Source organism: Notothenia rossii, assembly GCF_949606895.1.
Source record: "Notothenia rossii genome assembly, chromosome: 9".
In the NCBI taxonomy this organism is placed as follows: domain Eukaryota; kingdom Metazoa; phylum Chordata; class Actinopteri; order Perciformes; family Nototheniidae; genus Notothenia; species Notothenia rossii.
The window spans coordinates 19,956,977-20,028,452 of NC_136907.1; the positions used below are offsets into that span (position 1 = coordinate 19,956,977).

Consider the following 71,476-nt stretch of genomic DNA (forward strand, 5'->3'; position numbering starts at 1 on the left):
AATGAAACTTGTTTTGCCAACATGCAAGCATCCCGGTGACGCTTTACATAGGCAACAGGCAGTTGAGCTAAATGCTAACATGCTAAAGTTTAGCAGATACCCTATGATGTTTTCCATATTCACTATCTTGGTTTAGCGTATCAGCATGCTAACAGTGGTACTATGCTGGGGCTGATGGGAATGCCATGTCAGAAACACTCCCTCCTTATTCCTGTCACTGTCACTCACACACACACACACACACACACACACACACACACACACACACACACACACACACACACACACACACACACACACACACACACACACACACACACACACACACACACACACACACACACACACACACACACACACACACACACACACACACACACACACACACACACACACCATTTAAGTGGGTTGGTATTAATTAATGCTCCTCACCCTGCAGGTCCTTGTTATTTCCTGCAGAAACTTTGTTCTGTGTGTGTGTTCGGTATGTGAGTAATTTAGTAGCATAACTATTCACATAGATAACATAGTGATTTCCTGCACGGTAATCATTATTCTTGTTTAAGAAACCAGAAAAAAAGTAAATTGATAGAGGCACTTTTTTTCAGTTTGTTATGAATATTGAAGCAGCGGGACTGGATGAGACTTGAAGTGACTACAGAATTCAAATCTTCTCTCAATGAGCTAGAGAGGAAGCTGATACTAAACTGCCTCTCCTAATGGAGTGTCTGACGGGTAAATTAGGCTGTCAGGGTGAACACTGAGGATTACACCGACTCTGCTACCAGCTCCAGGAAGGAATAAATAACACTTAGAAAGTCAGTGACTTCTTAGCCACCAAATGTCCATGGAGAGCAGCTTTAGGTCCCTCAAAATGAGGGAAGTCTCTGGTGAAAAAGAAAAGGCAATCACTTTTAATGAGAAACTTTTCAAGGAAACTTTTACTGCCGATGTGTGCACAGAGGAGGGATGAGCTCAATTTAAATGTATTGCATTTACCCTGAAGACATCTGTACCACTCAGTTGTGTTTTTCTTTTATATTAAACTGTTTTCTTTCGACTGAGATGTACAATTTTCTCAAGAAATCCAAGAATAATTTCCCTATAACAGGGTAAAGTGTTTAAATGTCTTTTCTTAGTAAAACATTCAAAGATTATTCATTTAATATGTTCCAAAATCTCCATAGTTAAGATGCTTAAAACTGCATCTCCTCCCATTCTATGTGAATGGAAAATAACTAATAAACTGGTTTTGCGATCATTTTTCTGTTGATCAACTCTCCAAGTACCCTCTAGCTTCTCTTGTTTTTATGTTTTAATGTATTTAATTTCACCCCGTATCCTGGTGATACTGTCATATTAGAAAAATATTTTCTTTTGTTTATCAAGGGGTATTTTGTCGGTTAATTTCAAGTATATTTGGAGTTATTTGGAGAAATGTAAAGTGATGTCTGTGAGCAAACAAAGGGCTTTAAACTGGTTTTAGCTTCTTGCACACTCTTTGTTGCATTCCTTTTCTCCTGACAGAGGGCTATTGATTGATTTTATTGATCAGGGTCTATATTTGGACGTCTTTAAGAGGAGGAGGCAGACAGGTGCACAGATGGACAACAAACAAAAGAAGAAACTCCATTATCCATCTGCAGTCTGTTCCTTTGTCTGAAACAAGCACAGTCACTCTCCTTTGGTTTAATGTATAGTCAGTGTTCCTTCTCTTGTTGATGCATGCACAGAAATACATCAGTGTAGCAGACAATTAAATTCTGTCTCTAAGCTCTCGTCCTCAGAGATGGTCTCAGAGTTAAGCCTGGTTTAACAGCGTGGGTCGGAATCTGTCTGGAAAGGAAACAATAAAAAAGTATTTTATGAATGAGAGCTGTGGGAGTTGTGGTGGATGTGGAGAAAAGAGATTAAAGACATTTAAAGAAATGAAGATTAATTCAGAGGATGTTGAGCTGTAAATCTTCTCAGAAACGTCAACTCGTAAAACTGAGGATCTGGTTTGGTTTCTGAAGCCTCTCATTAAACCTGAAGTACTGCTGGACCAGTGTCAGTGCTTTTATATCAAATATCAAATATGATAAGAGGATGATGATAATATCAATGTAGGGAGACTAACAGGTCACAAAGTGATTCACAGAAGATTACAGATGTAATAAACAATATAAAAGGAAGAAAATAGCGAACACTTGATATCTACTCCAGGTTTATATTTTAAACTGCTTAGCTTTGAATAATACAAATATAAATGTAGCGTCCCCAGTTGAATAATGGTCTAACTCTCAAACTGATGGTATCCTTTTATTGTACACACTTGCATGTATACATTAATTGTCAAGTACCAACGTAAGAGCTAAGAAAAGAAAGAAAACACAATAATTAGCCACCATCTCACAGATAAAACATCTCCATTCCTTATATAGCAGTTTTGCTAATACAAAAGCGTGAACTCAAAACTCTGCAAAACTACGAAATAACACCACATAATATCAATACACATATTCATTAAAGTAATAACAAACCTTGTGCCCCTATCAGCCAGGTGCTAAAAACCTAACGTAACTAATTATCTGAAGTTAATTTCTCCGTCATTCATCCGTCATTACACGTGTTTACAATCATTCGTTCTCTATTCACTTCTGGCAAAAGTCCCTTCAAAATAAAAGTCCGGATCTTATAACTATCAAAATAAAAGTAGAAAACTAAACACCTCGAGGCAAATAAAATAATAATAAACATATCACATTTTCAGTGGTAACAATAAAAAAAAAAGGTAAATACGACGTTGGACTTTTTTTTTTTAAATAAAGGAAGTTTATTTTGTTTGCTTACTGTGATTTAATTAAATTAAGAAAGACACTTTTCTTTTTACTCCTGACCCTAAGAGAGGTATAAAAACAGAAAGTGTGATGTTACCTTTACATTGTTTATGTGCTCAAACCACAGCATTGTCCCAATAAAAAAGAGATTTAGATGTGTATATTTGTGTGTTTAAAAAATAAATAAACAGGAAATCTAAATAAATGTAAAAAGAAAATTATTATATGCAAAATATTTAAAAGAGTAATAGATAAATAAATAACTAAAATAAATCCGTAATAATATAATCTGAAAACAATAATACAAAATGTATCTCTATTTGCTGCTATAAAGCTGTGTTCTTATGTGGATCTCTTTACAGTCTGCTCCCAGACAAAGAGAAGAGGCTTCAAAAGAAAAATATTTATGAATCTCGAAGGGTTAAAAGTCTGACAGGCTGTGCAGGAGAAATAGAGCTTACATACCAGAGAAGTGAGAGCAGCCTGTGGAGCTTTAATCCACTAAACAGAAACCGGACCAGAGAACGCTGTGAAATACTGAACCCAGCTATAAGAAACACGAGTAAAAGTCTGTTAGAGCCATAAGACATGATATTGTCTTCAATAGCACTCTTGAGTCCTGAGATAGGAGGTACACTTTGTATTTGTGTACCATTGTTAGGGGTGCACAACATGAGGAAAAGATACTATAATGTTATTTATAATAAATAAAAAAAACAGAAAGCAAAGCAAACCTAGTTCTGCTTTGCTTTCTGTCTTTCCGTGTAGTAACACAGACAAATGATGCTGTTACATTTTAAACTGTAAACGTTTTTTACTGAAAAAGTTGAATTAAAACTGACTTGACAATATAATGAAGATAATGCCTATAAATCTGTAGATTATCATGATTTCTTTCGTTTTTTCTCTCCATTTAAAGCACTTTAAATTGCCTTGTTGGTGAGTTAATGAAAGCCACACACACAAAGCGTCAGAGGTCCCCATGACGTGACTGTGCAAACAGACCGTTGTCCCCAAAAATAGATGAATACCAACACACACACACACACACACACACACACACACACACACACACACACACACACACACACACACACACACACACACACACACACACACACACACACACACACACACACACACACACACACACACACACACACACACACACACACACACACACACACACACACACACACACACACACAGGAATGTGTTCATTTCCTTTTCGGTGTGAATGTTTACACTCGAATGTTGAACATTTTTTTGAAGCACATTGAGAATAATAGTCCTTTGAAGGGAGGAATGTAGTGTGTGTGTGTGTGTGTGTGTGTGTGTGTGTGTGTGTGTGTGTGTGTGTGTGTGTGTGTGTGTGTGTGTGTGTGTGTGTGTGTGTGTGTGTGTGTGTGGTTATTGTCATTCTGACTGTGTTATATCTGAGGATAGCAATTTATTTTAAAACCTGACACTAGTTTGTCTTTTGTTCTATTAATCTGTACAGCACTATTAAGATTAATTTATATACAATCCGAGCCACATCAATTCATTCTTGTCTTCATTAACAGGTTTTCCAGTGATTGTAATAATAATTTACATTTGAACATTGATAAAATAATCCTAACGAGAAAGATTCAAAAGAAGAGGAGGCAGATACTGAAGCGGCAGCTGAGATATCCCCACTCTAATTTCTAATATGGCCCAAGCTCCGAAAATACTGGATCCCACATTCCCCAGGATGCATCAGAACAGCATATTGTCATTAAGTAATTTCTCAGGCTTCGTAGAGCGCTTACAGAGACAAGAGTACATGACACCACTGTTTCCACAATTAGCTTTTTACTCCAGATGACTGCATTTAGTTAAAAAAACTACTTGAGTAACTGAGTCCAAACCATCTGAACAGTCCTGGTCCAACACACCATGTCCTTTCTTTCCTGATAGCAACAAGAGAATAGTTTAGAGGTATGCAGCACAATTATTAATACAATCGTTTTTTTTGTTTTTTGTTTGGAAATAACCACATTAAAGTGATAGCAGTGAATGTTCAGGAATAGCATTGTATAATTGAATACAATCATAGATTACCTTAACAAAATTCAAATGACTCAATCGCCCAAATTGGCATGGCATAACATTACAGCTTTATTATCAAAATATATTTTTAAAATCGTACATTTTGTTTTAAAATTAAGACCTTTAATATGTGGGTTGATGCTGTGGTAAATCCCCAAAACAATCTGTACGTTTTTCAGTTGATCAGATCTCTGTCTCCCTCTAGTGTTCAGTTTGAGGAATCACAGGAAGGTCAGAGAAGAAGTAGGATTATTGTTCTTAAAAGGTATTTTATCCTTATTTTATATAAAAGAATCTCACAGTTTTTACTCATACATATTAAAATAAAATACATTTGTATTGCTTTTCTCTAATTCCTGAGAATATTCTCAGGAAATACACAACATTCTACGAAAGGTCTAAAGGCATTAAGATGAGTTTTCCAGCTTGTTTTCCAGTCTCATATTATATATTAGTATTAGAACTTCTTTCTCAACTTTTTAAAAAAAAATATGGGTTGTATCAAAGGTGAAAATGTAGTGAAAACGACTTAATTTTTAACAGTTTTCCAAATAATTATTTCATATAGCAATGCATTATCTAAAAATCTAAATCTGCATATACATCATACAATGAATTAACTGTTTTATGTATAAACATTTACTGTCAACACTTTTTTTTAAAGGATAAAATCACAACAAAACCCCACCCAGTGTTTTATTAACAGATTACTTTTATTATAAATATACAGTGTTAATGGAATGGTACCTGACACTGCCAGCCGTTTTACCGTGTATAAACTAAAACAAAATGTAACCAGAGTTTGTGCTGCTGATCTGAAATCATCAAATCACATGACACGTTAATACAGAGTCAATCAAAATACCCAATATCCCCTGTGCACACGGGCAGGTGGCTGAATACACCAGAACAAATCGCTTCTCTTCAACAGCTCAACAGTTTGTGAAGAAAAGATCATGACTTATGCTTTTAGAGTTTTAACCTTTGTTTCGAGGAGAAAGAATAACAAAAACATAAGAAGAAGGGATGTCAGGTGATAAGGACATCACATGTGACCGAGACATTCATTGGTACTCAACCAACGGTTTATAAAAAGTTGCCACATGTAGCATTTTTAACGTCAATAAACCACTTTTTCGTGATGAAATGACACTTTTACTGTATAAAGACTACATTTCCCATAAACCCTTTCGCTGCATGTATTTGTTGCTTCAAACTTTGAAGTCTTACATTTACAAATTGACTACAAAGAACTTTTGCCATTTGGCAGAAATATAACCACCAGCTAATTCACATTCAACACAAATGTAAAAGATCTGCTGGTTTCAGTTCATTAAATGTGGAAATGTGCCAGATATCGTTCACTTTGTGATAGTTAACTGAATCATTAGGGGTTAGACAACTAATCAGAAAATAATGAATCAAAATTAAAAAAAGTTGTCGTTAAGCGCCCTTTTCCTACTTTGTCAAGATTTGCAGATGTTAAAAAGTCACATGTGGAACCTTTAATTTGATCATTTATCTTCATGAATGTTGCTCATCAGATCGGTCCTCCTGTTGCTTTTTTTTTTTTAAATGTGAAAATCTGCCCTTAAAGCACAGGATTAATCAGACACACAACAGGAGCCGTTGTTCAAGTCAATGGCATGAAGGCTTATGAGCAAATGTTGCTTTCATTTGCTTTCAAATATCAACTCCAATTTTAAGTTTTAAGTATCAGGCACTTTATTTGTAAGTACTTTCCATGAATGAGTCGTGCCGTTAAGGACTGATGCTGAAGTGTGCAAAACACTGGATATAACAAATGTGTTTGAACATGCATAACAAAATGTAAACATCTTTATATAAAAAGGGAGAAAAAAAAGGAAATGAAACCTAAAGAAACTTTTAATAAACTAAAGCATAAATAACCAAAGCAGAAGAGAAAATATTTGTCTCTCATTCAAGTTTAACTCTAAACTAGAAGGATCTCCATTTCTTTCTGACACAAGATTTTGGTCATTAACGTAAAAATGAATATGGAGGAAAAATGAAACGAACAAAAAAGGCAAACAGTCATCAGGAGAGTCTGACGTAGATCAAACTGTGTGTGTATACGAAGGAAGAGGTGGAGGCGCATTAAGTCGATGAAAAGGAGGAAATGGAGCGCACTTTCAGACAGTTTCTCACAAAGATGTCCCTGGTGTTGCACTTGCAGAGTGACAGAAGTAATGATGATATACATTATTTTGAAAAGAGAGCTCGAAATGTATTATTTTATCTGTATTGAAAGTTACAACGATTCATTTGAAACAAAAACCCAGCACAATCTGGAAAACTTTTAAAGGGCACTTTTAAAAAGGGCAAACATGATTTACACAAAGCATCTCTTCTCTTTTTGAGGTTAATTCATTTGTATGCATGCCCATGTTCAATATAAATATATAGTAATTCAATTACAAGGCTGGTGTAACATCAAAGGCCAGAAAGAACTACACATACCAGAATATTAGCGATAGTTTGGGTGTTAAACAGCCACATAGTGGGAGAGTCCTGGAATGAAAGGCTAGCAACAGTTACTAAGGGAGTTGGAGGGTGTAAAGTTCTGTTAATGTCCTCACTTTGGTAAAAAAAAAAAAGAAGGGATTTCTGACTTCTGACAGAAACAGCTTTTCCCTTTGTAAGTAGGCCCATCTGTAGTTTCAAAGCCAGCTCTCTGCACGTCACTTTCTTTTATGTACAAGTGCAACACTGAGCGACTTCTAGCTGAGACTGTTGAAAGAGTGCACCGTTTCAACCCATTTCAATGACAAGACATAGCTGGGAAAATGCAACAAGCGTGCAGTATCTGGTCTATTAAAGATGTTGTCTAATCACCACTTAGTTACCCTGTCATCTTAGAGGAGCTACAACACTTGTATCTTTAGCCGCAGACATTTGAAGGCCTTTACTGCTTGGAGCACCTTAATAAACAAAAGGTTTACAGACAGGAAGAAGCAGAGAAAAACATCAAATACACATGAATCCTGTTGTAAGATTAGCATACCTGTGAGTTTAAGAAACAACAGATCTTCCTCAAAGTATAGTAGTAAGGAAATGACTTACAATATCTGGAAAAACTCCAAACATGATCAGAAATGTTCTAGAAAGGTTTTGGAGGTCTGGTGATTTCTGGAGGAGAAACATGTGTTTTGGTGCTTCTTCAGCGATCTACATTTCTCTACTCGTGCATCCGTTCACACGATGTTCGTATCCCTCTCAAACCAAGCCAACAACAGCCAAATAAAGCAGAACAAAACTGTTAATATTTTCATAGCAAGTCATTCAAACACAGGAACAAGTCGATAAAGAAGATTTAATGACTTGTTGAAAAGAAAAATAATTTGCAGCTTTATGAATAAAAAATAACAATATGGGTACATAACTAAGAAAAAAGAGCACCGGGGAAATCGGAGTCGTAGTTGCTTCCACTCCTAAAGTAATAAAACATTGGCATTGGGGAGAATAAAAGGTGGACAATATAAATATGGAGTAACAAATTAAGCACATGGGTACAGTAGGTGTGCTGAAAACAAACCGAAGGAAAAAGGCTGAGATTAAAAGGGATACCTTGACATTTTTTTTATTTTTCTTTCAGCTACACAACGTTTTCTGTCACAATATGGAGTCGGTGGTTTGTGTTGGCACTTTAGATGAAGAAGAGGAAGAAGCTGGGTGTGGAAGTGAAGAGGTTTAAAAAGTTTAAGAAACCCGAAACATGTTCTTTGGTGAAACAGGAAAAGCGAGTGTCTGGAAAAACTCAAGTAAACGGCAAGAGACACGGTTATTTATGACTAAATTAAGAGCTGATTCCGCGGTGTCATTCTCGTGTAATCAGGCCTCCTGCGTGCAAACCAAAACAGTCATTTCCACCTTCTGTTCTGTGCTACATGTGTGAAACCGGGAAACTCTGAGGCTGTGTTCATGGGCCAGGATCCATCCCTGCATTCTGCCCAAATGCATCATGGGATAGGCCCCCCTTAAAACGGATAAAGCAGGTGGAAATGAAAAAGAAAGAACCTGAGGTAGTCTGAATGTTTGGGCTACATGTTCATTTTCCATCTCACATCGTTTTCTCCTCCTTTGCTGAACAGAGGGCCGGGCGATATAGTGTGTGATTTCAGATGTCGCGTTGTGGCATGAGGGATGTCTTCTCCTGAAGGCTGAATTACAGTCAAGTGATGTCATTTTCATTCTTTTTTTTAACGACAGTCAATAGATCAACATATTACTGATTATTTATAAAGACAACAATAGACAACTTTACAATGTCGTCACATTTGACGGAGGTATTGGGACAGAGATATCCTGACATTTGATATAATCTCTATCGCCCAGCCCTAGGTGGTTGTAATGAAAGCGAGATGACGGCACCAACGCGAGGCCGCTGTCTTTACAATACTAACAGCAGGGCCGGGTATCGAACCGCAACACTGTTTATTATGAAACACTTCACAGAGTATAATGAGAGCTGGCATTGAATGTCAGATTTGTTCTCTTTAAACTTTCTTTTTTAACAAGTTTTAGTCAGACCAATTCATGTATGGCTGCTAATGCAAGGACAACATTCAAAATTTGACAACTTTGGCTTATTTGACAGTTTATATTTCTCTGTAACGTCTCATATCCACATGAGTGCTTCATACCCAGCCCTTCTGAGGAACAGAGGAAACCGGCAGAGGTGCAACATCAAGGTATCTCTTTAAGTGAATGTATTTGAAGCCGGCGATGAAACAGATCGCAGGCCGTTAAGGCACATAAGTGTAAGAAGAGTTGATATACTTTCAGCTAACGAGCAGGACTATAGAAAGGCTTCACGGAACGAGCTATAGTGTGAAGACCGAGGAGCTCCAGATAACATCGAGACACTTTATCAGAAAATAACTATCTCTCTACAGAAGGAGAGTACAATTTAAAAATGAAACTACCAAACTACAGTACACTCGAGATGCTTCGTTATGACGTCTTGATGCATAGCATCACCCATAGATAGAATCGATTTATATTTTAAGTTTATATGGATCTTATTCAATGTTTAACCATAACATTGAATAGTGGAGTTAATAGTGTTATGGAGAGTAATGGCAGTGTTTGTGGAAGAGTCACAGTCTCACTCCTCCTTCCTTTTGAAACCGACAGAGAAAGGAAGAGGAACTGATTTGTGATTGTCATGATTCTCAGTGTCATCTTTCCAGAGTTCAATTATTGACATGATCGAAAAACAGGAAATAACAAGGAGACATAATTGGAAACAAAGAGAAGTTGCGAGTTCAAATGTTTGTCAGATATGAAGCAAAGAAAGATCCCTGCTCCAGGCTTTACCCTGAGCCGGATCCACACTGAAGCGCCCGGCGTCCAAAACCAACTCCAAACCCCACGGCGGATACATCTTTCCACTTTCCAAAACCAATACATTCCCATATATTTCAGTCAGTTTTCTGCTCACAAAATGCTAATATCAACAGAGTGAATAAATGCTAAAAACAGTGTGTGTCAGTGTTTGAGGGCCCGGCTCTCTTTAGCTCTGTTGGAGCGGAGAGGTGATCCTTCTCCTCCTGTTTGTTGCTCCTCTCAGTTTCACATCGCTCCATTTCAAACACCTCGTCCTCCTTTTTTAGCGCCACGCCTCCCTCTCCTGTCTCTGTGGCGGACCTCTGGGTTTCCTTAGGTCCTGGAGGGAGAAACTTCCCAAACCTCGTCCCGTTCAGATCCTCCTCGAATTTCACCTGGAAGGGCGGCAGGCTGAGCAGGAAGGCTCTGATCCTGCTGGGCGAGCTGAGATCTGCTGGTTCCTCCTGGTTCTTCATCTCCACTTCCTGCTCCCCCTCCCCGCCGCTGCCCCCCGAGATGGATCGCCCCCCCAGACCGAAGTTATCTGCCGTCTCCGTGCACAGTCTCTTGGACAGAGGTTGATCAGCGTTCCCGTTGACGTCCCCGTGACTCGACTCCGGTCCCTCGGCGCTCGGTCTCTTCACCACGAAGCGTTTGCTGAGATTGAGAGGCAGCGCCTGCTCGGGGGGCGGCGTGATGGGTGAGCAGGGGGGCTTGCTGCTCAGGTCCTGGGACAGAGCCTCGGACAGGCGGCGGGTGAAGGTCTGGAACTGAGACGAGCCCAGACGAGTCCTCATCAGCTGGCACACCTGCACAAACCAAACGTTTATTTATATAGCCCAGTATCAAAAAACACGTTTGTCTTGTGTAACTAAATAAAACAGAGATTCTTGCACAACACGCCAGTAATGTGCAATATATACACTTCTCTGGGGCAATTCTACTGTGCAAAGCATCTCAAACCTTAATACTTATCTAGATCTATCTATTTAAATGCTGCTACTCTTTATCTCTAATGTGTGCTTCCTCTATATTGAACATACTAGCTACTTTATTATAGCTTGCCTTTTATTTTCCCAAACATTGTACATTCACCCGATGTGGGACTAATAGAGGAATTCTGATTCTGACATCACATGCATTACTCATGTATTAAAGCTAGCTTAAAGTAGCTTGCACACCTGAACGCTGCAGTCCAGGTTCAGAGGCAGGACGCGGAGGGGGGGCAGAGGGGGCCGGTTCCTGACGTCCCGACTGACCCCCCTCTGCGGGGCCGCCTCGTCCACCACGCACCCCGAGCAGTGGTTGTGTTGCTGGTGCAGCGGGTTGAGGTGGGGCTGAGGCTGGAGCTGCTCCCTGCTGGGGTGTGTTGGCGTGTCCGGGCTTCCACTTTTGGGCTGGAGTGTGTAGACGGTGGGATGGTGCTGGGCGGGGGGGTCCTGAGGCGTCAGGGCGGGGCTCTCCGGGCCCCTCTGGATGCTGATGCGGTTCCTGAAGACGTCCAGAGGGCAGACGCCTTTGATGGGGCTGAAACCGCCCAGAGATCCTCCGACGAAGTGGCGAGGCAGCGTGGAGAGGAGGAGGGGGGAGGCTGACTCCCCCCGGTCCGAATTCAGCTCCTTTGGTTTGGGCTGGAAGGGGAGGAAGGGGGCCGACATGGGGGAGAGGTCCGGGGTGAGGGGCATGTTGACGAGGATGGCCGGCTGGATGGGCTGCAGAGGGGGAGGAAGAGGGGGGAGGTCACGGTTAGTGTTTAGAGAGGTTTCATCAGAGATCAGATGGACCTCTAGTGATCCTTGTAGGGAAATGCAGGTGTTGTAGCAGCAACATAAGACAGAAACCAATATAGTACACATAATAAGAATACAATAAAATAAGAATAAACATGTAGTATTAGTATGAATAGACAATGTTACTCAAGTACCAATATAGCTTTTATAATAGTACTATATTTGCTCTTCTCTTTGGATGCACCATTTCATCCAAAAGCTCATTCAAACCGATTTAAAGAAAAATTCAAAGAGATCTGATTTAGTATTCCTGAAAAGCTGAGGCGTTACCCTGTGTGTGCTGATGAGGGTTAGAGCGCCTCCACCCTGCAGCAGAGGACTCAGCAGCTGAGACTCCGCCTCTAATTTGATCCTAGCCTGCTGCTGAGCCACCATCTTGGCCTGAGCGATCAGCGTGGACTTATTACGCGTGCCGGGCGGCCGACCTCGTCCTCTCTTCACCACCAAGGTGCCGTTCGGGGTCACGATCTGTCAGAGAGATCAAAGTCAGAGGTTAATGTTGGTTTATTTATAGCACATTTCAGACACAAAGGCAATTCAAAGTGCTTTACACAGCCATTAACACATAACAATTAAAAGCTGAGTAAACAAGACAAAAGACAATGCAGCAACAAGTGCTGAAGTGCAAAGATAAAGCACGGTTAGATGACCTTTGGAGAGCAACATTTTACAGTACAATGAAAGCAGCAGAACGCATGAACTGAGAACACTTTAACTAGTACTTATTGAAACAATAGTTAATATTATTATCAAATATTCAATATTGTAAATATCTTTCAACACGTAATGCACCTGAAGACCTGTGGACATGTCTGCCTGTCAAAGTAGATTTCCAATATCTGGGGTTAAAAGGTACATTCAGATATTTCTCTGATTACATATCGAGACACATAATGTCATATTGTTCTGACCTGAGGTAAAGTGCCAAAGCTGGCAAGAACATGATGATTTCTAAATGAAAATGTGAAATTTGGTAGAACAACCAGAGGTAAAGTAAGTGAACTACTGTTTATGTTGGTGTGTCACTTACAGTACGAGCACAAGCAGCAGCAGCGGTCGCCATCTTCTTCTCTTGGGATTTGGGTCCTGGTTTCCTTCCTCTCTGAAGTGGTTTTCTTCCTCTGATTGCTCTGGGTTTTTGAGGCATGGGGCACTCTGGGATTTTGAATTCAGTTCCTCCTGCTCTGAGGTGCTCTTCATAAGGAAGCATCAGCCTGAGACACACAGTTACAGGAAGCTTAGAGCATGGTATTTGAAATTAGGATCATATTTTCTCATTTCGAGTCTAAATTCTGTATTTCTTCAGGGTTTTTTTCTTTTTCTGACCTTTCATAGTGTCTCCTGGTGCAGGTCGCAGCGCTGGTGCTGCCGGCGCATCCTCCCAGCTCGTTATAAACTATTTTCCAGAGACGGTCCACTGTCACCTGTGACACACACACAAAAACATCAAGATGATCAGCTTTGAACGCCTAAAATGCAGAGAAAAATAAGTTTGTATGCTTAATATGGGTAACTTTGTATTATGTATTAACAAAATATGAAATGTGTTGTTATTAATTATGAATGAGGGGTTGAATCAAGAGTGACTGTAGCTATTTTAGGATTAGGTAGATTTTAAATGAACTTGAATGAAATACCTTTTTGATGGAATCTTTTATTTTTATGTTTAAAAGTGTGTATAAAAAAATAATTATAAAAAAAGATCTACTACTAAATACGGTGAATACAAATAAAAACACTTAAATGGTGAATATGACAATTAAACTAAACGTTGTAAAAATTAATAATGGTAATAATTAAGAAATATTTGTAAATATAAATAAAGACAAAATAAATAAATCCATACAAAATAATATTAATAACAATAATAACAGTAAAACTTGTGTCATGACCAGAGTGGTGTCACATTGTATAATGTGTGTAATTGTTTCAACCACCCCACTCACACACAGAGTGTCATTATGGTTGTAACACTACGTTGTATAACACAGTATTGTTCAGTACAAGGCTCGGTCTCCAGAGGGTGTGTTGAACGGGCCTTTTGTTGTGAAACAGAGCAGCACTGAGCTGAAAACTCACCGCGCGTTTCTGTCACACTGGCCTGTTTACATTTAACGTAAAGCTGCTTTTGTTGCGTGTTCATTTACTGTAAACAGCTGAGATTGTTTCTGGCAAAACTCTACTATTTCATTCATTTTACACAGTTAAATCCCTCAGTTAATTCAAAGGTACTATTGACTTATCTGTACTGAAAATAAATCTCCCTTTATCTTTGTCTTGCTTAAACTGTACATAACAACAGAGTACTATCATTGTTATTAACAGTATCGTTTTACATCATGCTAACTTGTTTCAGGCTAACATTTAGATGTCTGTAGACTTAATGCTCCAGCTAGCTGCCCTTTTTTCTTAGCTTAGCATTAAGATTGAAAACTTAGAGAAACAGCAAGCCTGGCTCTTTTTAAACTTTTTTTTAAATAGTTTAAAAAATAAGAAAGTAAAAAAAGTCTTCTTGCTAAGCTAATATGCTAAGTCTACTGGTGGTAGCTGAATTGCTTTAGCACATAGACATAAGAGTGGTTTCAAACTTTGAATGCAACATTTTGGAAAAAAACTAAAATACCAAACCATTCTCCTAGACTTAAGACTAAAGGATCTTAATAAACAGAAATGACTACAAGTGACTCACCTTTTTGTAGCCTCCAAGCCGCTTGACCACAGAGTACATTTTGAAGAGGTCAACTGAGGAGAAAGAGGGCGGACATGTTTAAACTGAAACAGATGAGACATGCAAATATAAACAACACCGAGCTGATATAAGTTGTAACTCTAAAGAAAAAACGTTTTATCTCATTTGACAAAACAAATGGGATAAAACCTGCAGAGGAATGTAAATGTGCAGGATTTTAGTTTCTGCTGCCTCTAAAGATGTGGATGAAACAAAGACCCCTGTGTTTATACTTTCAGAGTTTCACTGCCGCTTAAATAATAAGGAACCCGATCAGAGAGCGGGCAAACGGAGAGCAGGACCACATTATGATTTCAGCTGCCGTATATTCACATCTTCAAACACAGAGGCTTTAAAGAATATTATCTAGCGCCTTTAAACTTAATTCAAAATATAATCAAGATCCCAACATCTCCCCAGACAAGAAATATATCAATTTCAGTTAACCATTTGTTAAATGTAAGAGAAGCAAATGCTGTTTTAGTATTATTAGGCATAATGAATGTTTGTACCTTTTTGTAAGTAAAACTCAACTCCGCTAACTCAATTATGGATGGTGAAGCAAAGCCTAACAAATGAGGCATGCTGTACATCCAATTTGACTAAAAACAACACAAAACGCGATTATAAATGTAATATTGTCAGGGTTTTCTTTCAAGATAATTAAGAATATGGAGGTTTAAAGAACTAAAAAGGTAAAACGTATTTTAATGTATGAACTCTTAGTAGAATTAAATGGTGGTGTTATGATCTGATTGTGATACATAATGCTATTTTAAGGTAATAAACTAATTAAAAAGAGCAGGATTAATACGTTTTATAACTACAATTTGTTATTGCCGTTTAATAAGATTCTCTGCAGTGGGTAAACTAGAATTGAAAGCAGAGATCAGACACAACGCCTGAACACGTGATAATGAAACCAGTCGAGCATGAGTTCATTGCTGCAGCCGTGCATATCCAGACACATGTGTCGGAGGGGGGGGCTAGTGGAGCACGCTCATAAACTGTTTGCCGGAGCCTCGCAGCGGAGTTACTGCGGGCCGCGACAGCAGAGCGAACAGGTACAGGAGGGATAGTTAATTGATCGCAGATGGCGTCGTGCTCGCGGACGAATAAATAAAGATTACACCTAAATGGGTCGCGAAATATACTTTGGCGGCCATTAATATAACTGGGCGGCCCGCCCAACTAAAGTCTAAGTGTGGGAAACCCTGGGTTTCTCTACTGTTAAGTTTAATAAGTACCACTAAAAAGTCTAAACTAAAAGGAGAGACAGAAATTAAAGAAAGAAATAGTGAAATACAGATAGAAAACTCACTCTTCTTGAAGCCGAGGTTGGGGACTTTGTGGACGGGTGAGCCGAGGCGCTCCATGTGGACGAAGAGCTGATCCAGGAACGTCTGCTCCTCAGGGTGAGGGAGCCAGCTGCCCTCACAGCCCACCTCCACGCTGCCCATCACGTTCTCCTGAGGGGGGACGGGGACAGGGACATCCACAGTTACAACAGAAACACTCAAATACCTCATTCACACCAACGCAACTCCGGTTCAAGCTCCGTGCTAGAGCTTTTCAGGTTCAGAACCGGTTCTTCGGTTTAGCTCCGGCTCTTTTCACACTGCCCAGAGTTCGACTGGTGCTGCGTCATTGCGTCATCGCTTGCGTCGCTTGCGTCATGACGTAACCGTTTGCGTGCCTGCTTCATAAAGACGTCACTTTTCGCCGAACTGCATTGCGGGAAGCGACGCGGAGCTTTGCTGGTGTGGCTCGCTGCAAAAGTTGAGCAGTGTTCAACTTTTGGCGCCTCGGCAGAAGCGTCAGCCAATCGAATCATATGCCAGTACAAGCTCTAGCCAATCAAACCGCTGCTGGTGTGTCAGGGGCGGGAGATTCATGTGATTGGTTGTTGGTCGAGTTTCAGACACGCCTGCCGTCAAGCTTCAACGCACGCCGCTGTGTGGACGGGCCGTCACAGCTCACACCGACAACAACAACAATGGCCGATTGTGTTGAAGCGCTACTCGTTTTGGTTTTGCTCTGTCGAAACGAAAGGGAAGAAATGGGACGACTTTACTACCAACTTTACAGTCGTTACATGCTACATTCAAAACTGCTTTACAATCGTAATCATCAACTTCAACGACGATTCCGATTCCCCCTGCTCCTGCCCCCGCCTCGACGTAAGCGTGACGTACGCGGTGCTTTTGCTCTAGCCGGACAATTTTTTGGCGCTTGAAACTAACCGGATTCCGGAGCTAAGAGGCTGCTCCGCAGCAGTGTGAACACGAAAGCCCGGTGCTTTTCAAGCTCCAGCTCCGAACCGGCCCTGAAACACCGTTGGTGTAAATGAGGTAAAAGAGATGCTGGGGGTAAAGATGAACCGCTTCACAGAAAAATACCAATAATTGAAGTAGAAATTATATAAAGCTCATAATGTACATCAAAACTGTTTCATTAACATTTTGGTGGGTATTGGGTATTTAAACTGATGATGTTGTGTAAGCGACCACTACAGGGCTCCGGTCAGTGAGTCATCAGACGGATTTAAAGGTTTTTGAATTAGGCAAACACACTTGTTAAATAAACACCTGTAAACCCTTTGAAAACAACCCAAAATAAAATGTATAAAAATACACGCACAGGCAAGATTAGTACAGATAACAAACCTTCATCCTCTCGATCCAGGAATCTGATTGGCCGGAGGTCGGAGACTCTTTTCCGTCTCTGGCTTTCCTCTTGCGAGGTCGCCCTCGTAGACTGAGAGATGGACAACCTGCAGGACAAAAAAAACATTAAAAACAACTTGTAAGGACTCAAAGAATGAAAAAAATAGCTATTTTATTCTAAAGAATCATTGAGAAGGGCAGGGGTTCCTTGATAAGCTGCGTATGTGTACTGTAGGTGCATGCAAATTGAATTCATAAGGTGTACTCTTTTATCATACGTATCTTTTATCAGCTTTTAGTCACATTTTAGGTGCAACATGCCCGTTTTTTAATGGCTTCACTTCACCTTCAGTTAAGGACTAAGGTGGTTGACCTAAATGTACAAACATTCATTATGTCTAATGAAACATAAACAGTTTAAAGCTTTTCCTTCAGAAATACAAATGTGATTTTCTTACATCTAATAAATGGTTAAATAAGCTTGATATATTTGACATATGATTAACAAAAAAAACTTTTTTTTTTTTTTTAAATGTGTTGAATTGTTTTATGTCTTACATATATTTATGCTGCATTGTTGGAAGAGCCTGGGACTTAATATGTTCATTGCCATATCTACACTGTAGCTACTGTGCCTATGACAATAAAGCCTTTGAATCTTTGATGACTAACGGAAATCCGCCCTGGGGAACTCCACATTGGTCAATCGTTATAATTCCCATGTTAAAAAAGGTTTTAAAAAATATGTTTATTTATCTGAAACACTCACTGAACTGCCAGGAGAAGCCGGCGCTGTTTTCCAGCGTGGGGTGGTTGAAGGTGTCCCTGCAGTACATCAGCCGGATGTGGGGCAGCACCTGAACGCCTCCCAGGGCCAGCAGGTGGGGGTCCTGCAGCCCCGGGCCCCTCGCCCCCTCCAGGATGCGGCTCTGCAGGGAGCGGAAGCGGCAGTACTGCGGGTAGCTGAGGATTGTTATTCCCTGTCGAGGGTCGTCTGAGAGGAGAGGACGGAAACATGTGAAGCAAGCCTCCTCTAAATGTTGCTGCTGTATGTATTTAGCATAATATCCACCACTTTTGAACTAATTCCATCAATAACAAATGATTCCACTTACTAATCTGAGTTTAAATGTTCAAGACAAAAATGTTTTCATTCACTTATTATTGACTTGTTTGACTTGTTCCTGTTCTTTCAATTGCCCTTCAGTTCCCATCATGAAGCTTGCTTTAAAGATGTCTCAAATGAACTCATCCAGAGCCTAACATTATATAACCACACATATAGACAGGAATACCCCTGATGGGAAAAAACACTGTCTGTAAATATAAAACATTGTGCAATATACCTTCCTGCAATTTCAAGCATATTTTTTGTCTCAGTTTATTTACAATTGGCACAATACCAGCTAGCTCTTAATTCAATATGGTCACTTTTCCCAAAAAAAATACACTTCTACTTTTTTACCATGGAGTACTTATCTGCTAGTTAGCTGTTGTGCAACTGACAATAAAACCTTTTAAACTTGAATCGTGAAATTGGTAACCTTGCACCATCGGATTAGTATCTTCAAGGCGGGGTCTCAGTGTGTTTCTTACCTTCAATTTTGACTTCCAGAGGTACGCTGGTCGTCTCCTCACAGACATTTTCGTCGCTGCTCGGTGGAGGTTTGTGGAGGCCGTTAATCCCGCGGGCTGCTGGTGTTTTCAAATAACTGCTCCAACCTGACGGCTCCGCACACCCCCACTGCACCAGGTCCTCCACCCGCACCACCATCTTCCTGGACACCGCCAGAACCTCATCCTAAAAACACACAAAGAGTTTGATGTAGAAACATTTGACTTCTGTTCTGTGTCTACTCGAAACAGGCACCGATCAAAAAGTGTTCAATTTGTTGTTTTTTCACAGCTGAGAGCACAAATACCTTTACAGTGAAGCATTTTTCAAAAAGTGAGATGGTGAATTTAGCCTTTGGTTGTTTGTCTGTTATTCCTATAATTTAGAATTACAACAATATCGCATCACTATTAAAAAAATAAAAAAAATAATTAGGACACCAAATGTGTATCTGATAAATGTTTTACTTGAAATGTTACCTTTATCTTTTACTCTGTATGTACCTCTGTTTCCCGGATGTCAATGCTGTGTGTGTTTATGATGTTTGATGAACATATATTTTATGATTCCTGTTTTATTTTTGAAAGTTTAACAATCCCCACACAGCTCAGTAAAGACTGTGAAATGTTGACTTTATTTGATAATTTCAGTAAAAACTAACGTTCATATTTCTCTTTTTGATTATAATACTGATGAAACAAAGCAATTTGGCAAGTTGCCACATACGTTTTAAAATGCTTAATAAGCACCGTAACGTTCATGATATCATTTCTCGGTCACGATTGGTTGTTTTCCGTGAAAGGCCGAATGTTGTGTGATGGCAAATGCTGCGGCCGCAAGGCATTGTGGGGCAGCATTTTCTCCTCTCCTTTCGGTTATGGAGGTCCAGTGGTTCCTAAGCTAAAGGAGGTTATAAGGAAGGAAGTTTGAAACCTCCTTTCCTAACATCTAGAGAATTCGAACGGCACTTATGGCTGCTACTGAGGGACTTACGGGTCATTTCACTCCGTTAGGAAGGTTCCTAAACTAAATGGACTATTGGACCGCAACCCCTGTGTTTCCTCTTCCCTCCCACCTGTGTCTTGTTTATGTGATTAGTCTTGTGTGCATTAAAGTTCTGGTTTTTCTGTCAGTCGTTGTGAGATTCTTGACGTTGTAGGAAGGGTTTTTTGTTCTGAGCGACTTGATGTTTTGCCTGGTCTAGTTCTGGAAATAAAGGATTCCTGCTTTCAACCAACTTTCTGCATGTGGGTCCTGCGTACCTTGCCCTCCAGCCGTGACAATATATGTACTATGCATACTTTGTTTCCTTGAGCTAAATAAAAAAATTAAAAAGGGATTCTTATTATTTATTCAAAGTAGATATAACTTTGAAATGACTGTGGCTATACCTCAACCAAATACAACATTAAAGCCCTGCTACTATTCAAAGCTCGTCCTAAAAACAGCTCCATCAGATCTTATTTGCTGGCATTCACTTCAGGTCAAACAATAAAGTCTGTTTGTACACATGCAGCATAATAAGCATGATATAACAATTCAAGACAAGGAGATTAAAGCTATAATAAAAACACATTAAAATAAATAATGGATTCTCTCTGTAAAATAAAGGAAGACATAAGAGAAACTGAATATATAAAATGAACTTTAAACCTATCAAATAAAAAAATAATAGTAATAAAGATTAAAATACCAATATATAAGTTGACATCACTAATAAAAATATCAAATACATTTAAATAAAATAATAACGATTGAAAGACTAATTAAACAGGAGATGTCTGTCGTTGATGCCTAATAAATATATCTTCTTTTAATTGATGACCTCATTTAGTAGTATATTATTTCACTCTGTGATTCTTATTATTTACACACAGTAGCACAAACCAAATTAACTGCAGCTCGTTTATTTCTGTGGTCTAAAGTCAAGCTGCTGACGTGTCCTCCATTCCAGTTTGTCAGCCGGGATCCTGTTCGGTCATCCAGGCTGAGAAACAGGGCCCAACCCCCCCAAAAACCCTCCTCCTCCTCCTCCTCCTCCTCCTCCTCCTCCTCTGGGCTGCAGCCAGGTGGGAGCTCATTAACACCGCAAAGGGCCAAGGAGATTTTTACATAAAGTGGCTTTTTAAAGTCATGAATAAACATTATTTCAAGCTCTAAATCAAGGCCTGTCCCTTTCACCCTCTAATCAAAACAGCAAGAAACGGCAAGTATAATTAGGTTAAGTGCTACTGCATTGGTTTTAAATAAGCCACACATTTGAAGTGCTACATTTAGAAGGGAGGAGCTTTTTTTAATTTATTGGCCAAGGTGCATTCGAAACATGTCTGAGAAGGAAGATGTTCTGCTCTCCTGATAAACTCTTCATTCTTCAGACAAAACTCCATTTTGGAAATGTGCTTCTTTCATTTACCCTTAAATGTTTTTGTATCAGAGGGGAAGCAGTCATTCAACAGGCTATTTCCATGTGTAACATGGGTCAAATACAGCTGTAATAATGGAGTAACATGGGGTGTGTTAATATATAACACGGGTGTTATAACAATATGTAAAAGCCATAATGGTGGTCGTACTAAAGACCTTTTAAGACTTTTAATGTTACAATACTATTTGTATCTATCCGTGCAAGTGATGGCATTTCGTCGATGAGGCACCAGTGTCTTTATAATAAATGTCCATGGCTTCCATAACGCTCCGTGTCTTTTGTTGATCAGTGGCTCTTAGTGTGTCAGTTCACATCTTACACTAACGTGCGTCATGAGTGACCGATTGATCTGATTTCACCTCCCTGCTTTACATGCAACTGAACACGTACATCAGTACTGTTTGCATACACAAAATACATAATAAAAATCTGTTTTTGTTGTTCGTGTATCATATAATTTGGGCGGTTGCAATCCCACAATTCATACAGTTTTAAGTTAACGTGGCTAATGGAAAAGTGCTGCTACAGTCTTTGTTCGAAATCAGAAATACTTTATTCATCCCTGGAGGAAAATTGATTTTGTAATATGAGCTCAACACAAAATTAAATTAAAGTCTCAACTAATGTTAATTTCCAGATTATAGGTTTTGTTCCTGTATGTTAAAACTTTTTAATCTCTTAGAGCTTTGCTCTTGCTTTTTTTTTTAGAAACAAACCATTTTTTAAAGAAACTGAGCACTTATTTGTGTAAACAATTTGAGAAGGCTTATTTTTCTACCAGGCAACTCAAAACCTCAGCATAGAGACTTCAACAGTGGAATATCTAAGTTCAAAATGTGGAAAGTTTGGTTTAAGTCACGTCATTATCAAGGATTTACATTTGGGTAATGCATTAGTCTCAATCCCAAAGGAGGATTTTCACTCAACGCTGAGCTGCAGCCGGCAGAGCTGTGTTAATCAAAAACACATTCACATTTAATACTTCTTACTCCATGTGAAATCTTTATGTGTGTGTAGTTTGGAGGAATATAGCAGTAATAATTAAGCATTTAAATCAATCACATCTGACCACAGAGAGCTGAGAGAAGTTGCCGTTTGTACATTTTGATCAACAAGAAGACATTGAGTTCGAGGCCGAAGATGTTTGGTGAAAAAAGGAGGCTGTGTCCCTGTGACGAGGTTATTAATAGATGTTCTTAAAGCGTTCCCCAGATTATATTGGGGAGACGTTCCCTCTCATTACGAGTCCACAGAGCGACATCACTTTTTTGTTTTTCATACTTCATATTTTGAATAGTACCTAATGTTCATAATTTAGGTAATATTCTATTTTTATGTATACTATTCAAAGCATCTTCAAATAGTGCTACTTTATACTTCCACAAAATGTAAGACAAAAAAGTTGGATTCAGATTATTTATACAAAATCCAAACAAAAACATTCTAATGTATAATTATAAATTAAAATAAGTCTTACTTACAAGCTAAACAGAGACATATTTGTTTCTAATCTAAATGGTGCAGACCAAATAAAAAGAAAATGGAAAGCCAAAGTCTTAAATTATCAGTAACTACATCACCTTTAATCTTGTTCCAGTGCGTCATATCCTGTGGTGGATATTAGGGTTGCCAGAAACTGACCATGATCAAAATTGATTATTCGGCAGCCCTGGCGAATAATAATCGATTATTCGACCCCCCCCCCCCCCCCCCCCCCCGCGGGAGAGAAAAAAAAACTCAGACAAAAGGAAATCTGTTGTTTTCTTTACTGGAACATGTTTAACAATACAAACAAAATAAACGAGAAATAGACCAACATCAACATGATGTTGGTTTATTTTTGGTTATTTTCTAAAGTGCCTGCCATTGCCTTTATTTGGAGATGCGCTATGCGCAGCACTGCAGCGTCTCTCTCTGTAACCTCTTTGGCGTGCTTCGCACTCAAATGCGAACGCATTGTTGAGGTTGAGCTGTGATAGACCAACGTCTTTTCGCAGAGCTTGCATTTAACTTCCTTTGGACTTGTAAGTTCGAAGTAGTTCCACGAGGAGGAACTCTTTTTACCTGCCGCTTTGTTCATCTTTAGTCGCACGTGTGAGGGAGATTTACTATATATTTAGTAAATGCCTTGCCTTTAAGGTAAATGTATTTTTTTATTAATTTATGACTTAATTTAGAAATGCAGTCTTGAAATCAAAAATAGAAAGCTAAAGTCTTCAATTATAAGTAACAAACAGAATATTTGATCCTATTTCCAGATCGTCATATCCTTATATTAAATGTTTTAGTTCTTGTGGGGTTTATGAGAGACAAACCAAGTGTTGTTGATTAGAAGTGATAATAGTTATAGACGTTATTTTTTATTGAAATAAAATCAGGAGTTTACAATAAAGCTACAAACAGAGTACTACAGATGATAGGAACAAGAGGAAGGAGACGTGACGGGAAAATCCTCTCGTGAAGAAATAGGAGAAGGACGTCTTGTGACCTTTGACCCACCTCTCCATGCTCCCTGGTGCGGCCCTTCGGCGTGTCCTCGGGCAGGAAATAGAGTCTGGCGCTGGCCAGCAGGTGGCGCCGTGTCTGGTCCTCCCACAGCAGAGTCACCTGCACACGAAGAAGAACAACCGCAACATTTACACACTGACGTCCGGGAACCTTGGACGACTGATATCCATGACTTGAGTTTTCAGAAAAGCAGTAAAAGTAATTTATTTAGTGTTTGAAGTCCTTTGAAAAGTTATTCTGTGAACAGAGGACAACCTGGAACCTTCAAGCTGATAAAGTACATTATTACACACAGAAAAAAAAAAGAAGTTACACTTGATAGACCACATTTTTTTTATCATATCAGGCTGGGTTAATAGATAAGAGTAACCCAAATGTTGGCGCTAGGTACTTTGGATATTATGTGATACTTGATTAAGCGCCAACATAAAACCTGTGTTTCTGCAATGACACTAAAACTAAACAAAAAAGGTGGCATCCTGAAATTATTATTTTGCCCAAAAATGGGCAATTTACAGTGGAGAAAACCAAAACTATCATTACAACATATTTGTTTTATTTCTCCGATAACTAAATACATGACTATGAAAATGTTTGATTGTTTGGGTACTATATTTGTGATGCCATTTCAGGCAGTACTACAAACGAATAATTTCCAGGAAATATTATATGTACCGTACTATATTACAATGTCAGTAACGTTGAACAATATGTCAGGGAGTGAGATATGCAAAGTTTCTCAGATTTAAAATGATAGTCTACAGCCATGTTAGCATAATGCATTTAATCATGGGCTTTGGCATGAACTTAAGTGGTTTAATATTATAATTAATATTGTTTTTTATAATTACTACAATTATTATCATCATTTCTGGACAAAGCTCATTTTTGGTTGCCCTTTAAAACACTTCAAGGCCTATTTTGTTCTAGACTGAGAAACCAACACAGCTAACGTTGCTAAAAACATAAAAGATGAAACACAATCCGATCAAGGACAAAAGAGAAATATGATACTCATTCGGGCTGAATATTGAAGGTCTAATGACAACTTGGGAAAATAACGTTGTGGTCTAAGTATAAATCAGGATAAGGGATGAGGAAACAGGAAAGAAAAACAGGAAGTGTCCGACAGAAAGACAAATATTCGGCCAAAAACAGAAAATCTACGACGTCAGATTGAGCCTGAAAACGCTGAAGGGTGGAGAGGAAAAAGAAAACGTTATGCGAGTGTGATCTGAACTGAAGGGAACAGATTGTGGAGGTTTTGAGGTCACATGTTTCTTGGATGAATCACAATGAGATTTCTTGAGTTTTTTTTGGTTTTATTCATTAACCATGCTCACCCAGAGTCTCGTACTTTGGATAAAACACTCCACTGTTCGGGGTTTACTGCATTTTCTTTCCAATACAATCAAATTTGAGAAAATATTTAAATCTTATGACGAGCAGAGAAAGAGGATTTATGCTTTGAGGAACACACTGAAAACCATTTCATTCAATATTCATTGTATAAATAAATAAGTGGATACGGAATAAATATGGCTATGAAATATATCCACACAAATAAATAAGGCAATAAATATATAAATGCTAATATAAATGACTCACAAGTTCAGAAAATAATGAAATACAAAGGGAGCAACGTGATCCCTGACATTAACTGAAGGCCAATCTTCAGGGAAATATCATTTGAATATAAGAGATGGGAATCAAGAGCTGTGAAATATGCAAATAATGTGCGTTAGGAAATAAAAATCCCCTGGAATCATAAAAGTAGTTCTATCAAAATCGTTCTTCTAACGTTTTATTAAATATAAGATATTTCTTTAATTATTGCATTGTTTATACTTGAATATTTAGGATTCATTACATAGCTGTGTCCTTTAGATTGATCTCAACAAAACAATTTCTTACACCGTGTGTCCTATTTCATAATACTAATATGTTGCATAAGAGAGGAGCATTATAAATAATACATTTATTAAAAAGGGTCTTTGTGCTTGTTTTAACTTTTACTCTTATTTTCTGAAAGCATTTGATTCAGGCATTTAAACAAAGACATTCACTGTCAATAATAGCTGTTCCTATAAAGTACCTTTCATGCAAGATGCAGCCCAAGTGCTTTACAAAGCAAGATAAGAATACATGAAATCAATAAAAATGTGTACAAAATAAGGAGTAAAATACATACAAGTTATCAAAGCAAAACGGAGCGACTTGGATCACAAAACACTCAAACATCAACAATAATACCACTGAAATACCCAAATTAAAAAGATATGTTTTACATTTGATTAAAAAAAAATCCAATACTACTAACCTGAAAGCCGTCTCATTAACAGCTTGTGACCTAAATTGACTAAATTTAGCCTTGCCGTGGGATGCAGACTCAATAAAACATACTATTATTCTTCTATAGCGCAGTGTGAGCAGGCAGGAGAGCAGCAGCGTGACCCATTTAGGGTTCTGTTATAGTGTGGGTTACATGAACAAAATGTGCATTAAGATCAACTAATACGTCATGGGTGGTACTACTCGTGTGAAAAACACTAGAATAATGACTCTGTACATCAACTCACCCAGGTCCCTCCAAGTCATGCCTCGCTCTTTTTTGGGGAAAAACCTTCGCTGTCAATTGATTGGCAGTAAATACAGATTCTGAGATTTTTGCCTATCAGGTGAAAAAATGAAGAATATCGAAGATCTCCGTCCTTTTCTTAATTGTCCTTTTTTTTAAATAAGAGTTAAGAACATCACAACTTTGGATATTTGTTTGACGTGCAACTTAAGACATCATAAAAAATTTCTTCCGATCGGCGCCTATTCTTTGAATACAGCGGAAATTGGGCGGGGCAATCATTTCGCCAAGCTGTGATTTATTGCTGCTCTCGGAAAAGCATCTAACTAAAGAAACTATCAAGATGCATTATTGGAAGTGTAGTATCCAATGTTTATGGAGCTTGGGAATTCAAGTCAGGGTATCTCTGTGTCTGCCGCTTCAATTCAATTGTTTTAATAATAATATGCCCTTTCCTTACCACAACTTATAAGAGTATCATTCAATGGAGTAATAGAATTAATCAAATAAATCAACATCGACATAAAACAACAATACTAGGGGTACATCTTAAGACATGTTTTATAATCTATCGATTTGTTTATTCCCCTTAATAATTAGTAAATGTTTGGAAAACTGTAAGAAAAAACTACGATTTCTACAAGCCAATGATGACGGTTTCATACTGCCCGTTTTGTCTTAAACCTAAAATATAGACTTTACGATCACACAGAACAAGATAAAGCAATGAATACTCACATTTTAGAGGCTGGAATCAGGTATGTTTAGCATTTTTGCTAAGAACAAAACAAAAAGAAAACTGAAATGGTAAATAGACTAATTGGATAGTCGACTTTTCAGCTCTAAAATAATTACAGAGAGGGGGAAAAAGTACTCTAACTATAAAGTGCCGACAGTCTGAAGTCACGTCTTTACTCCACATTGTGACTAGTAGCTAACTTTCGAAATGCTCTAATTGTCCAATTTAAAAATCAGCCAAGGTCCGGTTACCACACTACCAAACATAACTGGTTGGACTCCTCAATGAAATGATCCACTAGCATTTATCAAAGAAGCATACAGGTTTTCTGGGCCGCAATCGCAAGTGACTAATAACCACTATTTTAAAACAGCAAAAAACTAACAAGCTATAAACCACGTATCTGAAAAATATTCTCCTGATAAAGTACATAATGGCTAACGTGTTAGCAATAGCTGCCTGTTCACAAAACCACCACAGCAAAAGCAACCTCACCTTTCGGAAAGAAGTGTTTTTGTCCAGCCAAAGTCCGATTTGAACTCTGTTTTAGCTCTGTTTTTGGTCTCAACCAAATCCTGAAGACACAATCTGTCTTTTTAGCTGTTAAATGCACCATTATGTTCAACAGCTAGTCCATAGTAAAGATAAAGGAGATATAGGAAGTGTACAGTGGCCAAAATCACTCATGACAGCAGTGAGAGTGAACCAAATCAAGGTAAGGTTTGCAGATCAGAAGACAGAAAACAAAGGGCTGAAATAGACTAAGAAAGACCTCCTAAACTCTGAGGGGAGCAGCAGAGTCAACTCTTTGTGGGTTTATTAGTATCGTGGCACGTTTGAGCAGGTGATCTCACCTCAGCGATGCACACGGGATCCTGCGGTCCACATCGGATGAAGTAAAACTCGCCGAGCTTCCACACCTGTGCCGGTCCGTCGGGCTGAGGTCTGCTGCTCACCGACTTGTAGAAGGCGTAGCTGCCTCGCTGGCAGGAGGGGGCACCCAACCACTGGAGAGGAAGAGCAGATGATGATGAGGAAGAGTCAACTGTGCAGCTCTACAGGCACCCATGGCATTATCACAACTTGAGTTTGGCATTTAATAAGCTCTGCAGCACAATCGCACAGCAGAAGGTTGCTGCCATAAATGTTGGAGACAGAAACAACATCTGCAGCCGAGTGGAATCTCAAGAAGACTGAAAAAAAGAAAATAATTTAGAGACGAGATTTTACAAATCTAACCCTCCATAATGTCGCCAAAACAAATGACTCTGACCATGACTGCTGATAAAACTTGCTGAAGTTCTGTGTGCTAGCTAATTAATGGATTTCATTTATTGAAATTACAAATCAGAATAAGAATTCCTTTACTTGTCTGTCAACGGGGGACATTTACGGCATTAAAACGGCAAAAGTACTGCCCAGATTAAAGTAAAAAGAGCAGTGTTTCCCCTACCATTGTCTTGAAGGGGCGCTGTGCCCCGCCATCGGAGCCCCGCGCCCCCCCCTGAAATTCAAAGTGTTTTTTTCTCTATATTAGGGCTGTACCCGAATATCCGAATATTCGTTCGTTGGAGTACTATTCGGGTTTCAATTACGTTATTCGGATATTCGTTTTGTTCCCGTTTTTTTTTCAAATTTAATTGATTGAAATCTCCAATATCAACATAAGAGCTTGTGCCTTTTCGGGGGGTGCTAACACTTAACCATAAACGTTATCGTTTACTTTCTCCGTCTTTATATGTAGATATTACTTTTCTCCGTTAATCTCCATCACGTTGTTTCCAAAGCAAAGACAACTTCCTGTCAACAGCGCTACCTCTCCTTCAAAATAAAAGCATGTCCATAAATAGGAAGCCAAGCCAAATTACACTTAAGACATATACAACTTCAACGAAAGTAACAAACACAATGCGATATCCTTTTCAATTTCAAAGAACACAAATTGGGTTACATTAACAAATAACTATAAAACAACAATACTGTCGAATAACAAAATGAATGAAGCGGTTCGCTGCTGATTACTAATTACTTACTACTGTGGGGTTTTTTTCACTGTGTAATACAGTTCATTATTCAAAATGTTAAGAGTTCCTTATTTGTATACTGAAACTTGCAAAATAAATAACAAACCTGGAATTATGCATTTGGGACTTTTTTTTGCTTTCTCTTGTTGTATTGAACCCGTACCGAACCGTGACTAGGGATGGGTATCGTTTGAAATGTATCAATTCCGATTATCGAATCCGGTTCTTATCGATTCCTCATTTCGATTCCAAAATTGTAAAAGAGGTCAAACGTTTAGATAACAAAAATATCTTTATTCTTTTAAGCTTTAACTGACATTTTTACAAATAAAAAAATATACATGCAATACAAATGTATTACACAATAGCTGTGCTTTATCTTAACTGAGCTATGCCTGTGGCAAGCTATTAATAGGCATTACACTGTGCCTTGTCTTTTTCTTTTTTAGTGTAGTGGAGCCTCACTTCAGAGCGTCTTTGGTGTTATGAAGGGACTGAGCTTGTGAACTGTCTACTGGAGGGCGGGGGAAGCCTCACTGCGGGGCAACTGTGGACCTCTGTCGCCTGTCAGCGCAACTTACATGATGCAGTTTAAAAAAATTAAGGGCAGTGCCGGACGTCAGCGATCAGAGCCAGCCGTCAATGGCCTGCTGATGACCGGCCATTCTTTGATTCTCCAGAACACACAGATGGCCGGTCCTCCTACCCTGTATTCCACCGGGTCACCGCAGCGCAGACGGACCCGGTGCAATACAGGGTCTACCGTGTTTAGGAACCGTTAAGCAGAACTGAAATTGTGTATTTTGTATGGGTACCCGGCATTTTCTTATCGGTTCTCATCTGGAACCGAGTTTCGGTTCCCAACCCTAACCGTGACCCCCAAACCGAGGTACGTACCGAACCGTGAATTCTGTGAATCGTTAAACCCCTACTAATAACACATAAGTACACTATGTTTTCTTGGAAAAGTGACCGTATTAAAATATAGAAGTAGAAGGTAAACAACATTGAGATTAAATATTTAAAATGACCTCCTCTGACTGATGGCACAGGCTTATCTGCAGCCCCTGATAGTGACTCAAAATAAATTCAGATATCACATGAAGCTTAAGAAGGTGCTGCATCTTTTAAATTGCAAATGTAATGACGTCTGCTCTTATAAAATTGCTACCATTGTTTACCCAATGATCAAAGTCATTATTATGAAGAATTTATGAAATGTATAAACTTGTGTGGATTAATCATCTGTGTCTCAACTCTTTTCAAATTAAATCTGTTTCATTTATGAAGACTCAACCGAAATCAAATATAAAGCAGTACAGCACAGTAGTGACACTTCCTGTTAAATAGATTTTGAGCCTGTGTTTCACGCTTGTGTTAGATTAGATTAAAAAAAGGGTGGATTCAGAGAAGTGATTCTGCTGTTAACTTTTACTTTCACTTGCCACTCAGTGAAAGCCACCCGATTTCCAGAAAGTCATAAAATCATAAAATCTGTGTATCTAAACTGTAACTGTGATGTTAATCAGAGTTGTTTCCTGTTGCGCATGCCGGTCTAAATTATATACATGTTGAAATAACATTTTGTTTATGCAACTATGCACTTTGTTTAATGATTACATTGTAAAGTCTATGTCGTTATCAAAAGATTAAATTTGTTCGCTTACAATAACTCACAGACCCATAAGCAGAAACATTTCCCAATTAAAAAATGTTTGTCTTTTTTATAATCTATCTCCAGTGATTTTGCCATATGGAGCTACATGTGTTTGTTTTATTTCATTCACAAAAAACAAATTCAGCCAATTCAGTCAGCTTTAAGCATTGACATATCCCAGACTGTGAAATTAATCCCACTAGCGTGTTAAAGTAAGCGTGAAAAATCTGAAAATTGTAAATGATTGGGTGATCAGGATTGATTAAAAGATTTAACTAACTTTTATTTTCAAAGCAACTTTAGTTTTGAAGCGACTCGAGGGTTAAACTGCTGCAGTGAGCTGGTAATGTGCACACTATGGCAGAAAGTCATGAGACCTTTCCCTCTCAGGTCAGATCTCAGAGGGCAGGAAACATTTTCACATAACGTTTCAAATTACCTCTGTCATCTCGGCTCCGTTTCCTAGATTTGTGTATATCCATGTTAAACATATATCAGTCAGTGTTTAGTAAAACAAACTTGTTTTAGACCTATGGTAAAGTCAAGTAAAAATCCTGCTATCAAAATCTTACAAAAGTACACAAGTATTGGCATCAAATTATACCAGTTATGCTTAAAAGGCCCACTTCAGAACCATATGAAATTACTGGATTAAAGTTACCAGCAGAGGTGGAAGAAGTACTCGTATCCTTTACTTAAAGAGCTTACGAAATGCTTTTAGCACCTGTTAGTGGGCTTAGTATATGATAGAGGCTGCATTTGTATTGTGAAATGTGCCATTTGTTTTTTTTATTATTGATGTATTTTTTTTATAAATCACGATTATAACAGCATACAAATGTTGTCAGTTAGTAACGATCGTTCGTATCTCTGGAAACAATAACTTTGGTCATTTCCGGCGGTGACGTCATGAGTAGAACACAGCTGAGCAGAACACAGCTGAGTCACCATTGTTTAAATGCCTTGAAGCGGCAAATATTAAAACAAAGGATGCACAACAACAAAACGCGAAGAATAATCGGCAAGCGATGTGTGGTATGGGGATGTGGGGCCGTCTCCAAATCTGGCTATGGGATGTTTTTGTGGCCAAAAAATTATCAAATGTCGCGTATATGGACCAAACAAGTGCGTCGTACGAGGGCGGACTTTGCTGGTCCAGGTAACCCGGGGTCGATGAAACCTACAATTTGTGGGCAGCACTTTGAAAGATCGTGTTTTGACCAGTCCACAATGCTCGCTAAGGAAATTGGATTAAAAAAGAATTTCAAACTGAACAAAGATGCTGTTCCAACAATACTGCCAAGACCCCAAATGCCAGCACAAGCCACCACGCCGATTCCTACACGTCCCCCGATGCAGAGTCCTCCACTAAAGAGACGGCGAAATGCATTCGCCAAAAGGGAGAGAGCGAAGGTAAGCCGCGCTACTTGCTTTAAGCATAAAGCCTGAATCAAAATGACATGTCAAATCTCACACATTTATGAGTTGAAGTCATGATGCCATATATGATTGCATGCACTTTGCCCACAGCATTTATAGTAAAAGTATACCTCATAGGCCTAAAACCGCTTCAAATTATGAAAAATGTCAATATTATTACATAGGTATTGGAAACTTTGTTCAATAAAGCCACTGACAGAACTGAGGATAGCGACAATCTATTGGACATCCACACTGGGGAGGAAGCTGTGTCTACACCAGTAAGTATACAGAACGGACTGTGTAAAAATACAATTTGTATCTTCATCACATGTATGTACATAATTCATATATTTAATTGTTTGATTTTATGGCATTGCTCTCTCAATCAATTCAACCACATGTTGTATTATGAATGTTATTAGATATTATATATATTGATATAATATTGGTAATTTAATTGATTGCTGATGTTCTTCTTATGCAGTTGACCCTGAGGAAAGTGAGACAGCTGCAGTTATGGCTTGACTCTGGGGAATCTAGCCATAACAGTATATTAGCATGGATGTATAATTTATCTGTAGGCTACAAGGGTGGTCCGCACGCGTGGGCCGGTGCGTCTGAACGTCCCGGGCTGAATTTGTGTCCCAGTCCGCCCATGCTTTCGTATCTCTCTTCATACCCTCGCACTTCGCCTTGGCCATCACATTTTACACACACACAGACTCCAAAACCCACAACCCCTTGCGGCTGCTACTCTTGAAGTGACAGGCCAAGCCTGTAACACCTTCAATACAATTTCAAGCTAGTTTCAAAAATGTATTTGTAAAGTTGTGCTGTGTTTTGTACATTTCAGAATTAAATTGATGTGCAAACGGACCCCCCTCCAAGAATACACCACAAGTCCATGCAGGCACGACAGCGTTTCAGGTCAGCTGGACAGCAAGTTCGAATCCATGTTGGTTGTTCCAAAGGTCAGTATCATAATATTTAAATATTGATATGTAAGACACAAATACACATACATGTAACATGCGTATATATATCATTATATAATATTAAATATAATATTTTCAGGAATTGAAGTCAAACCAACTGGGTGTACTGTTGGGACACAAACACATGATGACACAAGTACTGTGGATGCTGGGATTCAGTGCAACCTGCAGCTAAACCTCCCTGAAAGGGACATAATTGATGAGGAAAAAGAGCTTGAAGCCGACAATAGCCAACATGAAGAGGATAATCAAAATGATCATCTTTATAGCCCATCAGACGTGGAATCTGATTCGTCAACTGATGAGTATTGTCTTGTCATGTTTTTTAAATGTTGCTACATTATCATTATGCAGGGTCGGATCCAGCCATTTATTGCAGACTTGATCATTTTACTCTTTGTCCATTTCACAGGGACAGTGACAACCAGGATGACAATGATCCTCTTATGAGTAAGCTTCTGCTTGTGTTCATGTCTTCCCTGATGTCACTATTCACCCATTGTCCGATGTGTAAAGAGAACTCGCCAGGTCGCCTTCGGAGAACAATGGGCACATTTGTGGAAATCGATCAAAACTGCAAACATTGTGGTTTTCAAAGGTAATATTTTTAAATGATGACCATGCGAAATATGTATTCGAGAATGATATTTGTGGCCATGATTGACAGGTGGTCCTATTCATGAGATACTCCTACAGGTTGTATAGTATGATAGAAAAATTGAATGAATATATTTTTCTCACAGGTCATGGCAGAATCAACCTTTAATTGATAAAACTCCTGCTGGAAATCTGCTGTTGTCAGTAGGAATTCTTTTTGCCACCAATAAAAGTGCTGAGGGTACTGAAGTCCATCAACTGCTACACCATCACAACAAGGACATTTCTGAATCATCAGAAGAAATTCCTTCAACCTGCAATCAAGACAGTCTGGACCAAGAATCGGAACAACATTGTGCAGAAACTGAAGGAGACTAACAAACACAAATAACTGGTGTTAGGAGGGGATGGACGCTGTGATAGCCCTGGTCACTGTGCCAAGTATGGATCCTATACCATACAAGACCTCACAATAAACAAGGTGTTGGATGTTCAATTAGTGCAGGTCAGTATTAGTGAATGTATCCTATGTTATGAATAGCCTCCTCCAAATACTTTATAGCCAAACACAGCTGAGAATATTTTCTATCGAACCCAAGACAATATAATTTCAGGAGTGTTTTTTTTTTGGCCGATGCATTTCAAGCTCAAAGCATTAACCATGTTCACAAATATGACCGCTGAAAATCAAATGCTCTATGATAGCCATCTTTATAAAATATTATGTGTGTTCTGAATGTATTTCCAGAGTAATGAAGTCCCTTCAAGTGTCCACATGGAAAAAGAGGGGCTTGTGCGATGTGTCCAGTTCTTGGAGAGTGAAAACCTCGTCATGAAGACAATTGTGACAGACAGACACACACAGATCAACAAATGGCTGAATGAAAACCAAGAACATGTGGACCATCGGTTCGACGTTTGGCACCCTGCAAAAAGTAGGTTAATTTTTTTAACTATAGTAGAATTAAAATTCTCCAATTTTATATTAAAAAAAAATAAAATAAAATAAAAAAATACTGAACTTTCTATTTTATAGACCTAAAACAAAAACTGGTAAAGCTTGCAAAGGACAAGCAATGTACCGATATTGGGGAATGGATACAATCCATTCTGAACCATTTGTACTGGTGTGCCGTATCAACTCCAGATGGAAATGGAGAAATTATTGCTGAAAAATGGCTGTCCCTCAACAACCACATTATAAACATTCACACCAAACATGGCAGAGTGTTCGAGAAATGTGCCCATGGTCGGCTGCCTGCAGCTCAGCACCGCAAGAAAAAATGGCTCAAAGCAGGTAATAATATTTTCTAGGACAATGGAACACTCATCAAATGTTGTGTTGGAATGTTTTTGTGTCTTCAGTAAAGAAAAATGATATGCAGTGAAGAACTAATATTTTTTCTATTATCGTATATCCTATATCCTATATCCTTTTTTGATTGTGTATTTTCAGATTCAGTGCCAGCACTAAAGCTGAATAAAGTTGTCAGCCAGAAAGCTTTTGTCAGAGATGTCAAGAAGATGTCACCTTCACAGCAAACCTACGGGGTGGAAGTATACCACAGTATAGTCAACCAGTTTGCCCCAAAGATGTATGCATACTCGTACACTGGCATATATTGCAGGTAAAGTATAATATGAATCTCATCAGAAAATACTAGAGACTTCAACTTTATTTGCTTATTTATCTATTTGCCAAGTTCTTCTTTTTGGGGGGTTTCCCCTCTCCTGTAGTGAGATCTATGGGTTTGTGTGCATGTAAATGGCCTGCAAATGCTAAAATCCCTATGAAATCTCTCTCTCTCTATCTCTCTCTATACAATAAATGTATTTATTTTGTAGGTTGATCCTAGCAGCACTGCACTACAATGAGAACTCTGGCAGGAAGCATGCCAAAACCAGTACAGGACAACTCCAATACACTGTGAAATTCCCCAAAGCAAAGAAAGGTGGTCATGTAGTTAGACGTGTGAATACAGCAGCTACATATGGTAAGAAAGTGAAAGTGAGAGAATAATAACATTAATTATACCGTTTTACCAAATTAATGAAAAACATTCAATCTTGGACAACATTATTGTGTAAATATTGAAAATTGAGCTATGTGAGAATGTAGTGTACAGTTTCAACTACAATGATTAATTATGCAAAGTGCCTCAGGGCATGCTATGCATAATTGGGGGACTAGAAAATATAGTATATAATTCTTGATTATAAAACATATTTTTTGCAGAGTATGTTACCGAACTCTTGACCGAGACTCTACGCTTGTGCGAAAACAATGTCGATGAGGAACCTTTCGATGTCTTAGATCCACTCAGCAGTCGATGGGAAAAAACAGACAAGAGAGAGGCTGTTGTGCTGTTTAGAAGCAGATGTAATCACTGAACTGACAATCAGTTTTGTTATTGACTCTAATCAAGTGCTGGATACTTGAACGACGTGTAGATGTCAGATGGAAACGTCGCCTGGATATTTTTAATGGCACATGATGGCAGTGGGATTCTGTGGCTCTTACCAAGTATTCCCCAGCAAAATCTCACTAGCTGGCGGTATGCCACATAGCGATACATTCTGTAAAATACAAGATCATAAATGTCAATGGTAATCACTTCAACCTTATTTGCTTATTTATCTATTTATTCTGTAACTTTGCCAGAGTGACCCAAAAATAATAACCCCCAAAAAATGACTTCCCAAAAATACATCAAATTTCTGAGCTCTACAAATTTGTGAACACAAGTAACTTACTCATTACGTGGCTGATCACCTGCTTGTTGTCTGTCCCTCTTTGAATAATGATGGTAGGCTGTCTGCAACACCCAAACATCCAGACAATTTGATTGGAATCCTGGGTGATCTATTACGCAGGTTATGTTTGCACCATCTCCCTCATATTCATTGAATTCCTCCATTTTGGCCACCATGACATCCTTTTCTTGGCAGCACTGGCACTCTTCAATTGTTTCCATGATTGTACATTTTTCACATGTACAGCTAAATGTACAAAAGATAGTTGAGAAATAATTGCATTTTTAGGAGGAGACCTACTTCTGTGGTGAGTTCTAAGCCTAGCAGAGTGTGATGCAGTTACCTGAGCCAAGTGTCTATGAATTATAATCAAATGTATACCAGTAAATGGTAAATGGACTGTACTTATATAGCTGCTATGTATTATTATTTATTTACTATATATGAACATCTCTATGAATTATAATCAAATGTATACCATTCTGTGTTCTGTTGCCTGAGCCAATGTGCCTGCTATGTATTATTATGTATTTACTATATATGAACATCTCTATGAATTATAATCAAATGTATACCAGTCTGTGTTCTGTTGCCTGAGCCAATGTGCCTGCTATGTATTATTATGTATTTACTATATATGAACATCTCTATGAATTATAATCAAATGTATACCAGTCTGTGTTCTGTTGCCTGAGCCAATGTGCCTGCTATGTATTATTATTTATTTACTATATATGAACATCTCTATGAATTATAATCACATGTATTCCAGTCTGTGTTCTGTTGCCTGAGCCAAGTGTGCCTGCTATTTATTATTATTTATTTACTATTTATTGAGAATCTCTATGAATTAAAGTCAAATGTATACCAGTCTGTATTCTGTTGCCGCACCGGATCTCCGCCAAATCCAGGATCATCGTCCCCATTTTCGCTCCCGTCTGTATCTCTACCGCTACTTGAATACTGTGGCTCAAACTGGTATGGTTCCACCACGTTAGACTCGCCCCCATGATCTGATTCCACCACACCGGCATCCTCTTCAATAAAATCCTCCTCTTCTTGAAAGTGCACCGAGTCTATTGACGACTCACTGTCACTCGATGCTGTCGAAATATCCGAGCCAGAGTCCGACATCAGCCATATAGTTAGTGTATTATTCAAAAAGTGTTCTACTCGTGACGTGCGTGACGTCACTAACCGGCGAAAGCTGTTTGGTCCGGAGCGGTCGTGTAACATCGGAAACGAGCATGGAAAGTTGTAATAAATCACGATTTATAAATACAGCGGGCATATTGTCATTAATGACAAATGATTTCCCATTAATAATAGTATATATTATCCTAATAAGAACAGTGTTGTCCTTCATTTCGTAAGCTCTTTAAGTATAGAAGGAATATGTCAACGTCAAAATACTTCATTACATGTAAAAGTCCTACATTTTTAAGTAAAAGTACAGAACAGCATTTATGAAATTTTTTATATTGTTGCATCAAGCTGCCTTTTAGACAAACACAGTTCTGATACACACAATAACTGTTTGTAATATATTGTATCATTTTTTACTTTGTGGTACCATAAACAGTTAGTCCACTAGTTTAATTTTTAGAGATGCATATCTTAAAAGTTGATCACGTGTTTTGGAGTATAACACCTTATTTCCTCTTTAAATGTAATGGAGTAAAAGTAAAAGGTATAGCATTACATTTAAATAAGTACAAGTATTTCAAAGTTGAACTTGGGTAAATGTACTTCCTACCACTGCTCATTTGCACACGATTGCACAAACTAACCACTTCCTGTAAAGCTTCAAAGTAAAAGTACTAACCCCCCCCCCCCCCACCCACCTTCTTCTTTGGTGGGAAGCTTTTGCTTTGAAGCAGCTTCGTACAGGAAGTATTGAGTTTGCATTAAGATGAACTGCATTACTTACTGCAGAGATAACCTCTATATATAATAGATCTAATAAACAGCTGCTCAGTGCTTTGTCATGGCGAGGAGTTGTCTTAAGCAGCGGCTGTACTTCATGATGTATGAGCTTTTAAGTAGGGCTGCGCCTTGATTATTTTCAGTAGAAGTAGATCTATTGATGCATTTTTAATCATTAAGTCAATACAACTACTGTGATATTTCCATCACCATTTCCAAGAAATACAATGTGTTCACATTTCTTGTTCAGTCTGGTCAGTAGTCCAACATTTTAAATAAATGACAATCTCGTTGTTTCTATGTAAAAATGTGTGGCGTTCTTGCTTCATAAAGTATTTTAACTTCAACACGGTCCAGATGTTATAGCCTTCTGTACTTTCTAATGATTTCTTACTTTTCATTACATTTTATAAAATATCCTCATTGTTCTAGTATCATAATGTCAATCACTCTAATGGCGATTTTCCACTACAGGACCTAGCACGGCTTAGCACAGCTTAGTTTGGCCTTGGTAGGCCAGGCTCACTTTATGCTGCGTTTCCATTACAGTTTAGTAACTGAGATAGTTACTATAGTAACGCAGTGTAGGCGGGGCGATCGGCTGTTCGGTGGGAGGAGCGTCATCTTCAATGCGAACCACAAAACCAAAACACTCGGAGCTCACAGCTCCTCATATCTGTTCAGAAACTAGACAAAAGTTAAACATGTACAAACCACAGACTGTCTGTGTCATGGCGAATACAATCGCTGGTTTATTTATGTCTGTAGGCCGTTGTTGTGAGTCTGGACGTAGCATACACAACGTTAGCTTAGCCTGGTCGATCCGATCTCCATTCAGAAAACACACGTTTTAAAAGGTTTTTCGCCTGCCGTCTTGTCTGCAGACCGGTATCAGCATGTTGTTACTTTGGCATCATTTTGAAACGTGTATTACAATTAAATCAAGGTAACATATGTGACCCGCTCTATCGAAATCAGTCGAAAATCGCAACGGCTCATTTAAAAAATAAACGTGGATTTGCGTAAAAAAACTATTTTTTCGGGATTCGGGTGTTTTGTTTGATTTTAAACAAAGTATTGGCTTTCAGAATATGAAACTTTTATTTCCAAACTCACACGATAAATATATTCTTTAAGCTTGAAAAGGGAAGATGACAGGCAATCTGCTCTTCCGCAGCGCCGCCCCCCCTCCCTCCGGCTGACATTATGAATGTAAGCGTAGAGTAATCATAAATAACACGGCAGGGTCCGTTACAGTTTGTTTTCATCTGATTTCAATTAAACAAAGTCTTGGCTTTCAGAATATTAAACTTGTGTCAGCAAATTCAGATGATAAATACAACTTTGAAGCTTGTAACGGCATAATTACAAGCGGAGAACGGAGTAACGTCACAGCAGGCATAACAACAGCCGGTGTTTCTCGTGAGGGTTTTCCCCGGGAACCAACCAACCACACACACACACACACACACACACACACACACACACACACACACACACACACACACACACACACACACACACACACACACACACACACACACACACACACACACACACACACACACACACACACACACACACACACACACACACACACACACACACACACACACACACACACACACACACACACACACACACACACACACACACACACACACACACACACACACACACACACACACACAAAAATATCTTCCCTCCGTAGTATTTTCATCATTTGCTCCGCTAATAATCAATCAGATGGATTCCAGAGAAGAGAAAACTTTGAAGGCCTTTTTCTCAAAATGATGACTCGGTGATAGTCATTATATAATGTGACATATTTCGCTTAATATTTGGAGTACAAAAACAATCTTTATATCATTAGAAAGCTAGGAATATCGTCTTTCCAGCAGTGTATACAACTCAAAATGTGTCTTCGGGTCAATGCGACTGAATTCGATAGAGCAGGTCACATATGTTCATTTTGTTGTAGTTGTAGCCCCCTTGCCAGCGATTCTCTCTGACCATTCAGCAGTCGAGAGTGTTTACGGCACTAGTTTAGCATATTCAGCCCGGTGGTTGGCCCGGTAAGAACCTCGATTTTGGAGGGCCAGAAAAAAGGTGACCCTGAGCCGGAACTACCTCTAGTGGAAAAGCAAAGAAAAGCGGGGCTGGTGAGGCCCGGCCCACTTAAACCATGCTACAGTGGAAAAGCGCCATTAGGTAACAGAGTTCAACAGCATTAATTATACTTCATGAGTCCGCGTTTAGCTATTTTGTTCCAAGCTGCTGAAAGAACCTGAGGATCAGAGCAGCTGAAACTTGTTGAAATCTTAAAAAAAAAAAAAAAAAGATTAAAAGCATTTTTTTACCTTATTTAAGTTGTAAAACGTTATTCTATTTTAACATGTTATTACTTTGTTTGAATTCAAATTACATTTTTTATTTTAATATTACTTAATTTGTGCTAATCATATTTCAATTCAGTTTCATTTTAGTTCATTTATCTTGTTTTCTTATCTTAAGCTGCTTTATTATTACGGTCATTACAGTTTTTAAACATTCTTTTAGCATTTGTATTGTTTTTTTGGTTCATTGGTCTAACATTTGAAGAATTGTCTTTTCTGTTGCTTTTCACAGCTTACACCCATTGACTTATTTCAGCTTGTCAATCATCTGTGAAGCACTTTGAACGGCATAAAACCATTTATGGCACCTCTTTACTGAACTTAACATGTTTTATCTTGCACTTTTATAGCTGACTCACCTGACAAACAATACAAATAAAATCCCCCCCAGAATAATAACACAGTTTCCTTCCGAGAGTAGGCTAGTTTTACTACTTCACATTTTTCATTTCTGTAAAATGTGTTTTAACAGGTACTGAAACAGCAGCATGACTCCGCAAGATAGTTTAGCTTTTGTGGCTAAATATCCACTAAAAGAATGTAAATTATACCTTAAGGAGATGGATAATTATGCTTTGTGATTTTTAATTCTCTCCATAATGAGGAGACAGAGGAGAATGTAGCTTAATACAGGTTTACAATGCGTCTTTCAATAAGAACTGAATGAAATGAAGTCCAGCTTATTGTTCAAACTGAGATGGGGCGAGGCACATGTGGAGAGTTTCCCTCTGGAATCATTGTTGCTTTAAATTCTGCACAAACAAAGGCAATTAAAAGCTGACAAAGAAGTTCTCATAGTGATCAAACTACTAGATTTGTCCACAGCCTTGGTCAAATTATCACTAACAAAGTGGAGAATAAAATCCAAATTTTTCCCAATTTTCCGAAAATAGAATCAACAGCTGAAAATGGTAAATAACATTTTAGAATATAATGAAAATGCCGGTCCACATTTCCTTGAGCCTAAATGAATGTCTTCACATCCAAAGATATTCAGTTTACAATAATATAACAGAAAAATACATCATATCACAATTGATAAACTGAGACTATGTTATGTTTGCCTCTTTTAGTTTTAGCTAAAACAAATTTAAACACCAAACATTCTCTGGTTTGAGCTTCTTTTCTTCATTTAAATCAAATACATTGACTGTTGGTGGACAAATACGACTTAAAGACGTCATCTTAAGGCGCTGACACACCAAACTGACACCAAATAATTATTTTTTGCCGGTCAACATGTCCGTTTAAGTTTAAATCTTCCGGACAATATGATAAAAGTGCCGGTCAAAGGTCTTCTTTGTTATTTATTGAGCTTTAAAACAAATTGATATGATTCAATATTAAAACAACTAATTATAGTAGATTAACTATTCAAAAGTGTACAGTAACTTATATTTACACGGGAATAATAAACAGAGCGCACTCTCCCTCTCATGACAGCCCATCAGTATCATGCAGCTCGCGGATCAGTAATGAGTGACCCGACAGTAAAAATAAACATATCTATAACTAATGTAGGTAGTTTGAGAGGTAATTAAAAGCCAAAAACACACCGTAAAGACTTCAGCCGACGGCCAAGTAGCACGTACGCACTGCGCATGCGTGAGTCGCAATAACTCTCCTTACCAGCAGGCGGCGGTAGTGTGTATTCGTCATTCAAAAGAGGCAACAACTGGAAGACAGACTGCGTTATATATACAAACAACAAATAGCTACATGCTACAGCTCGAGCCAAGCAGCACAGCAAGCCCCCAGGAAGTGCGCCGGACTCTGAGGAAAATATTTGTTGTGGCCAAACGGCGTTACTACACTTCCGTATCAGTCGCTGGGCCCGGAAATACTTTTTCCCATTGACTAACATTGGGAAAGAGACGTCTGTAAATCATTGGATGATTAACTAAATAAACTACCCAGTATGAACATTTGTATAGCCCATTTGGTCCTCAAGTTGTAAAATGTGCTAATAACGTTATTCTGAAAGTTATTTTCCTCGGCATTATGAACGCGGATCTAACCCACGGGACCGTGCCCCGGTACGTTCATGTGACATGTTCAGTACTACATGAGTTTTACCTTTACCTATGGATGCACAATAAGAATGGATTATATGATTAAATGAATACTTTGATGACGTTTTGATCTCAAAAGTTGGGCCATTCGCTTCATGCGCCAATGAGCCTCCCACGCTGTATCCAGTTCTTATTATACATCCATGCAGCACAGGGATGATCTATGCCAATATTTTAACAGTATCGGTGCAGTGCCTTTTCAGTGGGGCAAATATGTGTGCATACCCTGCTATTTGTGCTTATTCTTTTAATCACACAGCGTTAATACAAATTTAAAAAAATGCCTACATAACTGTCAGTTGCAGCCGTAGCATTATTATTGGTTTAACTACTAAGAGTATATTTTAAAACATTTTTAAATGACCATCTTGAGCAGCTACAACATTAAAATACTTCTAAGCAGATTGTGGACGGCTGTGGCTCAGTGATAGTGTGCTGGACTTCAAATCAGGGGATAGCAAGTTTGAGTCCCACTGCAGTCAGCATGTCGTTGTGTCCCTGGGCAAGACACTTCCACCCCAAATTGCTCCTGTGGGGATTGTCCACAGTACTGAATCCATGTAAGTCGCTTTGGATAAAAGCGTCTAACAAATGATATGTAATTTAAAGGGGAACTATCATGCAAAATGCACTTTTGTACGTCTTTTATACATGAATATGTGTCCCCGGTGTGTCAGGGAACTCACCAAGTGTCAGAAAACACAACCTTCTCTCTTTTCCTCCATACCCAAATCTCTAAAAACGGGGCTGCAACGGATCTGATACAGACTGATCCAGATTTTAAATATCTCTGAAGTCAGAAACGGGGTGCTCCGCCTATATGGGCAACTCTCCATCTATCAGGGGAATGAGAGGTTGCGTGGCATGTTAACAGCATGGTAACATAACGCTCGTGCCTCGCCCCCCTCCTTTGCAGGGGGGCGTGGTCAGCTGCAGCTCATTTGCCACAGAATCAGCCCCTGCAAAAACAGGGCTGGAATAGAGCAAATAGAGTGAAATGAGGCATGGCTAAAATGCATGATCTGTTTGGTATTTAGAAAAAGAAAATTCACAGACATGTTTTATATATGTATGGCCCTACAATATATTATTCAAATATAGCATGATAGGTCCATTTTAATGTAATGTGGACAGTAACAAAGTACATTTACTTAAGTACTGTACTGCTCCACTCCCATTCCCATTCGCTAAGCTGAACAGTGTTTCGCTAAGCTGAACAGCCAATCAGAGTGATTTATTTTGCCGATACCGCGGGACACACCAATCTGAGTAGGGCGACAGGACGCTCATCAACGGCCAGACATCTAACGACGGCCGAAATCGGCTTGGTGTGTCAGGGCCTTTACACTCTGGGAACGTTGGAAATGTTTCAGTATCGGGTGATAAATCCATGAAAAATGTTTCTTTTTCATTTAAAAATGCATGAGAGCTGCAACTATAAGTCAGTACATTTTGTTTGAGTATGAATTTGGTCTATTACGTTGTATTCCGACTTATTCTGCACATTTTATATTGTTTATTGCCTTGTTAACAAGCTGCTAAAACAATGTTCCAATTTGGTATAAGTAAAGTATATGCATATCTAATTTGATGACTGGGTTTACTGAGCATTAATAAACCAAATGAATATAGGTTTTCCACAATTTCCAGCAGTCTTTCCCTGAGAGCAGTTTCCCCTTTTTGTCCCCAAAATGGCGTATGTACTCGGATTAATCTCATGTGGAGTTTGTCTTTATTTAATCTGCAGCTTGGTTTACATGCAGCTTCCTGTGTGTTTACACCCTGGAAGTGATGATAGCACTCGATCCCTCACAAGCAGCTAATGCTCAACGTTAGTGGGTGTTTACACGGCTCCAACAATAAATCGAGCACACCTCGAGAGGTTTCATCCGTCTGAAAGCCAATACTGTCCCTGCTGCTGCCGGCCAGAAAACCTGCAGCTTTGATTTCACTGCAAGACGAAGTGTGAGGAGCCCCAGGTAGTTTTTGGAGGAGAGCAAAACCCAAAATAATGGAGGCAGTCCATCTTATTCCAGAGGCTGCAACATGTTTACTGTGCAAGTAAACTGGTTGCCTTTCAATTCAAGAGCTTTTAACGGAAAATAGATATTCTCTTCCCTACCACTCTAAAGACTCTATGCCAGTGGCGAGCTGTCAGGGCCCTCTAGGCCCTCTCTGAGGGCAGGGGCGGCGGGTACTGTAGGCTAGGGAAGGCTAAGCCTTCCCAAATATTTGTGTCACTTCATCCGGGTAAAATAAAAATATAATGTATAATGTTTGTGTCTTTGACATTAGCGCTGCTATGCAGCCACCTGTGCCTTGTACTACGAAGCCAGTTCAACATACCCTGGATATGTTTGAGTTATCTTAACTAACCCTAACAAACGAGATCTCGCTAAGCGGTCCTACTGTACGACGCTGGTTATCAATTCGGTAAATCAAGCCAGGGTTTCTCTCTCCAGCTGTGAGCGCGTTCACGTGAAATGGGCGGGGTTAGCAACATTTGACCAATCACAAATAGGGACAGCGCAGCGTCATACTTCATTAATGAAAAGTAAACTAATATTCGACAAATATGAACTTTAAGCATCCATGACTTAAACATATAATCCAGGATACAAGCCACATAGTTGCACCTGCAAGGTGAATATAGAACAACTGGTTAAAAAATAACTACAGAGTGTTTGAAAGCGTACAACAGTTTTGTGATATCACTGCCATCTAAGGCACGAGTTGATCTGACTTTAAATTACATTTGAGTTGAGTGTTTAGTCAACTTAATGTGTTGCTTAAAATAATACTTCTGCATACAGTATGTGACAATGTAGGTGATGCACGGCCACATACGGCTCGAGAAGCTGACTCAGAAAAGGAAATGTGATATATTATATTATATGAATGATAAAGTGCGACACGTCGGCATCTTCTCTGCATACGGCAGTTTAAACTGTATTTCCTTTATCCTGTGATATGACTTGATAGATTTAAACTCCGCACACTGAGCTCTGATTGGTCAGCAGGCGGTGCTTTGACTGAGTTGATCTCTTTCATAGATGCGCAGGAGGTGGGCAGCGTCAGATAAAAAGTTATTTAGCCTTCCCAAACCTGAGCCTCACGCGCCGCCTATGTCTGAGGGCCTAAGATATTCTAAAAAATAATATTTGAAAACATTAAAAAAAAAAACATTTAAAGAAAAAAAAAAATTTGTTATGTTTTTTTAGTTACATTTTTCATTAGTTTTACCAAATTAAACTGATTTAAAAAATTGTATTTTCAAAATAACATTTCCAAAGAAATAAATCCTTCGAATCTGCCTGTTCAGTTTTGTTGGAATGTGAAGGGTTAAATGCCGTCTCTGCGAGTTATGTGAAGACGGGAGAGCTTGTTGGTCCCACATTCACAGAGGGCCCGCTATAGTAACTTAACGAGAGAGTAATGTCAAATGACAGTACAATTGACCAATCATATCTTCCCTAAATGGTTGGGCTGTATTTTCGCTGACTTTATGACAAGTTCCGCCCGCTGTGAAGTTTATGCATGTGTGTTATAGAGGTGCAGTGACACGTCCTAAAATCCAGAGGTAAGCTGCGCTCGGGGTCCCTCGACACAAAAGCAATGGGATTTCTCCATAGGGTTTTGGAAAATAGCTCGAAATATGGTCTGTGGAAAACGAACCTGTTAGATCAGGGGTGCCCAACCTTTTTAGAACCGAGAGCTACTTTTAAAGTTGCCAGTCTGCCGAGATCTACCAGTCCAAATAGAGAGGCGTAGCCATTACTGAAAGCCAACTACCAGGTAAATACACACTTCTACTTGTATAAAACTGACCTTCGTAAGATTAATACTTCATAAAATACTGCAGATCCTTTATCTTACCTCTTTCTAATCTACAAACATACAAGTATTTAACTGAAGTTACACAACAGTGTTGTTGATACAGAGTTGGAGTTTATTCACACGTCACATACTACAGTGGATAATGTTTTCAAGAAACATTGAACAGTGCTGCGGCCTGCCACATATGACACAGGGGAAAAAGAAAATACTCTGAACCCTTTCTTTGCCATTATATAAAAATAGTGTTGCTACAAAAGTATAAATTAGGCTTACTAATAAGACAACTCAGATCAGAAGCTACATAGGAATCTGCTGTCAAAGTGCAATAAAAAAGACAAAATGAATAGAATCAAACCCTTTTTGTGTTGCATTTTAGTCTAAAAAGAAATGCCTTTAAAATAGGATGCAAGCAACACTAGTTTCTTAACCTCCATTGATAATAGACTATAATCAATTTAAACAGAACAGATCTTAATGTTTGCATTCTTATACCATTTTGTTCAATAATCATAATGAATAAGTTCAAACAAACTCAAACGTACAGCTGATTAATAACGGTATCTAACCTGAGTTTTTATTATATCAAAAACCTGTTGAAATGCTACTGTTATTTTTACTGTCCCCCAAAAGCGCGTCGGCAGCCTCCAGGAATGCTTCTTTCACAACTTCGCCGTCTTTGAAAGACTTCATGTGTTTCGCAAGAACGTGACTGACACGATAAGATGCTATGGTAGCAGCCTTGCTCTTGTTGTTGGGCCTGGTGAAAATGGACTGCTTTGCATTTAGCTGTCCTTTCAGGTCCCTCCCCTTTTGGGAGCGTAGGGCAGAATTAGGAGGGAATTCCGTCTCGTAGAGTTTTTGCACTGTTTTAAAATGCCGCTCCTAAATTACCCTTCTTCGATAAAGCCACTGCAAATGAGACAGATGGACTTTGAATTGGAATAGATACAAAAATAATCATCCTCCCACTCGGAGTGAAAATGATATATTTTGGGCTTTTTTGCTTCTGCCATAATTGCGGTCTTGTGTGTGTGCGGGCCGTCACTCCTGTTGACACGGACAACGTCAGCGAACTAGTGCCCACTGCCCATCAGCCACGCCCCGACACATGGGGTCACACCGGCCAATCACAAAGCTTTAATGCATTAAAGTGCATTATTCTGGCACAGGAAGATTGTGTTATAGGACATTAAAGATAAAACAGAATATTGTTGTTCTATTTTTTAGACACATCTCGCGATCGACTCGGAATCTCCCCACGATCGACTGGTAGGGCACTCCTGTGTTAGATGAATGCACGTTTTGTTCAGCCGGATAATATCCACATGTCTACCCTACTTTTATTATTTTCGAATCATAAATCTAAATCAATAGATTAATGATTGATAGATTTATGATTAGCATAAATTCGTTCATGATGGCTCATGTCAGTGATAGTGATGACATTGTTGCAAAATGATTAACCGAGTCACTTTCAAGATTGAGTTACAATGATAAATTGGAGTGGCAAAGGATCAGCTGCATGACCCCGACATCAAGTGCTTCATCCAAAAGGACAGGAGGATGGACATTGTGTTTGATCATCAATGGTAGGCCTAAGTCATTTTCAATGTGGGCCGCCGTGCCGACTTAATTCATTTGTAATTGTTGCTTGGCTGGGGGTGCCCTGTCATGATAGGTGTTTATATAAATGGTGTTTTGTGTGGTAGAGGGTCGCTGTCATTGATGCGTTTTGCACCCCGGGCCGTTGTTTTGATATTCCGCTGAAGTATACGCAGTGACGTAATAACTCTTCTTTTTTTTCGAGGGAAGGGGGGGGGGGGGGGGGGGCGCAGAGGGCCTAGGTATAAAAGTCACGGCTCGCTACTGCTCTATGAATTACATTTTCAAAAAATAGAACAACTGTGGCAATATGGAAACAAACTGGAATTTAAAGGGTTATATTTTTGAAGTTATTATCAGGACTGATGCTGGTTAAAGGGGTACAAATATGATTTGATATCTTTATGGCCCGCAGGGACCGCTTTGTTCAAAGAGTGGCACCAAATAAATTAATGTTTAAGGTTGCAAATGTTTCCCTTTTGCCGATTCATCTGCTCATTATTTTATTCATTCATTAATTGATTGTTTGGTTTATTACATTGCTGCAAAGTCTTATTAAGAAATGTTCCCATGTTTTACCAAAAGTGACCATAGTCCACACTTTATATAAGTATTGCCGGTTCTGTACAACTCTCCGAATATTGGGCACTTTTCTACACAAGCCAGCTCTCTTAGTTACTGCATCGCTTTGCACTTTTCATAACAATATTGCACATATTTTTATTTGATTATTCTGAGAGTGTTGTCATAGTATACTATACTTCTTTGGTATATTCAGATTTCATTTAAATAATTTTCTATGTCTCAACGTTCATTGTTTTAATTGTTTGGTTGTTGTTCTTACTTTGTATCTTCTTGCATACACTAACTATATCAAGGCAAATACCTCTAATGTGTAAACTACTTATAATGTAAAACCGGTTCTGATTTATTCGGATCTGTAAGAATGTGACCTGAATGATAATCTCTGGATCTGTCAGGAGTTTGGTGAGCTGCCATTTTGTATCAGCAGCGTTTTTGTTCATAGACTCTCCACATAATGAAACAATGCAGACTTGTTTCAACTAAGTGCATTCTACTTAAAAATAGCTACGTTTTTTCACACGTTTTTGTTGAATCACGTCATTAAAAGATATAATATGAGAGAAAAAAAAAGATAGCATCATGTTTTCTTAACAATTACAGGAGACTATGTTTCATTTAAAACGTTTCTACATTCCAAGGTCAAATGGTGAAGAGTTCCAGTTCAGTTATTTAAGAGCTTTAAGTTATTGGATAAAGGTCAGAGTGAGATTTAGCAAAAACATTGCATTTGTTTTTGTATAAAGTACAAATAACAGATACGTTCAATATATTATCTCGTGAACATTTCTGAAAAATATATAAATATCCAAGAGGATGTATCTAAATGTCTTAAAATGACAAACAATGTAAAATCTTGAATGTGAGAAAAGTTTACTATCATAGAAGACATTTGAGAAGCTAAAAGCAAACATTTGTCCTTGATAATCTACTCAAATTGACACGTTCCTATTAACTGTTGGACACATTTTCCTTCACATTAGGCGAAACATTCCAAACGTCATTATGCCCCTTTACTTTATGTAATTATTAAAAAGATGAGAAAACCAAATGCACACAAACATGACGCTCCTGTGTTTGTTTTTCAGCCCTAGAAGAAAAGCCTGTTGCATGATAACGATAATAGGATGATTTTGATGATATGAAATCTATCATGCAGTCTTTGTAATCCCCGGTTTAGAGGCGAGAAAAGACTGCATTACAACGGCTTCACATGAAACACTATATGCAGCCTCACAGCTGCAACATAAAAGACGGAGATATTAAACAAATGTATCTCCTTGACAATCTGAAAGAAATCATTGCTTTTTAGATTTCTAGCTTTCTTTCTTATTTGCTTGGCAACTGACAAACTTGGTCACAAGTTAACAACAAATCTGCCTTTTCAATTGTTCGGCTATAATGATTTTCAAGCGCCAGAGGTGACAAATATATTGTTATTAACCACATTTTGGGGGTTTTGGAAACTTTTATTGAAGTTTTTCACAGTTTTATAGCCAATCAATGAACACATACAGAAGATATATGGCAAATCCATGACGATTTGGTACAACGTAATATTCAATTATGTATATGATATGATATATTCAAGTATATCTTTTTAAATAAATGAACATTTTGAAGTTATGATCAGGACTGATGTTGCTTTAAGGGATACAAATATTATTGTATCTTTTTATGGAACACAGGGACAACTTTTTTCAAAATGTGAAAATGAAATAATGTTTTACGCTGCACATTATGTTTCCTTATTGCCGATGTATCTGCTTATTATTTTCTCTTTTGGTTAATGTATTGTTTGCTTTATTAAATGTCTGCAAAGTTTGAAAATGTTCACACAACCAAAACAAATAATACATTTTGTAAAGAAGAGAAAAGTGGCAAATACTCAAAGCTAAAACCACAGCTGGTTTGGAGTTTTTTGCCCCAGAAAATGACTTATTTTTCAATCCCTAATAAATGAATGGATAAGTGGCTGCAGCTCTAATGTTAAATGAAGCCAGGAAGCACAGTGTGACAGATTTCTGATGGTAAGTGAATAAAAATAAAGCCGGCCTGGCTCACATTCACCATATGCACATGAAATAAAAGGCCTAGTGTAGTGTTTAAGTTCAGGGTGTATCCGGCGCTGCAGCTGCTTTCCATTTACTCAGGATAAATGAAGATCTACAAGAGAAATCCCTCTTTCTCTGCACCAACAGACTGTTTCAAAAAACTCACCCAGCTTTCCTGCTGCACTAAATGCAGAATATTCTAAAATTCTCACTCCTGTGTTGATCATCCACAACCCCCACCTCCCCGAACACACCCTCCCCCACCAGATACCCATAACCCACCACAGGCAGAACCTCCTCCCTCCCACCCTCCCCCACCCGCTGCTCTGCAGACCAGCTGCAGCAATAGGATCAATTTTTAGAAAGACACTGAATAAATGTCACAGCAGAAAATATGTATATCAGCTTTGCACGCAGACATGCAAACCAGTTAGGCACCATTAAGACTAAGCAGTGCAGCCATAACAAAATGCAGAGACGTGATTTTGAATGACGTCACTGTGGCGGAGTGTCACAGAGTCACTTTAAAAAGGCCCATTGGGAAAACCGTAGGATACCGAATAACACTCGGGAAAAACAACATGGAGCGAGCAAGGCTCACGATCACTTATAGAGACTCTCTGAGCCCCTATGGCAACGTGGGGTTTTCATTCAAATAAATATTATACGCTGATACAACCTAAGAGAGACTACGGCTAAATTACACAAGGTCACTGTTGAATGTCAAACTCACTCAATATCCTGCTACAGGAACTGAAACTGAAAGAAGCACAGGAGGATTTAATACAGCTAAATATGATAAATATTAAATATTATAGACGCAGAGTCCCTGTGGGCTGTTCTAACGATGCAATGTGAATAAAGCACACACTCAAGTCACGATATAAACCCTAAATAGCACGATTAGAAGAAGGCAGTGTTAGAGAAAGTCATTAAACATGCTGCAAGTCCCTATAGGAATACAATACATATATGTTTTCATTCAATATTCACTGTAATCTCAGTGTAGCCTCAGAGGAATATTTCAACTATGGAAATCTCCTGAGGCCTGGACAAAAATAGATTTTTATATTTGTAATACTTTTTTTTTATATGATTCAAAAATCAGGATGTAAAATCATATGGCAAAGATGTTTTGCTATTAGCAGGTAGTACATCGCTTAAAGTATATATATATATATATGTATATATATATATATATATATACACACAATGCACAAATTGGTGTTAATGACAGAACATATTGTTATCTTGTAAATACCGGAAACAAATCTAAAATTAAATAAAACCTGCTCTGTTGCCTTTCTTGTAAGGGAAATGGTTGAAAAGCTTATAATAAACATACACTAGGACTCTCATAAATAACTTATGTATAGTACTTTGTGTTTCTGTCCCTTTAGTTCAGTGGTGTATCGAGAGTATTCTAATGTATTCCGTTACAGTGTCTACATACATGTCTTTTCTACTGGGAATGTAATTCTTGTATATGGAGTGTCAAAATGGTGCTCTGACTAAACTAATTCCCGACTTGGGATAAATATGGGATAAATAAAGTATACACATCAACCTAACTATCCATCTAAACAAAACGTCCTTATGGAAAGAAGTAACACAACAAATCTCTCTATACATGTTCTTCCCTCACTGCCTTCAAATGGGTTTTCCTGCATTCCCCCCCATTTTGCAAAGTCAGAAGTCTTGGTCCCACCCCCTGTGCGTTACATCACTAAAAAGACCAGGATGTGCTTTCTGCAGCACATCAGGGCTCACAGTGTAAGAACATACTGTATGCAGGGAATTATGGGATGTATTTGACTGATAAATAAGAGATTAGGTGAGATAAAAGACCCACAGAGTAACAGAGACACAATCGAACACTATAAAAAATGTATATTGAGTCACATAGACACCAATAGCTCCAAAGTATTATTATTACATTTGATTAAAAACAGCATCAGTTATAGCCACTAGAGGTCTATGCATGTATATGAACAAGGGTGTGTACGTTTGTACAAATGTATATTTGTGAAATCATCCCTCGCTTTTATTCGACCAGTGTCAAACAATACTTGGGTCATTGCTTCATAATCAGCTTTACTTTAACTCTAAATATATTACTGCTTACATTTTACTTTTCATTTTATTACATTTGTTGATATTTCAGTAAATGTTTAGCTTTTTTTTGTTTTCTCTGTTGTGATTGTGATTTTTTGATTCTACAAATGTATATGATACCCTATATTAATATTCTAACAATCTATTTAAGGACAAATGATAGTGTACTTTTGGGGACATAATAAAACAAGACAGTATTGGCCTCTGGAGAAGCTTTAGTGGCATTCAAGGAAATATGTCAAACTAGGAAATAAATCTAATTAAATTCTCTTTTGAACTCAATACAAAAACTATTATGGATATTTTTAAGATAGATATAATATTGTGAAGTTAGATAAAGTCACCATTGATTCCTGTGAGGAGAACTAAAGGTTTAGTTCTGAACTATTATAAGAAGGAATATAATGAAGTACGAATGAGATGGACATCAGAGGAATAAAAAGAGAACATGAATCCAGTTTCTCTGACAAAGAAGGAAGATGAACGGCATAGGAAGAGATCCATTAAGCTCAACAGACGCATAAGTCATGATATTAAAGAGTTATTATATAGGATGATATGTATTATATATATTAAGGCGCAGTACATTAGTAGAGTATAATGTGAAACCAAGTATTGACATAAAACTCAGACACATTTTAAAGGATAATTATAATCACAATTATACATAAAAGGAAGCCAAATGATCAGGACTATATTGAGTACCTTTGAATATATAAAAACCTTTTGTCTAGATACTTAAGTTATAAGAATAGAAGAAAACAAAGATTACAATAATATAAACCACTATTCATCTCTACAGACACCGCACCAGCCACTGTGTCAGTAATAGCATATATTTTGAAAAATGGATACCGAAAAGACAGATACATCTCTCAAAATAACCGGTAAGCCCTTCATGTGTGTGATGGTTAAGATGTGTTTAAATAGGCTACGTTATGTATTATGTGACTAATAAAGTATAAATAAAAGGCTATATAGACAAAGTGCCAGCTGTAATACGTATGAGGATAAATGAGAACAATAAATACAAATAAAGTCAGATTAAATCAGTATAAAAGACACAGCATTAGCCCAATGGCATATATAAATGAACATTTAAAGAGGATTAGATAAGAATATAATTGTATCTTTTTTCTAAAGATTCACATTTATTTAATAGAGCTGCCACTTATTGGGTATTTAAAGCCAAGTTGAAAAATCTTAAATGTGATTGTTATTTTGACCAAAGCACAAACATATTAAATGTTTACTCATGTAAACTTGAGATTACTAGAAAATATCCACATTTGAGTATCATGTTGTGCATTTTTAATTGAAAAATAGATCATTGTTTGTCATTTTTAAAAGATTTTTAGTTTCTTGTCTTTCAACTAATCAATAGCAGTTGACATCTAGTTATATGCGCAATATAAACATGCAAAAAGACAACAACAAACTCAAATAAATTCCTTATCTACCTCACATTTGACAAGCCGGAGCCAGATAATCTGTTGCGTCTTTGCTTTAAAAAATAAATGTAGCTAAGTTTCAGTGATCAATTAAAAAGGATAAATGTTTTTGTGAGCATTTTGGGCATCTTAACTTTAAAACAAGTTAAATTGATATAAAATTAAAAAATGAAACGTAATAATAAAATGATTTTATTATCAAAATGTGTGTAGCCTAAGCTTATTGTATACATGTTTTTATTTGCATTTAGTTATTATATCATATCCTTTACCTCTTATCCTTGCTTTTTAACTTATAGCCTATTTATTTTTGCATTTCCTGTTAATCATCTAACCTATAAATCCTTAAAGCATTCGTTCATTTATATTTGAATCTATATTGATATAAAAAAGGCATGAAAGCAAGGAAAAAAATACAAAAATAAAGTGAGATCGAGTTACTATTTAGCTTAGGTGGTTTTATCTCCAGAATGCATATTATACATATATTTAACTTAAATTACAGTGACAATAAGTACTACCATCAAGTGAATATAAAGTATGACAACATATTATTTCCTATTGCATTTCCTGTTAATCAACTAACCTGTACATCTTTAAAGCATTAGTTCACTACATGTAAATCTATATTGATATAAAAGTAGGAAACCAAGGGGAAAATACTAAAACAAAGTGAGATCAAGTCACTTTTGAGCTTAGCAGACATGGTTTTACTATATTATACATATATTTAACTTAAATTATAGAGAGACAATATGATAAGTACTACCTTGAGTGAGTATAGAGTATCAAAAACATACTATTATGTACTATAGGAGTGTTATGTATGAATTTCCTTTTTTTGCATGGCCCTGGGGGAGGGACAGATAATGTTCAGCCTAGTGGTGGAAACGAGGCAGGGCTGAGCAGGCAGGAAAATAAAAACCACAAATATAATCTGAGCAATGAGAGGCAGCCCTCTGTCTAAAATGTGAACACACACACGATTTTAAAATGGAACCCCTTAATCTGCGCCTATGTCAGTTCTCGTGATATTTTGTGGGAATAATGCAGTGAGATATTTATTTTTTACAACAACAAAAAAAAATAAGTACGGAAGGGAGAAAAGGGGAGGCACTAAAATAAAAACCCTCCGACGAATATTAATTAAAAAATGCCTCCTGCTTCAGACAATAAATAAACAATTGTAATCCAAACACACTATTGACCTTGGCTATATCCTGTTATTGCAAAAAAACTCAAAAATTGGGGGGAAAACATCTGTAATAAATTAATATTAAAATAATATAAAAATAAAAATATACACCACTGGAATATTAAATAAACCCCTTAAACGCCACACATGGAGAAATCCTGTCAAAATAAATGACTTTATCGGTTTTATTTTCGCCCAGATTGCTTAAACTGTGAATGTTTCCTGTGTTCAAAGGCAGGATTAATGTTCTCTATTTCAAGTACAAAAACTCATTTCCCCCCTTCATACAGACAATATTAACATTCCTCCTTAAACTGTGGGGTAATTACGACGGAGACAAAATGTCGGTGGGGATGTTATAATATGAATATGCTTCCTATTATAAAGCAATACTACTGCTCCACCTATAGAGTCTGTCGAAAAAAATGATTTCAAATGTTTAATATCACGTCGCTGTGGGGGAAATTAATGTTCAGAGTAAAAAAAAAAAGGTCGAAGCAACGTGTCGTTTTTCAGCTTTTGGTGAAAAGGCTGAAAAGTTTCCTGATATTTTCAGCCATGCAAACGAGGAGAAAAATTAAATGCTATTAAGGTAATGTGTTGTTAGTGTGGGTGGGGGTTGGTAGCCAGAAAAGAAGCTGTGACTGTCGACACGACGCACAAAGAAATTAATCATTAACACGGCGAAAATATCAGAAATATTAAACCGAAATTTAACCACTGAGTCTCCGATATCAAACGAGGAAAAAGCTCGGTGTCAAACCCGATTATTCCCCCTTTGAAATAACAAATATCATGTATATTTCTCACCCTGTGGAGGGAAAAAAAAAGTTGAGCCCTGGTTGAATAAAGTTGTAATTGCAGTCGGAGCAACTCGGGTTTGGTTGATATGGGAAAACAATCAATACGACATGGTCAAACTAAAATTAAAATAAAACACCAAATTGGGCTTCATATCACCGCGACTCGAGTGTATAATATTCTCCCCAGTAACTGGTGGATAATTCGCCGGGTGAAGTGGCAAAAATTCGACATTTATTTAGGAAATTAAATCGGCTTTACCTGTATTGCATTGTGCTCCATTGCAGTCCTGCATTCCCTCTATGAGGCCCCTCTCCGGTTACACAGCCGGGACCCGCCGTCACACAAACAAACGCACCACGGAGAAAAAAAATTAAAAAGCAGGATTTTGTGAATGTTTTTTTTTTTTGGGGAAATAAGCAGGATCTAGGTGTGGCCAAAGTTTGCCACAGAGAAACTTAATGTTAAAGTCACAGCAGAAACGGCAGTTGAAGCATCTTTAGCTTCAGTGTTGTGACGTACTTCCGCGTGACGCGACACGTGGAGGCGGGGCTCAGATACAAAATATAATTAGAGAGATAATGTGGAGCTGTTTTGGGGGTTTCATTTAATATTATGTTTTTATCAACAGACAGACACCTTGATCCTTTTTATGGATGTAATGGAGTAAAATTAGAAGTGGCATAACATGTTTTAATATGTGTATGAGTTATCTAAATTTGACCTCGCTGCATTGCTCCAAAAAATACCTGAACAATCCTTTGACCACTGTTTGATGCCTGGTATTCATTTTCCCATCAGTGTTATTTTATTTGTATTTTAAATATAGCTTATGTTGTTCTAAAAGCCATTTTAATTGAATTTTAATGCAATTGCATGTATATTGATTTTGTGTTTTTACACTATATAAATAAATTAAAAAATGTGGCTTTTAACTGAATTTTATTTTTATTCTTATGTTATTCCTTTGAATTATTTGTATTTATTTGTAAAGTATTTTTATTTATTTTCATTTTATGTATTCTTATTTATTTATTATTCCTGTTTTATTCAGTCCTGCATTAGTATTTACGGTTTCTTTTTAATAACAAAGCTTTACATGTTTTTTTACCTGGGAAGAGGGAGATAGTATTATTTGTATTTATTTTTTAAATATTGTGTTTGGTTTGTGAAGCACTTTCAGTTACCTATGTGTTATATAAATAAAGTTCGATTCAATTTGAAATGTTGTAAAGTAACAATATTGCAGTATTGGCTTCCACAGGGTCGTGGTAAACAATACAAGTAGCATAACATGGAACAAGTTTACTTTAATTTAAACATTTTATTATGAAGCATACTTGTAATTACACTACACAACTTCTTGGTGCTTGAATACAATTTTAATATATGAACATTTACAGTTAAAACAACACGTTTTTTGGTTTTCACAAAGAAGGTCCCACAGTGTCTTCTTTTAAATAATAAAATATCCACATTTAGGAAGCTGGAACCAGAAGATGAGCTTTTGGTTTAAAGCTTCACTGCAGGAGTATTACACATAAATGAACATTGTATTCAAGCCCTGACCTCGCCAAACAAGTTTAAACAATGCTGTTTAAGCTTATTTCCGCAAGTGAAAGCTCTCCGCATGTATTCTGTATTTACCAGAGTTGTGTTTCTGGCATTGCACAACACTTCCTTATTGAATTATTGTTGCTAGATTTAAAGAAAGTTAACCCCAAAATTAAAAGGGAATTGATCATGGCTGCAGATTTGTAAATGAATATTTGTAACATGCTGATTTTTAGCTTATACATCTGATGTTAGCTGCACACAGTTTAAAGCAGACAATTAGATTTTGATTGACAAAATGAACCTTGGGAGTTATAGTTAATATGATGTTATATAATGGGCAATTAATGGATTATTTGATTTATTCTTTTAAAAAAATATATTTACATCTTTTTTTATACATATACATACTGTACATACATTTTTTTTTTATATTATCTTTTGTTTTTATTTATAATTTTTTTACAACAGGTTTGTTTCACCACTTCCAGTCAGCACATCATGGGTTAAAAATACTGTAGCAGAGACACATCCGCCTGTAATGACAGCATCCAAACACTGGTCTAAAAATATTTTCACAGCTGCCATATACACAGTCATTATTAAACACTAACATACATCGTGTATAAGCTATACCCCTAGAATTAACATTTAAATCAGGCTATTGTACCTGGTGGAAATATAGAGCCTAACTATTTTGTAACATTATAAATCCCACCTATAACCGTCATAAAATAGGCTTAAAAACATCAAGATATCAGGCTGTAATGTCTGCAAATTGTATTGCTGGAGGAGTATTTAGATCCTTTACTGAAGTGAAAGTAACAAAACCACTCTAATAACACTCGATCACAAGTAAAAGCACTGAATGCCAATATTTCTAAAGTAAAAGTAGTTAATTGTACTATGAAAACAAATACAAATACTCATTATAGAGATTACCTCCTGCAAGATTTACAGTATAAACTATATTAATAATAATTAATAATAAATCAGATTATTGTGATTTCAAATATGAATATCACATGCCCTTATGAATTGAATGGAAGCTTATATGGACATTATTGTAGTGACAGGTATATGAACAAACCTTAACGCATTATAAATTAGGCTAAAATAAACTACACTTTCACTCTGGTATTGTATTTTGATTTTGGGAGAAGCTCAAGTCATCATATATTCATAATATGCAGTAAAATGACAATCTGGATTATTGTATATGTCATTAAATACTGTGTACACGTCAATTATTCATCACTCTGAAATGCTCCAAGCTCAAGAATGAGTGCTTTTTTATACTTCAGTACTTTTTATTGCTTTTTGATGCATATGTAATGCATGCACAATCCAAATACAACTCCATATTTTAAGATCTTTCTACTGCTGTTAAAGGTTTGCTTACAACAGTGCTCATTGTAAGCAAAGGGAGTAAAACAGCTCTCAGTTTTTCAATATCAGTTTAGCCTCTAGCTTTTTCATGTATTCACGCTTCGTTATCATCACTACTTTTTTTATTTCTAAACTGTAATAGAATTCATTACAAATGACTCACCAAAATTATGTTAATCTTAATTTATCCCTGAGGGGAAATTCAGTTTTGTGACAGTTCCTCCATTTAAAAAATAAAAATAAAGGAAATAAGAATAGTCATATAAAAATAGGAAGTTATAGTTAAAATGTGCAAAAAATAGATAAAATAAAATAGAATAAAACGTTTTATATAAACATAAAATGTTGAAATAAAAAAAAAATCCATATTGTACTGAATATGTTCACTAAGATAAATGTAGTGCGGCAAACATATTGACTGTGAAACATTATTATGTGGCAGCTAATAAAGGCGGAGATCAAATCATAACTGAATTTATTATTTGTGTCAATAATAGGAATCAGCAAAGTATCTTTATTTGTATGAATTGTTTTAATGTAGAAACAACTCAAGTAAAAGCAGTGTTTGAAGAAGTAATCAGATCCTTTACTTAAATAAAAGTACAAATACTTAAAATACTCCACTGCAAGTAAAAACCCTGAATTAAAAATTATTCGGAAGTAAAAGTACAAGAGTAATAGCATCACAATGTACTTAAAGTACAACAATTAAAAGTGCCATTCTGCACACAGGCATATTTAAAAAATAATATAAAGTACAGAAGAATTATTAGCTAAATGTACTTCAAGTAATACAAGTACAAGTACTCATTATGCAGAATGGATATGTTCACAGTATTACATGGTTGCATTTATGTTTAAATGATTCCTGTGTTTATTCACGAGAGAGCATTTTAGTATTGTCTAAGATATATGTCGACCAACACTTAGATTGACTTGAAATACTGTATAGATTAGAACTGCATTATATCATATCAGCATATCATGTGTTTGTATATGTACTAGGGAACTTTTAGTGGAGTAAAAAGTATGATATTCGTGTTTTTAAATAGAAATACTAGAATACTAAGGCTTCCCTGTCATGTTTTCTGTGTATTTACCTATTTATTTGTTCTTCCTGTCTGCCTAGTGATTTTTTATTTATTTTTTTCCCTCTTGTTTTTCTGACGTTTCTTAAGGGTTAAAAATTCGGGATTCTGCTCCACACAACGCAGCAGAAAACGTAGCTACTAGCTATAGCCTATATTCAAAAAATATGTAGGCCTGTCTACGATCTGTGTACACACCTATGGTACACACGCATTCTGTAATATATAGGTTTTTCTGGTGCCAATATTAAAACCAGAAGTGAAATGTGAGCTTCAGCTGAGGTTATAACAGCTCGGCTCCTTTTGTGGAGAAACGTGATCACACACACAGGACTCATGTATCCTGGTGTGAGCAGATATAAACTGCAGTCACCGGATATGGCCAGCAGGGGGAGGAAGCACGTGTCTGCTTGAACCCATGAGGCTGCAGCAGGACCTGCATGCAGGGGCAGGCCTCACATTAAACCCCCACTTCAGGGCTAATGAAAATCAGCTGTAATTACTATAATCTCCTTTACTTCCTGCTCTACTTTGTTTCACATATTACATGTGTCTGTATTGTGTTTTATCTCAGGGTTATTGTGTTGTGTAGTAAACAATGCAATCAGATTACCTTTATTCGTCCCACAAGGGGGGGAATTAACCTGGTTACAGCAAAAGCAAAAAGCCAAACAAAAAGCAACATATTAATTTAGAGGAATTCATAAAATATTAAAGACAAAAATAGCAATTACACAAATTAGAATCTACAACAGTATACATCCAGGTGGACAACAAATAGCACCAGTAACAATATTTTTAAATAATTAAATGTACCATGTATAAAGTAGTGTGATAGCAGCCAGGTGATAGTAAAAGTGGAAGTATATATTGCACAGTTATTTACAGATGTATTACAGTTTAATGTCAACCAAGAGATAGCAGCCAGTAGAAATAATAATATTAAAGCAGTAAATATGCATACATTGGACATGATTAATATTGCACAATAGAGGTGTTAGTCTTTGTTGTGTGGTGGTCTACCAGGGGCCATGATGGTTGTACAGACTGTAAATGCATCATATTATATAAGATCATTATATGATTTGCTCTAAAATAAGTCGGAATTTCTTTTTAAAAGAAGGTTTGAATGACTTTTCTTATTAAATATCTGATATTTTTTACATTTAAGAGTGTTTAACTGTGCAATATTTGTTTTTGCAAAAAAAGAATGAACATAGAACAGGGAACAATGTCTTTTGTATGTTTAAAGTCCCTTTTATTTACATTTTTGCATAAGAACAAGCACCAAAACATGTTGCAAAAAATACAATTCTCAGATAAATTACAAATAACTTGAATGTAGGTACAGTGCTCGAATATCTGTATGTATTTTACACCATGCATGACATTACAAATTGGCAGTAAACATTTGTATTATAGATCACAATCATCGTGTCGACCCATCATTATAACGTCATCTCTTAAACACTACATTACTCGTTTTGCATGCATTAATAAATATACATATGCTATGCATGTATACCACAGCTGTGAGTTTACTGCAGTGTGCAGCGAGCAGCTGGATCCCCCCGCCTGGAGGAGGAGGTTGCAGCTCCTCTCTGTCCTCTGCATGTCAGAGAGCTGCAGTGAGGATCTCTGCAGAGAGGCTTACTGACACCTTCCATATTATAAACAGTCAACGTCTGATACAAATAACGCTGCCAAAAATGGACTTGCTTGGACAGATTGTATTACATATTGTGATAAATACATTATGTTAACCCTTAACTGATTTCTGTATCCTTGGAGATAGTCTTTTGGGCTGTGGCCATGTGTAAAATGGGTGCAATATGGGTCTAATAATAATAGTTTAATATATTATGTGAAATAACAGTGTAACATGGTTGTAAGATGGGTATAATATGGGTGAAATACAGGTGTCATGGTGAGTGTAATAGGGGTGTGTTAATGTGTAATGAGGGTGTATAAATGTGTAATAGGGGTGTATTAATGTGTTATGTATTAGGAGCATAATAACAGTGTAATTATAGTGTAATGTGGGTGTAGTATTTGTGTAATGGGTGTAATGTAGAAAACAGCAATCAATATCTTTTCCAAAATATGTATGTGTGTGTTCCCGTTTAAGGGTTTAGCCTCATTAATTAAATATCTTTGCTTTTAGTATTAAATGTGTCAGTTCCATGTGGGATTTGTATATTTATATGTGTTAAGTCACATGTATACAGTGTAGGGAAGAAACTAAGTACTTTTAATCAAGTTCAGTTTTGAAGTACATGTACTTTACTTTGCAGACATTGAGAGGTGAGTGTTGTGGAAAGAGATCTGATGCCACCGAAAAAAAGACTGCTGTTCTGAATCACAACACAAAATGCCCAACAGAAAACTGCATATTTTGTATACTTCTGGTTGATTCTCCCTGTGAACGTCACCATGTTGTGGACCTTGGGTTGGTTAAATGATGATAATTGCGTGTCTGTTTTTACTAAACTACAACCCCAAGACTGAATATTGAAAATGATTTGAAAGTGAACTCAGCTGCAGTTCCCATAACAGCCACCAGGAGGCAGCAGCCAAAACACAGCGAGTTACTATGTAAAGGATCTTATAACACAAACCTGGTCATTCAGTTTTCTTTGCATCTATTTAGACTCTTTTGTTGAATTACACTTGATTGTATTAATACAATATAAATACAAAATATTTTTTAAATGAAAGTTCTTCATTAAATTGATACAAAAATCATGCAGAAATATAGAAATCCATGGAACAATAACGTTGTATTCAGCATAGTCTTGGTATAAGGAATATTCAGACAATTACATTACATTTAGAAATGAAATAAACCACCCAATAAATAGGACATTTGCTGGTTTCTTCCTTGTGGCCTCATTGTACTTTATGTACTCACCTCCTACCTGAAAGACCGCACCTACAGGGTAACTTGGAGAGGGTCCGAGTCCGACTCTTGTCAATTATCAACAGGAGTCCTTCAGGGCTCTGTCCCCGGTCCCCTCCTCTTCTCTCTGTACACAAACTCGCTCGGATCTGTCATTAGCCCGCATGGTTTTTCATACCATCGCTATGCTGATGCCACCCAATTAATTTAGTCTTTTCCCCGTTCTGAAACCCAGGTTGTCGCACGCATCTCTGCTCGTCTAGCAGACATCTCTCAGTAGATGTGTGCTCGCCACCTCAAGCTCAAGACTGAACTGCTTTTTCTTCCTGGAAAAGATTGTCCCACTCTTGACCTAACAATCAACATCGTCCCCTCTGTCGTTTCCCCGACTCAGAATGCAAGGAATCTGACTACAGAAATAACTCGTACCACCTTGTGAAAAGTGTCCCTTTATTTCCCATTTGAAACAAAACAGCAGCAACATTTTGAACATTCAAACAGAAATATTGAAAAAATACTAAAACTTATGCTTGCTAAACAGGTTCAAGTAATTCTTCGGTCTGACTTTCTTATCTGTATTTGTTTGCACTGTATTTGTTTAAGGGTAACTGTAATAATTTAACACGCAGTTTAAAATGCGGTTCATTGAGAGTGCAAAAGAGAGTGCTTGTGTTGTGGAAGACAAACACGTTCTTATAACATTAATAACAAACTTAGCTGCATGACAACACTGCAGGCTTCCAACACTAATACAGTGTTGTTGTGCATCCTGAGTTCTCTTTAATTATCCTCCTCCTCTTCCTCATCGTCTCCGTCACTGTCCTCCAACAGGCGGGACTGGAGAGCCAGCCGTTGAGCCACCGCTGTCACCATGGCAGAGCCCTTCCCACTGCCGTCCTCTGACACCAGGTAGGAGATGTCACACTGGGGGGCGAGGCGGCGCACCGTGGACTGGAGCTCATAGCTGAAACTACAGCAGCAAATTAGAAATAATTATTCAAGCAGAATATATATCTTGGTTACATTCCACATATGTATGTATTATTATAAGCATTAAATACATGAGGATACAGCATTGAGTTTTTTATTCTATTTTACTCATAATGGTAATAGTAAGATAATGTACTTTTGCTATGGTGTAAATGGTCAAAAAAATTGCCTGTGTCAAATAAAAACCTGATTATTTTTCAAATAGGTTCAAAGGTCTGGGCTTAAAATGTTAATACAACCAGTAAAAAGTCTAATTCTCCTGTTGTGAGAACTGACTAAATTGGACATTTTGTATATTATTAAGTGAACTTCTCCTGCTTAACTTGCACTTGAGTCTTACAACATTCTCTTCCACGATTGTATTTCTACTCAGTTTCTTCTTGCGCTATTTATATTCTGCTTTTTATTGTTTTATGTCCTATATATATATATATTTATGTTTTATTGCTGGAGGAGCCATAACCACACTGTGGCTTTGAATATTACAATAAAGCCCTTAAACTTGGAACAAATATGCAGTATCTGCTCAACTCTATTATATATACTATAACATGATGTTTGAAAAGAAAAATCTATCTAACATTATTTACTTATTTCTGCCTTTACCTGCCCCTTGTGTCACTTTCTTTTTCTATTTCTTCTTGCACTATTTTGATACGTTTTTATGTCTTAAGTATACTGTGTTTTTTGCAGTGTTGGAAAATCACTAAGTACATTTACTGGAGTAATGTACTGAAGTACACATCTGAAGTACTTGTATTTTCATTTTATATTACTTCATACGACTAATAAATTACATTTTGGAAGCCAATTTGGTAGTTTTAACCCACAACATTTGTTTTACAGGTTTATTTACTTATTACTTCAAACCTTTAAAATATGATTATTTGGTATATAAATGAAACCATCCAAACATTAAGTAACTAAAACCATGAAAAGGAATATTAATTAAGAAGATATTCAAAAAAAATTCACAGTTCCAGTTTTTTTAAATGTGAAGATTTGTTGCTTTTGCTTCCAAACATTTTTAAAATATTTATATATCTGATCTGATCATTTTTTCCACTACTGTTGTTTCATTGTTGGAGGAGCCTGGGACTTTTAAAATAAACTACACCCTATCTTCTGTGCTTATGACATAAAACCTTTACATCTGTGAAACTTTTGAAGAGATCTTGTTGTTAATCAAATAAAGGGAAATAAAACTGCAGGAACGAGAAGTGACGAGACGTTTAAACTGTGAGAGAGTTTCATACGTGTTATTTTCTCAACATGCAGTTTCTTATCACAATGACAGGAAGTGTATTATGGGTCAACACCTCTTGCCTGTTCACACACTAACAGACATATCATTTAATCTCCACAAAATGTAGAGAAAACAATCAAGACGTCCTCTTCTCTAGAAACCGAAAATACAAAACAAATATTTGTTTTAACCTTGGTATTGATAACTGTGTAAATGTTCCGGCTTTAAATTACACGTCTACATTTTCAACAATGCTTGTTTTAGAGTGAAGATTAACATGATCATTTTAAGATGGATGGCCCTTTTAGCAGAGATAACTCTTAAAATTGATCAAAAATGTCTCATATTTAGTCAAAACAAATCGACTTACAACACAAACTGTTGTATCTCATGTTACTTTAGAATTAATAACATATCCATGGTCAAACATCTTCATGGTTTATGATTCTCAAACTCGCAATACCTGCATGGTTAACGACAATATAAAATGTAGATGGGTGCAGATAAAATGTATTTTAAGTGTTAATTGACTACGTTTTCAACACCGGTAAGTCCTATAAAGAATCCGTATTCGATACTATAAAAAAACAGTTAATACATAACAATATATTCATATTTACTATATACATCAAAGATATGATGACAAAAAATATGCCTGTATAGGTCTGTCGAAGATGCTGAAATGTAATTAACAATGAAAAATGTCCTTGTATCAGCTTATAAGAACATTTTAATGTGTAAACAAGGTATTATGTGTCTTTTAATATTTGTGAACTGTTTGTATCATTGCTGTTCTGAATGTTAAAGAATAAAAACGTTCTTTCGAAAAGTGCTGTATGAGTTAAGTTTATTATAACAAATTAAAAATAGAGGCGTTAAAGTAAAGCTTAGACTACAACTGTTTTCATTTGAACTTTTAAAATATTTGTATTGTTAGTATTGTCTATTTAATTCTGTTACTTTGCTGTTCAGAGAAGAAAAGAAAAATATATATTTCTACATCAACTGTTTTGTAATATTTTCTAACTTGTATAGGAAAAAAGATACAAGCAACAAAGCACTAATTCATTTGCACTTATTGTAAGTCGCTTTGGACAAATGCGTCAGCTAAATGATATGTAATGTAATGTGATGTATTGTAAACATTTACACATTTAATAGTCATGGTGTCTGTATATTTTTCTCAATGTGCTTCCTACTTGGGGTGTTTCCTGTAGACTGTCCCGTCAACCCCCACCGTGGTCTTCAGATGGTCAAGCTTGCGGTTGCCCCGGATACGGTTGGCAAGGGTTGCCAGGGCAGCGGCGCAGAGATGGGCGGAGCGCGAGGAGATGGCGTTACAGACCAGACGCACCACGCGGGAGTCAACCAAATCCCATTTCAATCCCAGTTTAGTCAAAATTTTCTGCGTGTTTTCCAGACCGTGTTCCTTCCTGAAGCGCGGAGACAGACAGGAAGTGAAGACACACAGATGTTAGGGTTCAAGATGCTGTTTATAGTGTAAAATGTCTAAAAATGTATGTAAAATGTCTATAATAGCCTGTTTTGAATAACATGGTTCTTTTGTAAAGTAGGTCAAGAAAACCTGCACTTTTGTACTGCATTACATGTATTTGTCATGCTTAGTAAACTAGCAGGATAAGATAATAATCATTCATAAATAAAATTAAAATGACAAATTAAAACACAGAATAACAGATTAAGTTGCCCAGCAGATTAAAATGACTTTGGCTCTGTTATACAGTATAATGCCTATAATAGCTCGTCTTAAAATAAGAACTGTTTTTTTTCAAATAGGTAAAGAGATCTGGGCTTAACAATATTATTAAGACCAATACAAATAGAAAAAGTCACATTTTCTTTAAAAGAGGACATAACTGGAAATGTTTTAAGTTTTAAGGTTTGCGACTCCAGACCGCAGTATCAAAATAAAAGACCAGTCAAATGATTGAAAACTTGAAAGTTGAATGGGACACTCACTCCTCAATCTCAGAGATGAACTTGGTCTCGAATGTTTCCGGGGTCAGCAGCACCTCCGATGTTTGTCCGTTAAACAGCAGCTTCTCCTCCATCAGCCGGACCAGCACCAGCCGCACGATTTCTCCCAGATACATGCCGCTGATCATCTTCTCAAAGCTACAGGACGAAACAAGCACAGAAAGGGGTCAGAAATATCTGCCAGTAATCAGAAAATAGGGGAGAATGCTAAAGAATCTGTGTTTTAAACTGTTTGTTTTGGATGAACAACAAAACAAATGTGTGCATTTTGTTCCCATTTCTTTAAAAAAAAAAAAACATTTTTAAATCATACTTATGGTTAAAGATCCCCAATTGTGGATGTGTGGAAACATGAAATATGGAGTGATACCATTTCACAAGTCAATATATACAAAAAAACTGAACTAAAATGTGTATCTAGGTGTCTGTACACACATGAAACCAACCAATCATCAGTGTTAAACAATGTTTATAATTAATAGTTAATAATCTTTATAAATTCTCTTGATTGATTGATTAGTTATTTAGTCTATAGGAGACTTTAATATTAATACAAATTATAATAAATGTCATTTATAGAGCTCTTTTCATGGTACTCGAAGAAAATGTACATGCTAAAATTAATAAAATAACAACCTTATAAAAACTCACCAATAATTACAAAGTAAAAGCAGTTCTGAAGAGGTGAGTTTTGATTGAAAGATATTTCAAATTTAGAGAAAAGCAGCACATTTTCTCGTGTGAAGATGAAAGCAGACAATATTTGGCATCTATTATTGAAAAATAATAGTTGATGTATTATTGAAATGGTTTGTGAATTTCCCACATGACCGCTGTACGTACGTGTGGACCCCGGGGTTGATAGACATCTTGTCCACCTTCACGTCGAACTCGGTCTGGATGTCCTTCAGCGAGCCGTCGTCCCCGAAGCCCCCCCACTCCGTGTTGATGCACATCCGCCCGGCCTCGCCCTCCACTCGCTTCACGTTCTTCATCTCCTCCATGTAGCAGGCGTTGGTTCCCGTACCTGTCGGAAATGCTTTGTTGTAAATAAATGCAACTACAAGAGGATATTGAACATTCAAGTAATGAGCAAAAAATAAACTGACTGGTTTTCTAGTATGCCAGATTAGCTGCAGGGACAGACGGACAATAATATAATGTAATATAATATCAAATAATATAATATAATATAATGTAATATATAATGTAATATAATATAAAATAATATAATATATAACCTAATGTAATATAAAATATTATCTTATAATATAATAATAAAATAAACAGTATAATATAATACAATATAATGTAATATATAATGTAATATACTATTAACTAATGTAATCAAATATAATATAAGGCAATATAAAATGTATTGTAATATAAAATAATATAATATATAATGTTATATGTATATATGTAAATATTCTCAGATTATATAATAATAAAATATACAGTATAATATCATATAATTTGATCTAACATAAAATAAGGTTATATAATTTAGGAGACAGATAGACATTTATTTTCCTCCTTTACTTTGTTGATTGTTATGTTATCATATTCATGTCTTTATTATTTTTTGTTTTGTACTCCAGGTAACAACCGTTTATTTATTGTTTCCATGGTGATAGTTGTATTAGCATCCAAGTCAGGATCACAACAGCCTGCAGCTCAGACACTTATCGCGCACACACGCGCGCACACACACACACACACACACACACACACACACACACACACACACACACACACACACACACACACACACACACACACACACACACACACACACACACACACACACACACACACACACACACACACACACACACACACACACACACACACACACACACACACACACACACACACACACACACACACACACACACACACACACACACACACACACACACACAGGCGTGGCGTAATGATGCCCTGAGGGAGAAGTGTACATATTGCAGAGAGCTCCCAGACAAAGCTAATTAGAGGAAGGAGCCGTTTCTCAGCTACAACTCGACGCTCATTATATTTAATGTGATTTTCTGTTGGGAGCATCTCCTTTTTTACCAGGTGAAACACATTATGTACGTAAGGTAAGAAATACTATGTTTTGTGAGGTCCAGTTACACCTGAGAGGACGTGGTTTTCCATGATTAGAGAAGAACAGCGTCATGGGTAATGTGGGTTTTGCTGGGACTGCAAGAATCAGCTATCTACAGTTTCCAAAACAAACTGAAAATACCCCAAATCCTCCGGGAAAACCCTTTTTCTTCCCTTACCTTATTAATAGCAGTACATTGTATATCTACTGTGTATGACGTAAAAACCTCCCCCGACATTTATAATGTACCATAATGAATTATGTATTTTATATAGTTCCCTCTTTGGAGGGCACTCCATAGATTAATACAACATATAAATAAACAAACAAATGATTGAGTCGTGGAAAGTAAATGAGTACATTCAGTTACTGTACTTAATTTAAAGTACTCATACTATGCTGGAGTATTTCCGTTTTATATATATATAATATAATATGATATATGATATGATATGATATAATATATAATATAATGTAATATGTAAGATGATGTAGTTAAATATAATATAACATAATATATAATAAATTATATAATATATTATATAACATAATGTAATATAATATTAAATAATATATATATATATATATATTTCGGAATGTTTCTCTAATGTTGACTAAAATAAATGTTTACCGATTATCATGCCGATCTCACAGCTCTGGTCTCTGTAGCCGCAGCTCATCATCGTGCCCACTGTGTCGTTCACCATGGCAACTGAGCCAATATCATAGTCCTGCAGAGAGAGATTAATTATAATAATCAATTAAGGAAAAACATTTCTGTATCCTGGGTATACAGTCATTTGACAGGCTGTGTCCATGTGCAAAATGGGTGTAATACCAGTGTAATTACAGTGTAATATAGATGTGATAATGCTGTAACGTGGCTGTAATATGGGTCAAATAACAGTGTAATATAGGTGTAATTACAGTGTAATATGGGTCCAATAATGGTGTAACATGGATGTTGTATGGGTCAAATAACAGTGTAATAGAGGTGTAATTACAGTGTGGGTCTAATAATGGTGTAACATGGATGTTCTATGGGTCAAATAACAGTGTAATATAGGTATAATAATAGTGCAGAACTCAACAGTATTTAGTACTGACCCCTCTCCTTTCAATGGCCTTTCTCAGTAGCTTCACCACGTCTTCACCCTCCACCCCAGAGCAGTTAAAGCCTTTAGTCCAGCGGATCAGGATGCTCTGTACAGGAAACATATAGCATTCAAGTTTTATACAAAGGAAAAAAAGTCTTATATTGTATGTAAAACTAGTAGATTTTCTTTCAAAAACACCTGCAGTGCTTTAAATCTCATGCAACAATATTTTCATATACTTATTAGAAATCTTAGTTTTTTTTTTGATGAACCCTTTAATGGTTTATGTATCCTGGGGGATACAGTCATTTGACTGGCTGTGTCCATGTTTAAAA

At 37.2% G+C, this 71,476-nt stretch overlaps 3 protein-coding genes across 4 annotated transcripts in view; 1 reads left to right on the plus strand and 2 right to left on the minus strand.

Annotated features, from left to right (window-relative positions):
* Positions 1-8,208: 8,208 nt before the first annotated feature.
* On the minus strand, positions 8,209-57,295 carry LOC307017925 (uncharacterized protein). 2 transcript variants are annotated; one of them, XM_079647875.1, is made up of 13 exons: positions 57,032-57,295; positions 28,145-28,297; positions 23,965-24,072; positions 19,022-19,226; positions 18,195-18,419; positions 17,426-17,532; positions 16,081-16,228; positions 14,721-14,773; positions 13,358-13,455; positions 13,062-13,245; positions 12,302-12,499; positions 11,423-11,953; positions 8,209-11,050 (listed from the first exon to the last, which is right to left on the minus strand). In XM_079647875.1, the coding sequence occupies exons 1-13, from the start codon at positions 57,050-57,052 to the stop codon at positions 10,388-10,390; spliced, it is 2,694 nt and encodes an 897-aa protein (XP_079504001.1). In that variant the 5' UTR covers positions 57,053-57,295; the 3' UTR covers positions 8,209-10,387. The 2 variants fall into 2 exon arrangements, with proteins under 2 accessions (XP_079504001.1, XP_079504002.1); XM_079647876.1 differs by lacking the exon at positions 57,032-57,295 and adding an exon at positions 27,290-27,327 and having other exon boundaries at positions 28,145-28,273.
* LOC307018363 (uncharacterized protein) lies at positions 34,882-36,418 on the plus strand (the record flags this gene model as incomplete). Its single annotated transcript, XM_079648594.1, has 5 exons — positions 34,882-34,894; positions 35,133-35,282; positions 35,442-35,613; positions 35,831-35,979; positions 36,222-36,418. 5 exons carry the CDS (start codon positions 34,882-34,884, stop codon positions 36,374-36,376), a joined length of 639 nt encoding a protein of 212 aa, XP_079504720.1. The 3' UTR covers positions 36,377-36,418.
* A 6,838-nt stretch (positions 57,296-64,133) lies between the features above and the next one.
* Positions 64,134-71,476, minus strand: part of LOC307018119 (hexokinase-2-like) — a 23,804-nt gene continuing 16,461 nt past the window's right edge. Inside the window, exons 7-12 of the mRNA XM_079648214.1 lie at positions 71,152-71,247; positions 70,676-70,775; positions 68,778-68,961; positions 67,917-68,072; positions 67,136-67,369; positions 64,134-64,670 (exon numbers count right to left, since the gene is read on the minus strand). Coding sequence (XP_079504340.1) covers positions 64,481-64,670; positions 67,136-67,369; positions 67,917-68,072; positions 68,778-68,961; positions 70,676-70,775; positions 71,152-71,247 — 960 coding nt within the window. The 3' untranslated portion in view covers positions 64,134-64,480. The remainder of the gene's footprint in view (positions 64,671-67,135; positions 67,370-67,916; positions 68,073-68,777; positions 68,962-70,675; positions 70,776-71,151; positions 71,248-71,476) is intronic.

Bases quoted from the DNA above. Each gene is read 5' to 3' on its own strand.
- LOC307017925 (XM_079647875.1), bottom strand. From the start codon at position 57,052: ATGGAGCACAATGCAATACAG. The intron at 24,073-28,144 runs GTGAGATCACCT...CTTCGTGTGCAG, and splicing joins ATCCCGTGTGCATCGCTGAG to GTGACTCTGCTGTGGGAGGA. The intron at 13,246-13,357 runs GTCAGAAAAAGA...TGTGTGTCTCAG, and splicing joins ACCAGGAGACACTATGAAAG to GCTGATGCTTCCTTATGAAG.